Source organism: Pseudophryne corroboree, chromosome 5 (assembly GCF_028390025.1).
Source record: "Pseudophryne corroboree isolate aPseCor3 chromosome 5, aPseCor3.hap2, whole genome shotgun sequence".
NCBI lineage: Eukaryota > Metazoa > Chordata > Amphibia > Anura > Myobatrachidae > Pseudophryne > Pseudophryne corroboree.
In genome coordinates, this window is record NC_086448.1 from 666,604,169 (window position 1) to 666,676,257 (window position 72,089).

The following is a 72,089-nucleotide window of genomic DNA, read 5'->3' on the forward strand; positions in this document are numbered from 1 at the left end:
TTTTAGTCTATTCTGAACACCTCACACCTCACAATATTATTTTTAGTCCTAAAATTTGCACCGAGGTCGCTGGATGACTAAGCAAAGCGACCCAAGTGGCTGACACAAACACCTGGCCCATCTAGGAGTGGCACTGCAGTGTCAGGCAGGATGGCACTTCAAAAAAATAGTCCCCAAACAGCACATGATGCAAAGAAAAAAAGAGGCACAATGAGGTAGCTGTGTGACTAAGCTAAGCGACCCAAGTGGCCGACACAAACACCTGGCCCATCTAGGAGTGGCACTGCGGTGTCAGACAGGATGGCAGATTTAAAAAATAGTCCCCACACAGCACATGAGGCAAAGAAAAAAAGAGGCGCAATGAGGTAGCTGTGTGACTAAGCTAAGCGACCCAAGTGGCCGACACAAATACCTGGCCAATCTAGGAGTGGCACTGCAGTGTCAGACAGGATGGTAGATTTAAAAAATAGTCCCCAAACAGCACATGATGCAAAGAAAAAAAGAGGCGCAATGAGGTAGCTGTGTGACTAAGCTAAGCGACCCAAGTGGCCGACACAAACACCTGGCCCATCTAAGAGTGGCACTGCAGTGTCAGACAGGATGGCAGATTTAAAAAATAGTCCCCAAACAGCACATGATACAAAGGAAAAAAGAGGAGCACCAAGGTCGCTGGATGGCTAAGCTAAGCGACCCAAGTGGCCAACACAAGCACCTGGCCCATCTAGGAGTGGCACTGCAGTGTCAGACAGGATAGCAGATTTAAAAAATAGTCCCCAAACAGCACATGATGCAAAGAAAAAAAGAGGCGCAATGAGGTAGCTGTGGGACTAAGCTAAGCGACCCAAGTGTCCGACACAAACACATGGCCCATCTAGGAGTGGCACTGCAGTTTTCTAGCGAGAGGATGAGTGCTTCCATCCTCATGTGAATCTAAACCACTAGCCATGAACATAGGCCAGGGCCTCACCGGTGGGTGTACGCCATGGAGAAGCCTCCTCACTCCCAGATGCACGACCTTATTCAGCTAACAAAAAAATGGTTACAGCCAGAGACATTAACTGGTCCCCAGATGGTTGAAAGAGTCGTCATGGACCGCTACTTGAGATCTTTGCCCATGGTCCTGCGCAAGTGGGTGAGCCATGGAAACCCGGGTACTGCTGACCAATTGGTGGACATGGTAGAGAGGTATTTGGCAGCAGAGGAACTACTGATCACCACCCAGCAACCCATAGATGCTCGACAGCACCCTTCAGTAAAGACTGGTAAGACTGTTCCTTGGGAAAATGTTGCTGGGCGGATAAGAGAACGCAAGGCTGGAGAGACTGTAAACACTTTCCCTGGAGACAGGCCAATGGGGCTAGAACGGTCTATGCTGCCCAAATGGGTTGATAATCGTGTGGTTAAATATTTTAGGTATGGTATGCCAGGTCATGTTATTACCAATTGCCCAATCACGCAAGAACCCATGCAATGTGATGCTGCCTTTGAATGTCACAGAATGTCTTTCTTTGCTAGGTTAGTCTGTACTGTGGTACCTTCACCTGAGCTGGAAAAACAAATGTGTGATGTGTTCTTAGAGGGTAACTGGGTAGATGCCTTGCTAGATTCAGGAAGTTTAGTTACCCTCGTGAAAGCTGGGTTAGTGAACCCCTTAAAGGTCCAGAAAATACCTATTGGGGTAACTTGCATACATGGGAATACCCAACATTATGTCACTGCTGAAGTGAATATAGAAACTTGTTGTGGGTCATCAAATGTTAAAGTAGGACTGGTCCCCACCTTGGTGCATGAGGCCATAATAGGGAGGGATTTTCCTCATTTTTGGAAACTGTGGGAATCACGGTTATCAACAGATGTGAGAAGTAAAGAGCCAGTTGATAATACCGGTGATTTTATGGATGTACGTGTGTCTTCGGAACTTTCTGACCCTTTGCCTTTTGCTAGTTTGGCTGGGGAAGTGACAGATGGGGAGTCCAGTGAGGACCCTCTTGCTGGGAACAGAGACATAGTAGTTAGAACTGAAAGCGTGCCTGACCTGGAGGTAAAGATGGATCTGTTTGCGTATGAACAGTTAAAGGATCCTACCTTAATAAAGGCTAGGGAGAATGTTAAGGTTGTTAATGGGGAACCTGTGGTACCGGGTGACAGGGTTACGTATCCCCACATGGCCATCTGTAATGAGCTCTTGTACTACATTGTCAAAAGGGGTGAGGATGTGGTGGAACAGCTGGTAGTTCCCCAGCCTTATCAAAGAACGGTACTAGATTTAGCTCATAGTCACGTTACCGCAGGATATTTAGGGGCAGAAAAAAACACTGAAAGAGTTTTACAAAGGTTGTTTTGGCCAGGGGTTTATAAAGAAGTGTCTGAATATTGTTCTTCCTGTCCTGAATGCCAGTATCATACCCCTAGACCCCATTTCAGGAGCCCACTAGTTCCCATGCCTATTATAGAGGTCCCGTTTGACAGAATAGCCATGGACCTCGTGGGGCCCTTGGTAAAGTCTGCTTGGGGCCATCAGTTTATCCTGGTAATTATGGACTATGCCACTCGATATCCTGAGGCTGTCCCTTTACGCACTATCACAAACAAGGCAATAGCTAGGGAGCTGGTGCAGGTTTTTAGTAGAGTGAGAATACCAAAAGAAATTTTGACTGACCAAGGTACTCCATTTATGTCAAGGATTATGAAGGAATTGTGCAAATTATTTAAGGTCACTCACCTCAGGACGTCCATCTACCATCCCCAAACAGACGGGTTTGTGGAAAGGTTTAATAAAACATTAAAACGTATGTTAAAAAAGGTTGTTGAGAGAGATGGGAAAAACTGGGATTGTTTGTTGCCCTACTTGTTAATGGCCATCAGAGAAGTTCTTCAGTCCTCTACGGGGTTTTCTCCATTTGATTTGTTGTATGGTAGACACCCCAGAGGGCTGTTGGACATTGCCAAAGAGACGTGGGAAGGACAGCCCACTCCTTATAGAAGCATAATTGAACATGTATCACAAATGCAGGATAGGATTGCAGCCGTGGTACCTATTGTCAGAGAGCACATGGAACAGGCCCAAAGTGCTCAACAGAGGGTATATAACCGGAGTGCCAAGATATGGGAATTTGCTCCTGGAGATAGAGTTCTTGTTTTGGTACCCACTGTGGAAAGCAAATTCCTAGCTAAATGGCAGGGTCCATTTGAGATTAGGGAAAAAGTGAATGAGGTTAATTACAAAGTATACCAGCCGGGAAAGAGAAAACCCGAACAAATCTACCATGTTAACTTAATCAAACCCTTGAAAGATAGGTTGTCTCTGTCAGCGGAGCCTTGCCCTTCGGTGTCTTCACCTCGGTTGCTTCCCGCAGTAAAGGTGTCAGAGACATTATCAGCTGACTAGAACAATCAGGTTAAAGAATTTCTCATCCAAAATAGGGAGATATTTTCAGAGCTGCCTGGCCATAATAAAACATGACATTGTCACAGAACCAGGGGTCAGGGTTCATTTAAAGCAATATAGGATTCCTGAAGCTCAGCGAGAAGCTGTTATTAAATAAGTTAAAACCATGTTAGAACTTGGAGTCATAGAGGAATCTAACAGTGAGTGGTCCAGTCCCATAGTTCTCATCCTGAAGCATGACGGTAGCATACGCTTCTGTAATGACTTTCTTAAGTTAAATGAGGTGTCCAAGTTTGACGCGTACTAGAGATGAGCGGGTTCGGTTTCTCTGAATCCGAACCCGCCAGAACTTCATGTTTTTTTTCACGGGTCCGAGCGACTCGGATCTTCCCGCCTTGCTCGGTTAACCCGAGCGCGCCCGAACCTCATCATGACGCTGTCGGATTCTCGCGAGGCTCGGATTCTATCGCGAGACTCGGATTCTATATAAGGAGCCGCGCGTCGCCGCCATTTTCACACGTGCATTGAGATTGATAGGGAGAGGAAGTGGCTGGCGTCCTCTCCATTTAGATTATAAGAGACTGAGAAAGATTTACTGGAGCTGACTAGGAGGAGTACTGTTACTGTAGAAGTGTAGAGACTGAGTGGAGAGAGTTTACTAGTGAGGACAGTGCAGTTTACTTTATAATCCGTTCTCTGCCTGAAAAAAGCGATACACAGCACACAGTGACTCAGTCACATACCATATCTGTGTGCACTGCTCAGGCTCAGGCCAGTGTGCTGCATCATCTATTATCTATATATAATATTATATATATCTGTCTGACTGCTCAGCTCACACAGCTTATAATTGTGGGGGAGACTGGGGAGCACTACTGCAGTGCCAGTTATAGGTTATAGCAGGAGCCAGGAGTACATAATATATTATATAGTGAGTGACCACCAGACACACAGTGCAGTTTATTTAATATATCCGTTCTCTGCCTGAAAAAAGCGATACACACAGTGACTCAGTCAGTCACATACCATATCTGTGTGCACTGCTCAGGCTCAGGCCAGTGTGCTGCATCATCTATTATCTATATATAATATTATATATATCTGTCTGACTGCTCAGCTCACACAGCTTATAATTGTGGGGGAGACTGGGGAGCACTACTGCAGTGCCAGTTATAGGTTATAGCAGGAGCCAGGAGTACATAATATATTATATAGTGAGTGACCACCAGACACACAGTGCAGTTTATTTAATATATCCGTTCTCTGCCTGAAAAAAGCGATACACACAGTGACTCAGTCAGTCACATACCATATCTGTGTGCACTGCTCAGGCTCAGGCCAGTGTGCTGCATCATCTATTATCTATATATAATATTATATATATCTGTCTGACTGCTCAGCTCACACAGCTTATAATTGTGGGGGAGACTGGGGAGCACTACTGCAGTGCCAGTTATAGGTTATAGCAGGAGCCAGGAGTACATAATATATTATATGGTGAGTGACCACCAGACACACAGTGCAGTTTATTTAATATATCCGTTCTCTGCCTGAAAAAAGCGATACACACAGTGACTCAGTCAGTCACATACCATATCTGTGTGCACTGCTCAGGCTCAGGCCAGTGTGCTGCATCATCTATATATATTATATATCTGTCTGACTGCTCAGCTCACACAGCTTATAATTGTGGGGGAGACTGGGGAGCACTACTGCAGTGCCAGTTATAGGTTATAGCAAGAGCCAGGAGTACATATTATATTAAAATTAAACAGTGCACACTTTTGCTGCAGGAGTGCCACTGCCAGTGTGACTGACCAGTGACCTGACCACACTGACCACCAGTATAGTTAGTAGTATACTTATATTGTGATTGCCTGAAAAAGTTAAACACTCGTCGTGTGACTTCACTTGTGTGTTTTTTTTTTTTTATTCTATAAAAAAAAAACTCATTCTGCTGACAGACAGTGTCCAGCAGGTCCGTCATTATATAATATATAATATATACCTGTCCGGCTGCAGTAGTGATATATATATATTTTTTATATCATTTATCATCCAGTCGCAGCAGACACAGTACGGTAGTTCACGGCTGTGGCTACCTCTGTGTCTCTGCACTCGGCAGGCAGTCCGTCCATAATTGTAATACCACCTAACCGTGGATTTTTTTCATTCTTCTTTATACATACATAGTTACATAGACATCTTCTCTTTATCAACCAGTCTATATTAGCTGCAGACACAGTACAGTACGGTAGTTCACGGCTGTGGCTACCTCTGTGTCTGCACTCGGCAGGCAGTCCGTCCATAATTGTATACCACCTAACCGTGGTTTTTTTTCATTCTTCTTTATACATACATAGTTACATAGACATCTTCTCTTTATCAACCAGTCTATATTAGCTGCAGACACAGTACAGTACGGTAGTTCACGGCTGTGGCTACCTCTGTGTCTGCAGTCGGCAGGCAGTCCATAATTGTATACTAGTATCCATCTCCATTGTTTACCTGAGGTGCCTTTTAGTTGTGCCTATTAAAATATGGAGAACAAAAATGTTGAGGTTCCAAAATTAGGGAAAGATCAAGATCCACTTCCACCTCGTGCTGAAGCTGCTGCCACTAGTCATGGCCGAGACGATGAAATGCCAGCAACGTCGTCTGCCAAGGCCGATGCCCAATGTCATAGTACAGAGCATGTCAAATCCAAAACACCAAATATCAGAAAAAAAAGGACTCCAAAACCTAAAATAAAATTGTCGGAGGAGAAGCGTAAACTTGCCAATATGCCATTTACCACACGGAGTGGCAAGGAACGGCTGAGGCCCTGGCCTATGTTCATGGCTAGTGGTTCAGCTTCACATGAGGATGGAAGCACTCAGCCTCTCGCTAGAAAAATGAAAAGACTCAAGCTGGCAAAAGCAGCACAGCAAAGAACTGTGCATTCTTCGAAATCCCAAATCCACAAGGAGAGTCCAATTGTGTCGGTTGCGATGCCTGACCTTCCCAACACTGGACGTGAAGAGCATGCGCCTTCCACCATTTGCACGCCCCCTGCAAGTGCTGGAAGGAGCACCCGCAGTCCAGTTCCTGATAGTCAGATTGAAGATGTCAGTGTTGAAGTACACCAGGATGAGGAGGATATGGGTGTTGCTGGCGCTGGGGAGGAAATTGACCAGGAGGATTCTGATGGTGAGGTGGTTTGTTTAAGTCAGGCACCCGGGGAGACACCTGTTGTCCGTGGGAGGAATATGGCCGTTGACATGCCAGGTGAAAATACCAAAAAAATCAGCTCTTCGGTGTGGAGGTATTTCACCAGAAATGCGGACAACAGGTGTCAAGCCGTGTGTTCCCTTTGTCAAGCTGTAATAAGTAGGGGTAAGGACGTTAACCACCTCGGAACATCCTCCCTTATACGTCACCTGCAGCGCATTCATAATAAGTCAGTGACAAGTTCAAAAACTTTGGGTGACAGCGGAAGCAGTCCACTGACCAGTAAATCCCTTCCTCTTGTAACCAAGCTCACGCAAACCACCCCACCAACTCCCTCAGTGTCAATTTCCTCCTTCCCCAGGAATGCCAATAGTCCTGCAGGCCATGTCACTGGCAATTCTGACGAGTCCTCTCCTGCCTGGGATTCCTCCGATGCATCCTTGCGTGTAACGCCTACTGCTGCTGGCGCTGCTGTTGTTGCCGCTGGGAGTCGATGGTCATCCCAGAGGGGAAGTCGTAAGCCCACTTGTACTACTTCCAGTAAGCAATTGACTGTTCAACAGTCCTTTGCGAGGAAGATGAAATATCACAGCAGTCATCCTACTGCAAAGCGGATAACTGAGGCCTTGACAACTATGTTGGTGTTAGACGTGCGTCCGGTATCCGCCGTTAGTTCACAGGGAACTAGACAATTTATTGAGGCAGTGTGCACCCGTTACCAAATACCATCTAGGTTCCACTTCTCTAGGCAGGCGATACCGAGAATGTACACGGACGTCAGAAAAAGACTCACCAGTGTCCTAAAAAATGCAGTTGTACCCAATGTCCACTTAACCACGGACATGTGGACAAGTGGAGCAGGGCAGGGTCAGGACTATATGACTGTGACAGCCCACTGGGTAGATGTATGGACTCCCGCCGCAAGAACAGCAGCGGCGGCACCAGTAGCAGCATCTCGCAAACGCCAACTCTTTCCTAGGCAGGCTACGCTTTGTATCACCGCTTTCCAGAATACGCACACAGCTGAAAACCTCTTACGGCAACTGAGGAAGATCATCGCGGAATGGCTTACCCCAATTGGACTCTCCTGTGGATTTGTGGCATCGGACAACGCCAGCAATATTGTGTGTGCATTAAATATGGGCAAATTCCAGCACGTCCCATGTTTTGCACATACCTTGAATTTGGTGGTGCAGAATTTTTTTAAAAACGACAGGGGCGTGCAAGAGATGCTCTCGGTGGCCAGAAGAATTGCGGGACACTTTCGGCGTACAGGCACCACGTACAGAAGACTGGAGCACCACCAAAAACTACTGAACCTGCCCTGCCATCATCTGAAGCAAGAAGTGGTAACGAGGTGGAATTCAACCCTCTATATGCTTCAGAGGTTGGAGGAGCAGCAAAAGGCCATTCAAGCCTATACAATTGAGCACGATATAGGAGGTGGAATGCACCTGTTTCAAGTGCAGTGGAGAATGATTTCAACGTTGTGCAAGGTTCTGATGCCCTTTGAACTTGCCACACGTGAAGTCAGTTCAGACACTGCCAGCCTGAGTCAGGTCATTCCCCTCATCAGGCTTTTGCAGAAGAAGCTGGAGGCATTGAAGAAGGAGCTAAAAGGGAGCGATTCCGCTAGGCATGTGGGACTTGTGGATGCAGCCCTTAATTCGCTTAACAAGGATTCACGGGTGGTCAATCTGTTGAAATCAGAGCACTACATTTTGGCCACCGTGCTCGATCCTAGATTTAAAGCCTACCTTGGATCTCTCTTTCCGGCAGACACAAGTCTGCTGGGGTTGAAAAACCTGCTGGTGACAAAATTGTCAAGTCAAGCGGAACGCGACCTGTCAACATCTCCTCCTTCACATTCTCCCGCAACTGGGGGTGCGAGGAAAAGGCTCAGAATTCCGAGCCCACCCGCTGGCGGTGATGCAGGGCAGTCTGGAGCGACTGCTGATGCTGACATCTGGTCCGGACTGAAGGACCTGACAACGATTACGGACATGTCGTCTACTGTCACTGCATATGATTCTCTCAACATTGATAGAATGGTGGAGGATTATATGAGTGACCGCATCCAAGTAGGCACGTCACACAGTCCGTACTTATACTGGCAGGAAAAAGAGGCAATTTGGAGGCCCTTGCACAAACTGGCTTTATTCTACCTAAGTTGCCCTCCCACAAGTGTGTACTCCGAAAGAGTGTTTAGTGCCGCCGCTCACCTTGTCAGCAATCGGCGTACGAGGTTACATCCAGAAAATGTGGAGAAGATGATGTTCATTAAAATGAATTATAATCAATTCCTCCGCGGAGACATTGACCAGCAGCAATTGCCTCCACAAAGTACACAGGGAGCTGAGATGGTGGATTCCAGTGGGGACGAATTGATAATCTGTGAGGAGGGGGATGTACACGGTGATATATCGGAGGGTGAAGATGAGGTGGACATCTTGCCTCTGTAGAGCCAGTTTGTGCAAGGAGAGATTGATTGCTTCTTTTTTGGGGGGGGTCCAAACCAACCCGTCATATCAGTCACAGTCGTGTGGCAGACCCTGTCACTGAAATGATGGGTTGGTTAAAGTGTGCATGTCCTGTTTTGTTTATACAACATAAGGGTGGGTGGGAGGGCCCAAGGACAATTCCATCTTGCACCTCTTTTTTCTTTTCTTTTTCTTTGCATCATGTGCTGATTGGGGAGGGTTTTTTGGAAGGGACATCCTGCGTGACACTGCAGTGCCACTCTTAGATGGGCCCGGTGTTTGTGTCGGCCACTAGGGTCGCTAATCTTACTCACACAGTCAGCTACCTCATTGCGCCTCTTTTTTTCTTTGCGTCATGTGCTGTTTGGGGAGGGTTTTTTGGAAGGGACATCCTGCGTGACACTGCAGTGCCACTCCTAGATGGGCCCGGTGTTTGTGTCGGCCACTAGGGTCGCTAATCTTACTCACACAGCTACCTCATTGCGCCTCTTTTTTTCTTTGCGTCATGTGCTGTTTGGGGAGGGTTTTTTGGAAGGGACATCCTGCGTGACACTGCAGTGCCACTCCTAGATGGGCCCGGTGTTTTTGTCGGCCACTAGGGTCGCTAATCTTACTCACACAGCTACCTCATTGCGCCTCTTTTTTTCTTTGCGTCATGTGCTGTTTGGGGAGGGTTTTTTGGAAGGGCCATCCTGCGTGACACTGCAGTGCCACTCCTAGATGGGCCCGGTGTTTGTGTCGGCCACTAGGGTCGCTAATCTTACTCACACAGCTACCTCATTGCGCCTCTTTTTTTCTTTGCGTCATGTGCTGTTTGGGGAGGGTTTTTTGGAAGGGACATCCTGCGTGACACTGCAGTGCCACTCCTAGATGGGCCCGGTGTTTGTGTCGGCCACTAGGGTCGCTTATCTTACTCACACAGCGACCTCGGTGCAAATTTTAGGACTAAAAATAATATTGTGAGGTGTGAGGTATTCAGAATAGACTGAAAATGAGTGTAAATTATGTTTTTTGAGGTTAATAATACTTTGGGATCAAAATGACCCCCAAATTCTATGATTTAAGCTGTTTTTTAGTGTTTTTTGAAAAAAACACCCGAATCCAAAACACACCCGAATCCGACAAAAAAAATTCGGTGAGGTTTTGCCAAAACGCGTTCGAACCCAAAACACGGCCGCGGAACCGAACCCAAAACCAAAACACAAAACCCGAAAAATTTCAGGCGCTCATCTCTAACGCGTACCCCATGCCCCGTGTGGATGAGCTTATAGGAACGCTGGGAACAGCCAGGTTTCTCACCACGTTGGACCTGACCAAAGGTTACTGGCAAATACCTTTATCTGATAGCGCAAAAGAAAAAACAGCCTTTTCAGTTCCGGAGGGGCTGTCCCAGTATAAGATGTTACCCTTTGGGTTGCATGGGGCTCCAGCAACCTTTCAACGGGCGATGGATAAAATTTTGAGGCCCCATAGAAAATATGCAGCTGCCTATTTGGAACCCAGGCAGCCAGCCATGTCCTCTCACTATCATTTCCAATGCACGAGTGAAAAATGGCGGCGGCGCGCGGCTCCTTATATAGAATACGAATCTTGCGAGAATCCGACCGCGGGATGATGACGTTCGGGCGCGCTCGGGTTATCCGAGCAAGGCAGGAAGGTTCGAATCTGCCTCGGACCCGTGTAAAAAGGGTGAAGTTCGGGGGGGTTCGCATTCCGAGGATCTCATCACTAGTTCAAACTGAAATTTTAATTGCAGTGTAAAAATAAAGTAGCCAGTATTTAGCCTGTACAGAAACAAATAACCCACCCAATCTAATTCTCTCTGCACATGTTATATCTGCCCCTCCTGCAGTGCGCATGGTTTTTGTCCAATAGCTAACAAATTTGCTGCTGTGATCAGGTCTGAATTAGGCCCATAGTCCATCCATAACCACAGTGTAAATAAAGATGCAAACCTGTCGCTCACAGAGTGGAGGTGACACACGGCGGTGTCAACATAATCTTAGAGCAAGCAAATGTTGCTATACATGATGAAATGGCTATATGGTGGTATTAAAGTCAGCTGAATTAAGAACAAGCAATACTGTATATCTTACAGGTTGAGTATCCCATATACAAATATTCCAAAATATGGAATTTTTTGAGTGAGAGTGAAATAGTGAAACCTGTGTTTTCTGATGGCTCAATGTACACAGACTTTGCTTAATACACAAAGGCCCTCATTTCGAGTTGATCGCTAGCTGCTTTTGTTCGCAGCGCGGCGATTAGTTGAAAAAGCGTCACTTCTGCGCATGCGTATGGTGCGCACTGCGCACGCGTGTCGTACTTTCTCACAAAACTATGTCGTTTCACACAAGGTCTAGCGACGCTTTTTAGTCGCACTGCTGATCGGTGAGTGATTGACAGGAAGTGGGTGTTTCTGGGTGGAAACTGACCATTTTCAGGGAGTGTGTGTAAAAACGCAGGCGTGCCCGATAAAAACGCAGGAGTGGCTGGGGAAACAGGGGAGTGGCTGGCCGAACGCAGGGCATGTTTGTGACGTCAAATCAGGAACTGTACAGTCTGAAGTGATCGCTAGCTAGGAATAAGTTTTGAGCTGCTCAGAAACTGCACAATCTTTTTTTGGAGCTGTTCTGCGATCCTTTCGGTCGCACTTCTGCTAAGCTAAGATACACTCCCAGAGGGCGGCGGCCTAGCGTTTGCACTGCTGCTAAAAGCAGCTAGCGAGCGATCAGCTCGGAATGAGAGCCAAAGTTATTAAAAATATTGTATTAAATGACCTTCAGGCTGTGTGTATAAGGTGTATATGAAACATAAATGAATTGTGTGAATGTACACACACTTTGTTTAATGCACAAAATTGTTAAAAATATTGGCTAAAATTACCTTCAGGCTATGAGTATAAGGTGTATATGAAACATAAGTGCATTCTGTGCTTAGACTTAAGTCCCATCACCATGATATCTCATTATGGTACGCAATTATTCCAAATTACGGAAAAATCCGATATCCAAAATACTTTGGTCCCAAGCATTTTGGATAAGAGATACTCAACCTGTATTCTATGGCATAGTAAAACATATATTTTTTGAAATATTTAAAGTGTGGTGATTGGTACACTAGCAGATCTATCTGTTTTTTTCTATTTATTTGTTAATTTTTGTAGAGGATCAGCACACCTCTTATCAGCCCAGCTGCTGCATTTTCACTTAACCATCCATACCACTTTCACTGTAATATGGTGTTAGGACCATAGGCAAATGCAAGGAGGGGTGGGGGGGTTCTGGTTACCCGGAATCCCCCCTCCTGTCGCCTGGCAGCTCAATATCATATAATATGATTAGGAAGAAGAGACAGATGCCTTAACCTGAGGTGAGATAATGTGTGCTTAGAAAGTGCAGTTCTGTATCTACTGGTTCTATTATGTTTGTGTATTTATTTATTATGGGATATTTAACCTTTTACTGACCACTTATGTTATTTATATTAGCAATATATGTTTGATACAATCTATACTATAGACCAGTGGTTTCCAAACTTTTTTGAATCATGACGCCCTAGAATATCAGAATTTTTTTTTACGGCACCCCATGGCCAAAAATTTCTTATTGAGAAATGTAGAAATAAATATTACATTAAGTAGATCAGATGTGTGGTGAGGGACAATATTTGCTTCTGTTTGGCCACATATTTTATGACTGGCAGCCACTAGCACTGGTTTTGCCTATTATATTGACCATGAATAGTTTGAATTGGTCCTGGACCACCAACCCAGGGCGCCCCTGCAAGTGTCCCGAGGCACCCCAGGGAGCCACGGCACACAGTTTGGGAACCTCTGCTATAGACCATTTATAGTGTTAATTATTAATACTGTATGCCATACAATATCTAGGACGGCGTCCTATTAGCAGCGGTACTTTCCCACTGCTAATAGGATCTCCGTGGACTATCCTATTTGCACCGATGCCACCACTTATCGGGGATTATGCTTTGCGTGCCTCAGGTATCCGAACCATAATCTGCAATAAGGGGGAACTGCAATAACACATGGGATCTGGGACTTATCCACAATCCCATGAGTTTTTGTGTGATCACGGGTCCAATTTCGGCCAATCAATATGGTCTCTAATTGGATACCATGATAATAACCAAAGACCATTTGCACAAACACTAATCAACAGACAGATTATTTTGGGGAAAATGAATGGAAGTTATATGTTGACTGCCACCCTTCACTCCAGAACACAATACACTCCCCACTCAAAGCAATACTAATTATTACCCTATGGCAAACATTCCCGACCTCGGTCCTCATGGCACACTAACAGTGCAGGTTTTAGTGATATCCAGGCTTCAGCATACATGGTTAAATCAGAATAGCCGAGATACTAATTAAACCACCTGTGCTTAAGCATTGATATAACTAAAACCTGGGCTTTTACAGTAGTGTGCCTTGAGGATGGAGGTTGGGAATGACTGCCCGATGATATCATATATCTGGATCTTCCATGTTTTTCCATTTTTATTTTGAACATGATAAAAATAAATGTCAGTCCTTTTTGAATACATGACAAAGGGATTTGACTCAAAGTCATTTTCCTTCAAAGTACAGTATGTTGTCACATACTGTACAATCTGTACATTACAGTATATGTGCATTGTTCTATTCTACGTGTGTTAGAACCCAGAAATACATACATTCTTAGAATGGATTTAGGATTTCTGCAGTGAATCAACATCTCTAAGATTATATAGCTTTGGACTATTAAATGTGTGGGGTAGATCGGCACCAATATTTTTTACATATATTTCTAGGTTAGTATGATTATGTTGCAGATACATTTAATATGCTCATATTGGGGGTAATTCTGAGTTGATCGCAGCAGCAAGTTTGTTAGCAATTGGGCAAAACCATGTGCACTGCAGGTGGGGCAGATATAACATTTGCAGAGAGAGTTAGATTTGGGTGGGTTATTTTATTTCTGTGCAGGGTAAATACTGGCTGCTTTATTTTTACACTGCAATTTAGATTTCAGTTTGAACACACCCCACCCAAATCGAACTCTCTCTGCACATGTTATATCTGCCCCTCCTGCAGTGCACATGGGGGGTAATTCCAAGTTGATCGCAGCAGGAAATTTTGTAGCAGTTGGGCAAAACTATGGTGGTCATTCCGAGTTGTTCGCTCGTTATTTTTTTTTTCGCAACGGAGCGATTAGTCGCTAATGTGCATGCGCAATGTCCGCAGTGCGACTGCGCCAAGTAAATTTGCTATGCAGTAAGGTATTTTACTCATGGCATTACAAGGTTTTTTCTTCGTTCTGGTGATCGTAATGTGATTGACAGGAAGTGGGTGTTTCTGGGCGGAAACTAGCCGTTTTATGGGAGTGTGTGAAAAAACGCTACCGTTTCTGGGAAAAACGCGGGAGTGGCTGGAGAAACGGGAGAGTGTCTGGGCGAACGCTGGGTGTGTTTGTGACGTCAAACCAGGAACAAAACTGATTGAACTGATCGCAGATGCCGAGTAAGTGTGGAGCTACTCAGGAACTGCTAAGAAGTGTCTATTCGCAATTCTGCTAATCTTTCGTTCGCAATTTTGATAAGCTAAGATTCACTCCCAGTAGGTGGCGGCTTAGCGTGTGCAAAGCTGCTAAAAGCAGCTTGCGAGCGAACAACTCGGAATGAGGGCCTATGTGCACTGCAGAGGGGGCAGGTATAACATGTGCAGAGAGAGTTAGATTTGGGTGTGGTGTGTTCAATCTGCAATCTAAATTGCAGTGTAAAATTAAAGCAGCCAGTATTTACCCTGCACAGAAACACAATAACCCACCCAAATTTAACTCTCTCTGCACATGTTACATCTGCCCCCCCTGCAGTGCACATGGTTTTGCCCAAGTGCTAAAAAATTTCCTGCTGCGATCAACTTGGAATTACCCCCATGGTTTTGCCCAACTGCTAACAAATTTGCTGCTGCGATCAACTCAGAATTAGGCCCATTGTTCTCTTATCACTTTGGTAAATTCTAGCCAAACATTACGGTCATTAAAGAACTTTTAGATCAATCTATTGTCATTTAATTACTGTGCTTTGTTCGCAGAAACTTTTCAGTTTTATATTGGGTGTTGCTAAACATGAAACGTATTTGATTTGTGAAGTTTATTGGCATTTGAAATTAGTTTTCATTTTAATGTTACTGATATACTTTCATTAATTCGCTTCTGTAAAGCAATAGCATACATACAATTTGGTTAATGTTAATTTGTGCGCCTTTCATATAATTTAGTTACCATTGAATGTTTTTTTTTCATATATATTTTTTGTGCTATTGATGTACTGTACTGAATTCAAAGCAATAGAATGAAAAGGCGCAGACTGAATTAGATATCGTTTTCATATTATACTGATTGAATTCAATGTTAAAATTGCCATTTGTATGAAAGATCCTTGGTGATTCAGTATTGGACACAGAGGTACAATAACAGCAGAAAATCTAGAAAGGCTTTGCTTTAAGACTATCATTCATCAGGCATCTCAATGAAATCATTTGTGACATATTAGAAAAGGAAGTTATAGTTTATAATTATGGATCACTGCTCACTGAAGACATTACGTTAAACATCTTGTTTTATCAAATAAATCTACTGTTAATAGAAATGTGGTGATACTTACAGATGTGTCCTCCCTCGATGCATCCACCACATGCATACACATCGCGGGTGCAATTATTCATGCCAGTGTGTGACTCAGCAGCAAGATTGGGCACACCATGCAATCCTATGATTGCAGGTGCATGCACAGTGCCCGCGCACATTCATGGGCATGCTAGTCACGCCAATTGACTCATGAATACCGCAGCTAGAGGCAACGATGAGCAGGGCCTCATCTGTAGGTCACATGTTTTCTTTTATAAATTCTTTATTTTCAAAGATGATATTTTTGACAATATAATAGAGATGTGCACCGGAAATTTTTCGGGTTTTGTGTTTTGGTTTTGGGTTCGGTTCCGTGGCCGTGTTTTGGGTTCGAACGCGTTTTGGCAAAACCTCACCGAATTTTTTTTGTCGGATTAAGGTGTGTTTTGGATTCGGGTGTTTTTTTCAAAAAACCCTAAAAAACAGCTTAAATCATAGAATTTGTGGGTCATTTTGATCCCAAAGTATTATTAACCTCAATAACCATAATTTCCACTCATTTTCAGTCTATTCTGAACACCTCACACCTCACAATATTATTTTTAGTCCTAAAATTTGCACCGAGGTCGCTGGATGACTAAGCTCAGCGACCCAAGTGGCCGACACAAACACCTGGCCCATCTAGGAGTGGCACTGCAGTGTCACGCAGGATGGCCCTTCCAAAAAACACTCCCCAAACAGCACATGACGCAAAGAAAAAAAGAGGCGCAATGAGGTAGCTGTGTGAGTAAGCTAAGCGACCCTAGTGGCCGACACAAACACCTGGCCCATCTAGGAGTGGCACCAGGGCCGTCTTTTCGTATGGGCTCAATGGGCTCTTGCCCAAGGGCCCCAGGAGTGAAAGGGCCCTAGGCTGATAGCTGAGGGTCTCCTCTTTGCAGGGGTACCAGATTTTTGAAAATTGGCCCTGGGGGACCGGAGATATCCGACTTCAAAGCAGTGGTCCCCATCCAAGCCTGTTAATTGTTCTTCCCAGATAGATATCTCGGGTTTTATCTGACTTAGAGCTTTTCTGAGGGTACACTACAAAAGCTGGGACTCTCCCCTTTCAGTGGACACTGGCAGCTTGTCTTTACTATGCCCAAAACCAGAGATATCAGCCTTCAAGTAGCTGGTCCCTGCTCCGCCTCCACACGCCTAATATGCAGTTTTATATTTTTGTTGGTGGATTGCTCTGGCTCCTAAACTCTGATCCCCAAGTCCCCAGTATCTCCTGAAAGGTGGGACTCTCTAGTTTTTTTTATCCCACTAAATCTAAGAAATCTATTCCCAGGAACTGGAGATATCTGCAGTAAAGCAAGCTGCCCTGACCCCCGGAAAATTCTGAATATTAAGCCAACTCCACTATCCACCCCTCCCCTTTGTATTAAACACCCCCTACCTCCCTGGAAGTCATGTACCAGGGCACCTTCATGCAGCACAATGTCCCCTTCGACAGTTTAGTGTTCTCCTTCCCGCCCCATTTGTGCGTAAAGGAGTAATTAACAGAAATAATTTCTCCAGGTCCTACATGCTGAGCAAAAGATAGAACGCCTATACCCCCCGCGGAATATCAAAGCTGCCACTGATAGCATCCCCACACCTCGACCGCTGATGGGTGGGTAGGGGCCCCAGTGCATTGCTGTGCCCAGGGGCCTACACTGCTGTTAAGACGGCTCTGAGTGGCACTGCAGTGTCACGCAGGATGGCCCTTCCAAAAAACACTCCCCAAACAGCACATGACGCAAAGAAAAAAAGAGGCGCAATGAGGTAGCTGTGTGACTAAGCTCAGCGACCCAAGTGGCCGACACAAACACCTGGCTCATCTAGGAGTGGCACTGCAGTGTCACGCAGGATGGCCCTTCCAAAAAACACTCCCCAAACAGCACATGACGCAAAGAAAAATGAAAGAAAAAAGAGGTGCAAGATGGAATTGTCCTTGGGCCCTCCCACCCACCCTTATGTTGTATAAACAGGACATGCACACTTTAACCAACCCATCATTTCAGTGACAGGGTCTGCCACACGACTGTGACTGAAATGACGGGTTGGTTTGGACCCCCACCAAAAAAGAAGCAATTAATCTCTCCTTGCACAAACTGGCTCTACAGAGGCAAGATGTCCACCTCATCATCATCCTCCGATTCATCACCGTGTACATCCCCCTGCTCACAGATTATTAATTTGTCCCCACTGGAATCCACCATCACAGCTCCCTGTGTACTTTGTGGAGGCAATTGCTGCTGGTGAATGTCTCCATGGAGGAATTGATTATAATTCATTTTAATGAACATCATCTTCTCCACATTTTCTGGAAGTAACCTCGTACGCCGATTGCTGACAAGGTGAGCGGCGGCACTAAACACTCTTTCGGAGTACACACTTGTGGGAGGGCAACTTAGGTAGAATAAAGCCAGTTTGTGCAAGGGCCTCCAAATTGCCTCTTTTTCCTGCCAGTATACGTACGGACTGTCTGACGTGCCTACTTGGAAGCGGTCACTCATATAATCCTCCACCATTCTTTCAATGTTGAGAGAATCATATGCAGTGACAGTAGACGACATGTCCGTAATCGTTGGCAGGTCCTTCAGTCCGGACCAGATGTCAGCATCAGCAGTCGCTCCAGACTGCCCTGCATCACCGCCAGCGGGTGGGCTCGGAATTCTGAGCCTTTTCCTCGCACCCCCAGTTGCGGGAGAATGTGAAGGAGGAGATGTTGACAGGTCGCGTTCCGCTTGACTTGACAATTTTCTCACCAGCAGTTCTTTGAACCCCTGCAGACTTGTGTCTGCCGGAAAGAGAGATCCAAGGTAGGTTTTAAATCTAGGATCGAGCACGGTGGCCAAAATGTAGTGCTCTGATTTCAACAGATTGACCACCCGTGAATCCTTGTTAAGCGAATTAAGGGCTCCATCCACAAGTCCCACATGCCTAGCGGAATCGCTCTGTGTTAGCTCCTCCTTCAATGTCTCCAGCTTCTTCTGCAAAAGCCTGATGAGGGGAATGACCTGACTCAGGCTGGCAGTGTCTGAACTGACTTCACGTGTGGCAAGTTCAAAAGGTTGCAGAACCTTGCACAACGTTGAAATCATTCTCCACTGCGCTTGAGACAGGTGCATTCCACCTCCTATATCGTGCTCAGTTGTATAGGCTTGAATGGCCTTTTGCTGCTCCTCCAACCTCTGAAGCATATAGAGGGTTGAATTCCACCTCGTTACCACTTCTTTTTCAGATGATGGCAGGGCAGGTTCAGGCGTTTTTGGTGTTGCTCCAGTCTTCTGTACGTGGTGCCTGTACGCCGAAAGTGTCCCGCAATTCTTCTGGCCACCGACAGCATCTCTTGCACGCCCCTCTCGTTTTTTAAATAATTCTGCACCACCAAATTCAAGGTATGTGCAAAACATGGGACGTGCTGGAATTTGCCCATATTTAATGCACACACAATATTGCTGGCGTTGTCCGATGCCACAAATCCACAGGAGAGTCCAATTGGGGTAAGCCATTCTGCGATGATCTTCCTCAGTTGCCGTAAGAGGTTTTAAGCTGTGTGCGTATTCTGGAAAGCGGTGATACAAAGCGTAGCCTGCCTAGGAAAGAGTTGGCGTTTGCGAGATGCTGCTACTGGTGCCGCCGCTGCTGTTCTTGCGGCGGGAGTCAATACATCTACCCAGTGGGCTGTCACAGTCATATAGTCCTGAGTCTGCCCTGCTCCACTTGTCCACATGTCCGTGGTTAAGTGGACATTGGGTACAACTGCATTTTTTAGGACACTGGTGAGTCTTTTTCTGAGGTCTGTGTACATTTTCGGTATCGCCTGCCTAGAGAAATGGAACCTAGATGGTATTTGGTACCGGGGACACAGTACCTCAATCAAGTCTATAGTTGGCTCTGCAGTAATGATGGATACCGGAACCACGTTTCTCACCGCCCAGGATGCCAAGGCCTCAGTTATCTGCTTTGCAGCAGGATGACTGCTGTGATATTTCATCTTCCTCGCAAAGGACTGTTGGACAGTCAATTGCTTGGTGGAAGTAGTAAAAGTCGTCTTACGACTTCCCCTCTGGGATGACCATCGACTCCCAGCAGCAGCAACAGCAGCGCCAGCAGCAGTAGGCGTTACACGCAAGGATGCATCGGAGGAATCCCAGGCAGGAGAGGACTCGTCAGAATTGCCAGTGACATGGCCTGCAGGACTATTGGCATTCCTGGGGAAGGAGGAAATTGACACTGAGGGAGTTGGTGGGGTGGTTTGCGTGAGCTTGGTTACAAGAGGAAGGGATTTAGTGGTCAGTGGACTGCTTCCGCTGTCGCCCAAAGTTTTTGAACTTGTCACTGACTTATGATGAATGCGCTGCAGGTGACGTATAAGGGAGGATGTTCCGAGGTGGTTAACGTCCTTAACCCTACTTATTACAGCTTGACAAAGGCAACACACGGCTTGACAAATGTTGTCCGCATTTCTGTTGAAATACTTCCACACCGAAGAGCTTATTTTTTTGGTATTTTCACCAGGCATGTCAATGGCCATATTCCTCCCACGGACAACAGGTGTCTCCCCGGGTGCCTGACTTAAACAAACCACCTCACCATCAGAATCCTCCTTGTCAATTTCCTCCCCAGCGCCAGCAACACCCATATCCTCCTCATCCTGGTGTACTTCAACACTGACATCTTCAATCTGACTATCAGGAACTGGACTGCGGGTGCTCCTTCCAGCACTTGCAGGGGGCATGCAAATGGTGGAAGGCGCATGCTCTTCACGTCCAGTGTTGGGAAGGTGAGGCATCGCAACCGACACAATTGGACTCTCCTTGTGGATTTGTGATTTCGAAGAACGCACAGTTCTTTGCTGTGCTTTTGCCAGCTTAAGTCTTTTCATTTTTCTAGCGAGAGGCTGAGTGCTTCCATCCTCATGTGAAGCTGAACCACTAGCCATGAACATAGGCCAGGGCCTCAGCCGTTCCTTGCCACTCCGTGTGGTAAATGGCATATTGGCAAGTTTACGCTTCTCCTCCGACGATTTTATTTTAGATTTTTGAGTCCTTTTTTTACTGATATTTTGTGTTTTGGATTTTACATGCTCTGTACTATGACATTGAGCATCGGCCTTGGCAGACGACGTTGATGGATTTTCATCGTCTCGGCCATGACTAGTGGCAGCAGCTTCAGCACGAGGTGGAAGTGGATCTTGATCTTTCCCTATTTTTGGAACCTCAACATTTTTGTTCTCCATATTTTAATAGGCACAACTAAAAGGCACCTCAGGTAAACAATGGAGATGGATGGATACTAGTATACTTATGGATGACGAGTGACTGACGACACAGAGGTAGCTACAGCCGTGGACTACCATACTGCGTCTGCTAGTATAGAGATGATAATGATATAAAAAATATATATATATCACTACTGCAGGTATATATATAATATAATGACGGACCTGCTGGACACTGTCAGCAGACTCCTAAACTACTAGTATGAAGAAGATAGAAAAAAAAACCCCACCACAGGTAGGTATACAATTATGGACGAGCACTGATGACACAGAGGTAGCTACAGCCGTGGACTACCGTACTGCGTCTGCTAGTATAGAGATGATAATGATATAAAAAATATATATATATCACTACTGCAGGTATATATATAATATAATGACGGACCTGCTGGACACTGTCAGCAGACTCCTAAACTACTAGTATGAAGAAGATAGAAAAAAAAACCCACCACAGGTAGGTATACAATTATGGACGAGCAATGACGACACAGAGGTAGCTACAGCCGTGGACTACCGTACTGCGTCTGCTAGTATAGAGATGATAATGCTATAAAAAATATATATATATCACTACTGCAGGTATATATATAATATAATGACGGACCTGCTGGACACTGTCAGCAGACTCCTAAACTACTAGTATGAAGAAGATAGAAAAAAAAACCCCACCACAGGTAGGTATACAATTATGGACGAGCACGGACGACACAGAGGTAGCTACAGCCATGGACTACCGTACTGCGTCTGCTAGTATAGAGATGATAATGATATAAAAAATATATATATCACTACTGCAGGTATATATATAATATAATGACGGACCTGCTGGACACTGTCAGCAGACTCCTAAACTACTAGTATGAAGAAGATAGAAAAAAAAACCCCACCACAGGTAGGTATACAATTATGGACGAGCACTGACGACACAGAGGTAGCTACAGCCGTGGACTACCGTACTGCGTCTGCTAGTATAGAGATGATAATGATATAAAAAATATATATATATCACTACTGCAGGTATATATATAATATAATGACGGACCTGCTGGACACTGTCAGCAGACTCCTAAACTACTAGTATGAAGAAGATAGAAAAAAAACCCCCACCACAGGTAGGTATACAATTATGGACGAGCACTGACGACACAGAGGTAGCTACAGCCGGGGACTACCGTACTGCGTCTGCTAGTATAGAGATGATAATGATATAAAAAATATATATATATATCACTACTGCAGGTATATATATAATATAATGACGGACCTGCTGGACACTGTCAGCAGACTCCTAAACTATTAGTATGAAGAAGATAGAAAAAAAAACTCCACCACAGGTAGGTATACAATTATGGATGAGCACTGACGACACAGAGGTAGCCACAGCCGTGGACTACCGTACTGCGTCTGCTAGTATAGAGATGATAAAGATGATAGAGATGAACAAAAAAAATATAACACTACTGCAGGTAAATATTTATATAATATAATGAATGACGGACCTGCTGGACACTGTCAGCAGAATGCGTTTATAGAATAAAAAAAAAAACACCACAGGAGTGTTTAACTTTTTCAGGCAGACAATATACTGGTGGTCACTGGTCACTGGTCAGTCACACTGGCAGCAAAAGTGTGCACTGTACTCCTGCTATAACTGCACCCCAGTCTCCCCCACAATTCAGCTGTGTGAGCAGTGAGCACTCAGCACAGTCAGATATACATAGATATATCATGCAGCACACTGAGGCTGAGCACAGATATGGTATGGAGCGTTTTTTTCAGGCAGAGAACGGATTAAAAAAAACTAGCAAAACTCTGCACTGACTGTACTCCTCCTAACAGCTCTCCCCAATCCTCCCCACAATAAGCTAAGCAGCAATCAGATCAACTAACTACTAACAGTAACTATAAACGGAGAGGACGCCAGCCACGTCCTCTCCCTATCAATCTCAATGCACGTGTGAAAATGGCGGCGACGCGCGGCTCCTTATATAGAATCCGAGTCTCGCGATAGAATACGAGCCTCGCGAGAATCCGACAGCGGGATGATGACGTTCGGGCGCGCTCGGGTTAGCCGAGCAAGGCGGGAAGATCCGAGTCTGCCTCGGACCCGTGTAAAAAGGCTGAAGTTCGGGGGGGTTCGGATTCCGAGGAACCGAACCCGCTCATCTCTACATACAACAGTACATCAAGGAAATAAATGCAGGCAAATACTGGTATATTTATAATGGGTACAGTGTGTGTGGTGCAGGGGGGCCCTCACCGCATAACCTGCACCCATTTTTTTCAATACTTACCTTCCGGAGTCCCGATCGGCAGCAACAGCACTGCAGAAATCACCCGGGAAATGGCAAGGCTCCATATTCCTGTTGTTTCACGCATGCGCATTAAGGAAGTCACAGGGAAAATGGCCACTGCACAATTTTCCCAGAGACTTGCGCATGCGCTGTAGACTCTGGGACAAAGCTAGGATCACCTAGTGCCTAGTGACCCTAGTGACCACAGCTATGGGGCTGCTGGCTAGAGAGGAGGGTGCCCAGTTGGAGCCTGCACACAGATCTCCTCCTCTCTAGATGCACCCGTGATTGAACATATAAATGCGAAAAAAGAAAAAAGTAAGAGTAGGAAAAGAAGAAACAAGGTGGCAAAGGAGCATAAGGAGGGAGGGAGGAATACAATGCACGTACACAGCAAATGGAAAGAGGTTTATAGAACTGCCAGACATATGTACAGTAGGTATTCTTAGTCACATGTAACAAATGATAATTGGCAAAATACAGAGAAAGTGCTACACCAGTGCTACCTTGCACCTGAGCAGCTTAGAAACACTAATGGGGCTCGCCCCTGGAAACCCACACAAAACAATGAAACAACAAAAGATAGTGTTCTTAGCGCTGTGCTTGAAAATTTCTCAATGATCATATATTTCTCAAGTGCCTGGATATCCAACTTTTAGACAGACACTTACATTCGGCTTCTCACCCATAGGCACTGAAAGGTTTCTTTATACACTCAGATAGAATCAATGCAGCCCGCCCGTCACCAGAAAAGCACTTCAGTAAGGATCCAGGTGCTTCCACACTGCAGGGCATTTCACTCTGTGCTGCTTATGGGTCTACCTGTATGGTGAAAATCTACCAGTGTTTTAAGTGTTTATTAAAACTTTTTTGGACATCAAAGCAGTGTGGAAGCACCTGGATCCTTACTGAAAGATACCTTTATGGGAACTCGAGAGTGAATATTAATGTAAGTGCATTTCTGGTGACGGGCGGGCTGCATTGATTCTATCTGAGTGTATAAAGAACCCGAATGTAAGTGTCTGTCTAAAAGTTGGATATCCAGGCACTCGAGCAATATATGATCATTGGGGAGTTTTCAAGCACAGCGCTAAGAACACTATCTATTGTTGTTTCAACAAATGATAATTGCCTGCACATTCTAACTGTACAGAGACATAGTAGAAATTGAAATAAAAATACTGCTATGTCTAGATAAGGGTCCAGGGGAGATGATGTATAGGAAGCAGAATAACCACACAAAAAATGTGGCTGAGCTTTGCTTTATGTGACCCAAGAAACTTTCCATTGAATTTCCAATGCCAATAGCGTGGTGGCATACAGTAAGTGCAAATTCAGGTAAATTGTGGCATGGTCCAAACAGGTAATGTGCCCAATATCTTTATCAACCAAGAGGTACAAATGGAAATGATTACCAAAAAAGTAGTCAAGGAGGAGAATATAAGATATTGTTCCTCTTTTTTAAATGTTAGAGCCACCAGGTATCCACTAACTAAAAATGATGTACAGTCATTTTTAAACTTTCTTGCTCCTTTAGGAGAAGATCAAAGGACTCCTGAGGAAGCATCAAGAGAGGGCTCTAGAGCACTTATCAGGGGCGGATTGGGATTGAACACCAGCCCGGGAAATTTATGGAAGCAGCCCTAATGGGGGTGGAGTCTGTTGAGGGGGAGGGGCCTGTCAAGAGGGTGAGGTCACTCCTCAGAGGTCCTGATTCTGAGATAGACACAGTTGGGGCCTCCTTTGCTTTACGTTATGCTAATGTGTACCTGTGACTATGGCCCTCATTCTGAGTTGATTGCTCGCTAGCTACTTTTAGCAGCCATGCAAACGCATTGTCACCACCCACGAGGGAGTGTATTTTCGCTTTGCAAGTGTGCGATCGCATGTGCAGCTGAGCGACACAAACACATTTTGTGCTAAACAAGACCAGCCCTGTAGTTACTTATCCTGTGCGATGATTCTAGCAATGGAGGTCCCGGAATTGATGTCAAATACCCGCCCTGCAAACGCCTGGACACGCCTGCGTTTTCCCAAACACTCCCAGAAAACGGTCAGTTGCCACCCACAAACGCCCTCTTCCTGTCAAATGGATTAGTCGCTAAAAGCATTGCACAACAACGATGATCTTTGTACCCGTACGACGCGCGTGCGCATTGCGGTGCATACGCAGTGTTGCATTTTTTTTACCTGATCGCCGCGCTGCGAAAATCGGCAGCGAGCGATCAACTCAGAATGACTCCCTTTATGCATATGCTGCTACAATACCCTTCCCTGATGCACATCTGTACGTCTGAATATACAAGGACTGGTATGCCCACTTTCAGTGTCTACTGACACTGCAGTCATGCCTTTAATCTACTTCTGATTTTATTGATTTTTCATTCTACAAACCCCTTTTTTTAACCTTATATGTTTCAAAGTACAGGGAGGAGGAGCAGAGCCGGCCCTAACCAATATGATGCCCTAGGCAAGATTTTGGCTGGTGCCCCCTAGCACCACCGCTGGTTCCACCTCTGACCTTGCACCTCTTTCCCAGCACCATCACCCCTCACCCGTAGCAGTCCTTATTTTGGTGTTTGTACCCCCTATATTTTAAATAGGAACAGTTTGTACATTTGGCGCACAGCCCAAAAAGGGGTGTGTTTTTGCTGGCAAGGGGCATGGCCACACAATAGTAACCCAAATTCCAATTACGCCACACAGTACTGCAACTTTATTCACATTTGATCATGCAATAGTGTCCATAGTTCATATTACATCCCACAGTAGTATCACTTTACCTTATAAACGTTACTCCTCACAGTAGAGCCCCTTATTCACAATACATCACACTGAATTGCTCCTTATTCACATTACACCACACCCTATTGCTCTTTATTCACATTAGACGACACAGTAGTGCCTTTTCTATATGCAACGCCACATAGTAGAGCACCTTATACACATAATGCCACACATTAGTAATGCATTTATACACATAACTCCACACAGTAATGCCCCTTACACATATGAGACACATTATTAATGTCCTTATAAACATAATGCGCCTTACACATTATGACAACCTTTATTAATGCCCTTTTACACATAATGTCCCTTACACATATGCTGCACATTATTAATGCCCTTATACACATAATGACACACATAGTGCCCCCTACACATTTGCTGCACATAATTAGTGCTCCTATACACATAATGACACACATACAGTAGTACCCTTTTACACATATGCCGCACATTGTTAATGCCCTTATACACATAATGACATGCATAGTGCCCCTTACACATATTCCAAACATTACTGCACAACCAACCCACTCACATGCACACAGCAATCACACTGCCACTAACACTGTGACCTCTGCCTCTGTTTGGATACAGATGTGTCCTCATAAATCTTGCCTCAATGCTACCGTCTGGCACCTTTTTGGAATCAAAATGCATCTTATTTGCATTGCTATGTGCCTAGGATGCACAAGCAGCTTCTACTGATTAAAATGATATGCAGTATGCCTATATACTGTGTGAGACTGTGGCTGTATCTGCATATGAAATGCTACACACAGAATATAGGCATGCTGCATATCATTTTAATAAGCAGAAGCTGCTGATGCCCCTAGGCATATCAAATGCCCTAGGCAATTGCCTAGTTTGCCTATACCTATGGCCGGCTCTGAGGAGGAGCACACACTACATACAGCACAGTACAGGGAGGGAGTACACACAAGTAGTGAAACACAGACACAGGGGACCAGCACAGCAGAATCTGTCCCAGTGGCCAATCTGCCCCTGATTACATACATAGCTACCATATTACATACATAGCCACCACATTATTACATGACTAGCACCACATTATACAAATAGCACTGCATTACATGTATAGCACCACCTTACTCGTATAGCACCGCATTACATGTATAGCACTACGCGTATAGCACTGCATTACACAAATAGCATCACATAACACGAATAGCACAACATTACAGGTATAGCACCGCACTACACTTATAGACCGCATTATATGACTAGCACATACATAGCCACTGCATTACATACGTAGCCACCACATTACATACGTAGCCACCGCATTACATACGTAGACACCGGATAAATAGGCCCATCATCATGGACAGACATTGGGCAGCTGTAGGGCTGAAGGACGTTGCATTAGAGATTGTCCCAGGGCTGGCTGTGAGTGCTGCCTGGTCAGCTGGCATCCTGAGAACAAAGTGCATCCTGCTCCTGTCCAGTACTCAAACCATACACTGTGACCGGGGATGCCCTAACCCTTACACTAACATGATAATGCAAATAATGTAATTAAAAGTAACCTCTCTGCCGGGTCCCCTTCAGTACTCAGTCGCCGCTCTGACCAGTTCAGTGAGAGTGCGGGTGCTGGGGTGGCAGCGGGTATAGTTAACCCGGCTCCGACCATCACTTTGCTGCTGCTCCTGAGCCGGGCTCGTTGAAGAGACCTTTGGCCGGGGCCAGGGAGAGGATGGTTAACTTTCTCAAGGTCCCCCATTGGTAGAACAGCATCACCACTTTTCACGGCTAATGGGACCTAACTTCCGGATTGCATGCCAATGAACCACAAGTACTGGAAACAGTGTGAGCCAGCCCAGCCCGAGTGTGAATCGGCCTGGCTGAGGGGGATATGGGACCGGCCCATTGACATCTGTCATGGTGTCCTGGTGGGCCAATCCGCCCCTGGTAACTGCACTCCTTGCACCCATGGTAGCTACACCCATGTATATAACACGTGTAACTGCGATAGGGATGGTGGCCCCTCTCAGCTGTGGGTCCCAAAGCAGCTGCACCTATAGTAGCTACACCCTGCATATAATACATGTAATTGTGACAGGGAAGGTTGCCCCACTCAGCTCTGCATAGCAGTTGCACTCCCTGCACTTATGGTAGCTATGTCCTTATATATAACACATGTAAATGTGACAGGGAAGGTGGCCCCTCTCAGCACTGGGCCCCATAGCAGCTGCACTCCTCGCACCTACGGTAGCTACACCCTTGTATATAACACATGTAACTGTGACAGGAAAGGTGGTCCCTCTCAGCACTGGGCCCCATAGCAGCGGCACTCCTCGCACCGACGGTAGCTACACCCTTGTATATAACACATGTAACTGTGACAGGGAAGGTGGACCCTCTCAGCACTGGGCCTCATAGCGGCTGCACTCCTTGCACCTTTGGTAGCTACACCCTGTATATAACACATGTAACTGTGACAGGGAAGGTGGCCTCTCTCAGCTCTGGGTCCCATAGCATCTGCATGGTAGCTACACCCTGTATATAACACATTTAACTGTGACAGGGAAGGTGGCCCTCTCAGCTCTGGGCTCCATAGCAGCTGCACTCCCTGCACCTATGGTATCAGAATGCTGACCGCTGGGATCCCAACCGCCGGTTACACGATCTCAACGCATGATAGAGCATATGGTACTTGCCTATTCTCCCGCAATGTCTTGGAGACTCCAGGATAGCAGGCACCAAGGTGTAGGCATATCTTCAGTAACGCCTCAGTTCCACACGCTGATGTCCACTTACCGTGTGAAGTGACCAGTCCAGGTGAGCTGATGACGATATTCCTGCTGAATCCCATCATCATGGCCCCTTCCCCTACTTTACAATGACGTAATCGTGGCTTTATATACTGTGCCTTGATGATGCGATTCTGCTGCCATGCCCCTGCACTGCCCACATGGTTGCGCCATACCCCTCCCAACTGGCAGCCAAGAACTTGGTGAGTGTGTGATATCTGGGCCCTGTAGCTCACCAGCAAAAAAGTATCTATTTTTTAACCATTTCATCACCCCCACATCCACTGCATACAATGGGGTCTATGTACTTTAGGTTGAACTCGATGGACAAATTGTCTTTTTTCAACCTTAGATACTATGTTACTATGTACTAAGCCTTGGAGAGAGATAAAGTGGATGGAGATAAAGTACCAGCCAATCAGCTCCTGTCATTTTTCAAACCCAGCCTATAATATGACAGTTAGCAGCTGATTGGCTGGTACTTATCTCCGTCCACTTTATCTCTCTCCAAGGCTTAGTAAATAGACTCCAGTATTTGTAACGAGCCCCAGTGCTTTAGCCTACCAAACACCCACCACATCCACCAATTTTGCAACTAAACACTGTAAAGCATGAGAGGACATGGGCTGTTATTCGATGTCTCCACTGTACAGCTGGCCACACGCAGGCCCATCCCACCTATGGAGATGTGGCCCAGGATTATTCATCAATTTGACCTCACACTTGGATGGCCAAACCTGACATGGACCAGTAAAACAGCCCCATGGGGTTTCTGGAGGATCTATGGGGCCAATTCAGACCTGATCGCTCCCTAGCTGTTTTTTGCAGGGGAGTGTATTTTAGCTGTGCAAGTGTGTGATCGCATGTGCAGCCGAGCGGTACAAAAGATTTTGTGCAGTTTCTGAGAAGCCCAGGACTTATCGATATTTCAAAAGAAAAAAGAGAGACTCTGTGTTGGGGCACTCTTAAAGAGTCTCTCTTTTTTCTTTTGAAATATCGACACGTACAATTGACTCTGGGTGCACCACCAACAATATCAACTCCTTGGATACCTATTTCAGGCATCTTTCATGTATATGCACTGTTGGTTCACAAGGCACAAATTTTACAAGAAACAAGATGAGTCAATTGTTTCCCTTGGCGCATAGGGAAAATCTATGTAATAGTTATATTACTTTCCTAAATACAGTAGTTGATTTCTACTTTTCTGCGTACCCCCACTCACGTTGGTCTAAAGTGGGTGGCACACATAAAGGTATCTTTGTCCTTTCCTACGCAGAGCTCAGAGTCTGAAAGTAGTCTATGAATGTCGTACCCCAACTCACACGGCAATAAAGGTTTGGACTCCTATCAAGGTTTCTTTCAGTCGACTGAAAGAAACCTTGATAGGAGTCCAAACCTTTATTGCCGTGTGAGTTGGGGTACGACATTCATAGACTACTTTCAGACTCTGAGCTCTGCGTAGGAAAGGACAAAGATACCTTTATGTGTGCCACCCACTTTAGACCAACGTGAGTGGGGGTACGCAGAAAAGTAGAAATCAACTACTGTATTTAGGAAAGTAATATAACTATTACATAGATTTTCCCTATGCGCCAAGGGAAACAATTGACTCATCTTGTTGTTTGTCCATTCAGTTAAAAGTTGGATTAGGGGTGATATCCATTAGAGTCAAGAGTTTCCATAGGCTGCATCCCCTTGCGCCATTTTTGTAGTGTTTACAAAAATATATTTTCCCTACAAATTTTACAAGAGCCTATTACAAATATTACCTTAATAGTCCTGTGCGGCACCTCATTGAACTACTTCTAAGCCCAGGACTTACTCAGCCGCTGTGATCACTTCAACCTGTCCGGGACCAGAATTCACGTCAGACACCCGCCCTGCAAACACCTGCATTTTTCCAACCACTCTCAGAAAACAGTCAGTTGACACCCACAAATGCCTTCTTCCTATCAATCCCCTTGCGATCGCCCATGCGAAAGGATTCTTTGCACAAACCCATTGCAGAGTAACAAACCGCTTTGTACCTGTGCAACGTGCCTGCACATTGCGGTGCATACACATGCGCAGTTCTGACCTGATGGCAGCACTTCAAAAATTGCTAGCGAGCGATCAGGTCTGAATTAGGCCCTATAAACTAGAGATGAGCGCCTGAAATTTTTCGGGTTTTGTGTTTTGGTTTTGGGTTCGGTTCCGCGGCCGTGTTTTGGGTTCGAACGCGTTTTGGCAAAACCTCACCGAATTTTTTTTGTCGGATTCGGGTGTGTTTTGGATTCGGGTGTTTTTTTCAAAAAACACTAAAAAACAGCTTAAATCATAGAATTTGGGGGTCATTTTGATCCCAAAGTATTATTAACCTCAAAAACCATAATTTACACTCATTTTCAGTCTATTCTGAATACCTCACACCTCACAATATTATTTTTAGTCCTAAAATTTGCACCGAGGTCGCTGTGTGAGTAAGATAAGCGACCCTAGTGGCCGACACAAACACCGGGCCCATCTAGGAGTGGCACTGCAGTGTCACGCAGGATGTCCCTTCCAAAAAACCCTCCCCAAACAGCACATGACGCAAAGAAAAAAAGAGGCGCAATGAGGTAGCTGTGTGAGTAAGATTAGCGACCCTAGTGGCCGACACAAACACCGGACCCATCTAGGAGTGGCACTGCAGTGTCACGCAGGATGGCCCTTCCAAAAAACCCTCCCCAAACAGCACATGATGCAAAGAAAAAAAGAGGCGCAATGAGGTAGCTGACTGTGTGAGTAAGATTAGCGACCCTAGTGGCCGACACAAACACCGGGCCCATCTAGGAGTGGCACTGCAGTGTCACGCAGGATGTCCCTTCCAAAAAACCCTCCCCAAACAGCACATGACGCAAAGAAAAAAAGAGGCGCAATGAGGTAGCTGTGTGAGTAAGATTAGCGACCCTAGTGGCCGACACAAACACCGGGCCCATCTAGGAGTGGCACTGCAGTGTCACGCAGGATGGCCCTTCCAAAAAACCCTCCCCAAACAGCACATGACGCAAAGAAAAAAAGAGGCGCAATGAGGTAGCTGTGTGAGTAAGATTAGCGACCCTAGTGGCCGACACAAACACCGGGCCCATCTAGGAGTGGCACTGCAGTGTCACGCAGGATGTCCCTTCCAAAAAACCCTCCCCAAACAGCACATGACGCAAAGAAAAAAAGAGGCGCAATGAGGTAGCTGTGTGAGTAAGATTAGCGACCCTAGTGGCCGACACAAACACCGGGCCCATCTAGGAGTGGCACTGCAGTGTCACGCAGGATGTCCCTTCCAAAAAACCCTCCCCAAACAGCACATGACGCAAAGAAAAAAAGAGGCGCAATGAGGTAGCTGACTGTGTGAGTAAGATTAGCGACCCTAGTGGCCGACACAAACACCGGGCCCATCTAGGAGTGGCACTGCAGTGTCACGCAGGATGTCCCTTCCAAAAAACCCTCCCCAATCAGCACATGATGCAAAGAAAAAGAAAAGAAAAAAGAGGTGCAAGATGGAATTGTCCTTGGGCCCTCCCACCCACCCTTATGTTGTATAAACAAAACAGGACATGCACACTTTAACCAACCCATCATTTCAGTGACAGGGTCTGCCACACGACTGTGACTGATATGACGGGTTGGTTTGGACCCCCCCCAAAAAAGAAGCAATTAATCTCTCCTTGCACAAACTGGCTCTACAGAGGCAAGATGTCCACCTCATCTTCACCCTCCGATATATCACCGTGTACATCCCCCTCCTCACAGATTATCAATTCGTCCCCACTGGAATCCACCATCTCAGCTCCCTGTGTACTTTGTGGAGGCAATTGCTGCTGGTCAATGTCTCCGCGGAGGAATTGATTATAATTCATTTTAATGAACATCATCTTCTCCACATTTTCTGGATGTAACCTCGTACGCCGATTGCTGACAAGGTGAGCGGCGGCACTAAACACTCTTTCGGAGTACACACTTGTGGGAGGGCAACTTAGGTAGAATAAAGCCAGTTTGTGCAAGGGCCTCCAAATTGCCTCTTTTTCCTGCCAGTATAAGTACGGACTGTGTGACGTGCCTACTTGGATGCGGTCACTCATATAATCCTCCACCATTCTATCAATGTTGAGAGAATCATATGCAGTGACAGTAGACGACATGTCCGTAATCGTTGTCAGGTCCTTCAGTCCGGACCAGATGTCAGCATCAGCAGTCGCTCCAGACTGCCCTGCATCACCGCCAGCGGGTGGGCTCGGAATTCTGAGCCTTTTCCTCGCACCCCCAGTTGCGGGAGAATGTGAAGGAGGAGATGTTGACAGGTCGCGTTCCGCTTGACTTGACAATTTTGTCACCAGCAGGTCTTTCAACCCCAGCAGACCTGTGTCTGCCGGAAAGAGAGATCCAAGGTAGGCTTTAAATCTAGGATCGAGCACGGTGGCCAAAATGTAGTGCTCTGATTTCAACAGATTGACCACCCGTGAATCCTTGTTAAGCGAATTAAGGGCTGCATCCACAAGTCCCACATGCCTAGCGGAATCGCTCCCTTTTAGCTCCTTCTTCAATGCCTCCAGCTTCTTCTGCAAAAGCCTGATGAGGGGAATGACCTGACTCAGGCTGGCAGTGTCTGAACTGACTTCACGTGTGGCAAGTTCAAAGGGCATCAGAACCTTGCACAACGTTGAAATCATTCTCCACTGCACTTGAGACAGGTGCATTCCACCTACTATATCGTGCTCAATTGTATAGGCTTGAATGGCCTTTTGCTGCTCCTCCAACCTCTGAAGCATATAGAGGGTTGAATTCCACCTCGTTACCACTTCTTGCTTCAGATGATGGCAGGGCAGGTTCAGTAGTTTTTGGTGGTGCTCCAGTCTTCTGTACGTGGTGCCTGTACGCCGAAAGTGTCCCGCAATTTTTCTGGCCACCGACAGCATCTCTTGCACGCCCCTGTCGTTTTTTAAAAAATTCTGCACCACCAAATTCAAGGTATGTGCAAAACATGGGACGTGCTGGAATTTGCCCATATTTAATGCACACACAATATTGCTGGCGTTGTCCGATGCCACAAATCCACAGGAGAGTCCAATTGGGGTAAGCCATTCCGCGATGATCTTCCTCAGTTGCCGTAAGAGGTTTTCAGCTGTGTGCGTATTCTGGAAAGCGGTGATACAAAGCGTAGCCTGCCTAGGAAAGAGTTGGCGTTTGCGAGATGCTGCTACTGGTGCCGCCGCTGCTGTTCTTGCGGCGGGAGTCCATACATCTACCCAGTGGGCTGTCACAGTCATATAGTCCTGACCCTGCCCTGCTCCACTTGTCCACATGTCCGTGGTTAAGTGGACATTGGGTACAACTGCATTTTTTAGGACACTGGTGAGTCTTTTTCTGACGTCCGTGTACATTCTCGGTATCGCCTGCCTAGAGAAGTGGAACCTAGATGGTATTTGGTAACGGGGGCACACTGCCTCAATAAATTGTCTAGTTCCCTGTGAACTAACGGCGGATACCGGACGCACGTCTAACACCAACATAGTTGTCAAGGCCTCAGTTATCCGCTTTGCAGTAGGATGACTGCTGTGATATTTCATCTTCCTCGCAAAGGACTGTTGAACAGTCAATTGCTTACTGGAAGTAGTACAAGTGGGCTTACGACTTCCCCTCTGGGATGACCATCGACTCCCAGCGGCAACAACAGCAGCGCCAGCAGCAGTAGGCGTTACACGCAAGGATGCATCGGAGGAATCCCAGGCAGGAGTGGACTCGTCAGAATTGCCAGTGACATGGCCTGCAGGACTATTGGCATTCCTGGGGAAGGAGGAAATTGACACTGAGGGAGTTGGTGGGGTGGTTTGCGTGAGCTTAGTTACAAGAGGAAGGGATTTACTGGTCAGTGGACTGCTTCCGCTGTCACCCAAAGTTTTTGAACTTGTCACTGACTTATTATGAATGCGCTGCAGGTGACGTATAAGGGAGGATGTTCCGAGGTGGTTAACGTCCTTACCCCTACTTATTACAGCTTGACAAAGGGAACACACGGCTTGACACCTGTTGTCCGCATTTCTTGTGAAATACCTCCACACCGAAGAGCTGATTTTTTTGGTATTTTCACCTGGCATGTCAACGGCCATATTCCTCCCACGGACAACAGGTGTCTCCCCGGGTGCCTGACTTAAACAAACCACCTCACCATCAGAATCCTCCTGGTCAATTTCCTCCCCAGCGCCAGCAACACCCATATCCTCCTCATCCTGGTGTACTTCAACACTGACATCTTCAATCTGACTATCAGGAACTGGACTGCGGGTGCTCCTTCCTGCACTTGCAGGGGGCGTGCAAATGGTGGAAGGCGCATGCTATTCACGTCCAGTGTTGGGAAGGTCAGGCATCGCAACCGACACAATTGGACTCTCCTTGTGGATTTGGGATTTCGAAGAATGCACAGTTCTTTGCTGTGCTGCTTTTGCCAGCTTGAGTCTTTTCATTTTTCTAGCGAGAGGCTGAGTGCTTCCATCCTCATGTGAAGCTGAACCACTAGCCATGAACATAGGCCAGGGCCTCAGCCGTTCCTTGCCACTCCGTGTGGTAAATGGCATATTGGCAAGTTTACGCTTCTCCTCCGACAATTTTATTTTAGGTTTTGGAGTCCTTTTTTTTCTGATATTTGGTGTTTTGGATTTGACATGCTCTGTACTATGACATTGGGCATCGGCCTTGGCAGACGACGTTGCTGGCATTTCATCGTCTCGGCCATGACTAGTGGCAGCAGCTTCAGCACGAGGTGGAAGTGGATCTTGATCTTTCCCTAATTTTGGAACCTCAACATTTTTGTTCTCCATATTTTAATAGGCACAACTAAAAGGCACCTCAGGTAAACAATGGAGATGGATACTAGTATACAATTATGGACTGCCTGCCGACTGCAGACACAGAGGTAGCCACAGCCGTGAACTACCGTACTGTACTGTGTCTGCAGCTAATATAGACTGGTTGATAAAGAGAAGATGTCTATGTAACTATGTATGTATAAAGAAGACTGAAAAAAATCCACGGTTAGGTGGTATACAATTATGGACGGACTGCCTGCCGAGTGCAGACACAGAGGTAGCCACAGCCGTGAACTACCGTACTGTACTGTGTCTGCAGCTAATATAGACTGGTTGATAAAGAGAAGATGTCTATGTAACTATGTATGTATAAAGAAGAATGAAAAAAATCCACGGTTAGGTGGTATTACAATTATGGACGGACTGCCTGCCGAGTGCAGAGACACAGAGGTAGCCACAGCCGTGAACTACCGTACTGTGTCTGCTGCGACTGGATGATAAATGATATAAAAAATATATATATATCACTACTGCAGCCGGACAGGTATATATTATATATTATATAATGACGGACCTGCTGGACACTGTCTGTCAGCAGAATGAGTTTTATTTTTATAGAATAAAAAAAAAAAAACACACAAGTGAAGTCACACGACGAGTGTTTAACTTTTTCAGGCAATCACAATATAAGTATACTACTAACTATACTGGTGGTCAGTGTGGTCAGGTCACTGGTCAGTCACACTGGCAGTGGCACTCCTGCAGCAAAAGTGTGCACTGTTTAATTTTAATATAATATGTACTCCTGGCTCCTGCTATAACCTATAACTGGCACTGCAGTAGTGCTCCCCAGTCTCCCCCACAATTATAAGCTGTGTGAGCTGAGCAGTCAGACAGATATATAATATATATAGATGATGCAGCACACTGGCCTGAGCCTGAGCAGTGCACACAGATATGGTATGTGACTGACTGAGTCACTGTGTGTATCGCTTTTTTCAGGCAGAGAACGGATATATTAAATAAACTGCACTGTGTGTCTGGTGGTCACTCACTATATAATATATTATGTACTCCTGGCTCCTGCTATAACCTATAACTGGCACTGCAGTAGTGCTCCCCAGTCTCCCCCACAATTATAAGCTGTGTGAGCTGAGCAGTCAGACAGATATATATAATATTATATATAGATAATAGATGATGCAGCACACTGGCCTGAGCCTGAGCAGTGCACACAGATATGGTATGTGACTGACTGAGTCACTGTGTGTATCGCTCTTTTCAGGCAGAGAACGGATATATTAAATAAACTGCACTGTGTGTCTGGTGGTCACTCACTATATAATATATTATGTACTCCTGGCTCCTGCTATAACCTATAACTGGCACTGCAGTAGTGCTCCCCAGTCTCCCCCACAATTATAAGCTGTGTGAGCTGAGCAGTCAGACAGATATATATAATATTATATATAGATAATAGATGATGCAGCACACTGGCCTGAGCCTGAGCAGTGCACACAGATATGGTATGTGACTGACTGAGTCACTGTGTGTATCGCTTTTTTCAGGCAGAGAACGGATATATTAAATAAACTGCACTGTGTGTCTGGTGGTCACTCACTATATAATATATTATGTACTCCTGGCTCCTGCTATAACCTATAACTGGCACTGCAGTAGTGCTCCCCAGTCTCCCCCACAATTATAAGCTGTGTGAGCTGAGCAGTCAGACAGATATATATAATATTATTAGAGATGAGCGCCTGAAATTTTTCGGGTTTTGTGTTTTGGTTTTGGGTTCGGTTCCGCGGCCGTGTTTTGGGTTCGAACGCGTTTTGGCAAAACCTCACCGAATTTTTTTTGTCGGATTCGGGTGTGTTTTGGATTCGGGTGTTTTTTTCAAAAAACACTAAAAAACAGCTTAAATCATAGAATTTGGGGGTCATTTTGATCCCAAAGTATTATTAACCTCAAAAACCATAATTTACACTCATTTTCAGTCTATTCTGAATACCTCACACCTCACAATATTATTTTTAGTCCTAAAATTTGCACCGAGGTCGCTGTGTGAGTAAGATAAGCGACCCTAGTGGCCGACACAAACACCGGGCCCATCTAGGAGTGGCACTGCAGTGTCACGCAGGATGTCCCTTCCAAAAAACCCTCCCCAAACAGCACATGACGCAAAGAAAAAAAGAGGCGCAATGAGGTAGCTGTGTGAGTAAGATTAGCGACCCTAGTGGCCAACACAAACACCGGGCCCATCTAGGAGTGGCACTGCAGTGTCATGCAGGATGTCCCTTCCAAAAAACCCTCCCCAAACAGCACATGACGCAAAGAAAAAAAGAGGCGCAATGAGGTAGCTGACTGTGTGAGTAAGATTAGCGACCCTAGTGGCCGACACAAACACCGGGCCCATCTAGGAGTGGCACTGCAGTGTCACGCAGGATGTCCCTTCCAAAAAACCCTCCCCAATCAGCACATGATGCAAAGAAAAAGAAAAGAAAAAAGAGGTGCAAGATGGAATTGTCCTTGGGCCCTCCCACCCACCCTTATGTTGTATAAACAAAACAGGACATGCACACTTTAACCAACCCATCATTTCAGTGACAGGGTCTGCCACACGACTGTGACTGATATGACGGGTTGGTTTGGACCCCCCCCCAAAAAAGAAGCAATTAATCTCTCCTTGCACAAACTGGCTCTACAGAGGCAAGATGTCCACCTCATCTTCACCCTCCGATATATCACCGTGTACATCCCCCTCCTCACAGATTATCAATTCGTCCCCACTGGAATCCACCATCTCAGCTCCCTGTGTACTTTGTGGAGGCAATTGCTGCTGGTCAATGTCTCCGCGGAGGAATTGATTATAATTCATTTTAATGAACATCATCTTCTCCACATTTTCTGGATGTAACCTCGTACGCCGATTGCTGACAAGGTGAGCGGCGGCACTAAACACTCTTTCGGAGTACACACTTGTGGGAGGGCAACTTAGGTAGAATAAAGCCAGTTTGTGCAAGGGCCTCCAAATTGCCTCTTTTTCCTGCCAGTATAAGTACGGACTGTGTGACGTGCCTACTTGGATGCGGTCACTCATATAATCCTCCACCATTCTATCAATGTTGAGAGAATCATATGCAGTGACAGTAGACGACATGTCCGTAATCGTTGTCAGGTCCTTCAGTCCGGACCAGATGTCAGCATCAGCAGTCGCTCCAGACTGCCCTGCATCACCGCCAGCGGGTGGGCTCGGAATTCTGAGCCTTTTCCTCGCACCCCCAGTTGCGGGAGAATGTGAAGGAGGAGATGTTGACAGGTCGCGTTCCGCTTGACTTGACAATTTTGTCACCAGCAGGTCTTTCAACCCCAGCAGACCTGTGTCTGCCGGAAAGAGAGATCCAAGGTAGGCTTTAAATCTAGGATCGAGCACGGTGGCCAAAATGTAGTGCTCTGATTTCAACAGATTGACCACCCGTGAATCCTTGTTAAGCGAATTAAGGGCTGCATCCACAAGTCCCACATGCCTAGCGGAATCGCTCCCTTTTAGCACCTTCTTCAATGCCTCCAGCTTCTTCTGCAAAAGCCTGATGAGGGGAATGACCTGACTCAGGCTGGCAGTGTCTGAACTGACTTCACGTGTGGCAAGTTCAAAGGGCATCAGAACCTTGCACAACGTTGAAATCATTCTCCACTGCACTTGAGACAGGTGCATTCCACCTACTATATCGTGCTCAATTGTATAGGCTTGAATGGCCTTTTGCTGCTCCTCCAACCTCTGAAGCATATAGAGGGTTGAATTCCACCTCGTTACCACTTCTTGCTTCAGATGATGGCAGGGCAGGTTCAGTAGTTTTTGGTGGTGCTCCAGTCTTCTGTACGTGGTGCCTGTACGCCGAAAGTGTCCCGCAATTTTTCTGGCCACCGACAGCATCTCTTGCACGCCCCTGTCGTTTTTTAAAAAATTCTGCACCACCAAATTCAAGGTATGTGCAAAACATGGGACGTGCTGGAATTTGCCCATATTTAATGCACACACAATATTGCTGGCGTTGTCCGATGCCACAAATCCACAGGAGAGTCCAATTGGGGTAAGCCATTCCGCGATGATCTTCCTCAGTTGCCGTAAGAGGTTTTCAGCTGTGTGCGTATTCTGGAAAGCGGTGATACAAAGCGTAGCCTGCCTAGGAAAGAGTTGGCGTTTGCGAGATGCTGCTACTGGTGCCGCCGCTGCTGTTCTTGCGGCGGGAGTCCATACATCTACCCAGTGGGCTGTCACAGTCATATAGTCCTGACCCTGCCCTGCTCCACTTGTCCACATGTCCGTGGTTAAGTGGACATTGGGTACAACTGCATTTTTTAGGACACTGGTGAGTCTTTTTCTGACGTCCGTGTACATTCTCGGTATCGCCTGCCTAGAGAAGTGGAACCTAGATGGTATTTGGTAACGGGGGCACACTGCCTCAATAAATTGTCTAGTTCCCTGTGAACTAACGGCGGATACCGGACGCACGTCTAACACCAACATAGTTGTCAAGGACTCAGTTATCCGCTTTGCAGTAGGATGACTGCTGTGATATTTCATCTTCCTCGCAAAGGACTGTTGAACAGTCAATTGCTTACTGGAAGTAGTACAAGTTCCCCTCTGGGATGACCATCGACTCCCAGCGGCAACAACAGCAGCGCCAGCAGCAGTAGGCGTTACACGCAAGGATGCATCGGAGGAATCCCAGGCAGGAGAGGACTCGTCAGAATTGCCAGTGACATGGCCTGCAGGACTATTGGCATTCCTGGGGAAGGAGGAAATTGACACTGAGGGAGTTGGTGGGGTGGTTTGCGTGAGCTTGGTTACAAGAGGAAGGGATTTACTGGTCAGTGGACTGCTTCCGCTGTCACCCAAAGTTTTTGAACTTGTCACTGACTTATTATGAATGCGCTGCAGGTGACGTATAAGGGAGGATGTTCCGAGGTGGTTAACGTCCTTACCCCTACTTATTACAGCTTGACAAAGGGAACACACGGCTTGACACCTGTTGTCCGCATTTCTGGTGAAATACCTCCACACCGAAGAGCTGATTTTTTTGGTATTTTCACCTGGCATGTCAACGGCCATATTCCTCCCACGGACAACAGGTGTCTCCCCGGGTGCCTGACTTAAACAAACCACCTCACCATCAGAATCCTCCTGGTCAATTTCCTCCCCAGCGCCAGCAACACCCATATCCTCCTCATCCTGGTGTACTTCAACACTGACATCTTCAATCTGACTATCAGGAACTGGACTGCGGGTGCTCCTTCCAGCACTTGCAGGGGGCGTGCAAATGGTGGAAGGCGCATGCTCTTCACGTCCAGTGTTGGGAAGGTCAGGCATCGCAACCGACACAATTGGACTCTCCTTGTGGATTTGGGATTTCGAAGAATGCACAGTTCTTTGCTGTGCTGCTTTTGCCAGCTTGAGTCTTTTCATTTTTCTAGCGAGAGGCTGAGTGCTTCCATCCTCATGTGAAGCTGAACAACTAGCCATGAACATCGGCCAGGGCCTCAGCCGTTCCTTGCCACTCCGTGTGGTAAATGGCATATTGGCAAGTTTACGCTTCTCCTCCGACAATTTTATTTTAGGTTTTGGAGTCCTTTTTTTACTGATATTTGGTGTTTTGGATTTGACATGCTCTGTACTATGACATTGGGCATCGGCCTTGGCAGACGACGTTGCTGGCATTTCATCGTCTCGGCCATGACTAGTGGCAGCAGCTTCAGCACGAGGTGGAAGTGGATCTTGATCTTTCCCTAATTTTGGAACCTCAACATTTTTGTTCTCCATATTTTAATAGGCACAACTAAAAGGCACCTCAGGTAAACAATGGAGATGGATGGATTGGATACTAGTATACAATTATGGACGGGCTGCCGAGTGCCGACACAGAGGTAGCCACAGCCGTGAACTACCGCACTGTACTGTGTCTGCTGCTAATATATAGACTGGTTGATAAAGAGATAGTATACTCGTAACTAGTATGTATGTATAAAGAAAGAAAAAAAAAACACGGTTAGGTGGTATATACAATTATGGACGGGCTGCCGAGTGCCGACACAGAGGTAGCCACAGCCGTGAACTACCGCACTGTACTGTGTCTGCTGCTAATATATAGACTGGTTGATAAAGAGATAGTATACTCGTAACTAGTATGTATGTATAAAGAAAGAAAAAAAAACCACGGTTAGGTGGTATATACAATTATGGACGGGCTGCCGAGTGCCGACACAGAGGTAGCCACAGCCGTGAACTACCGCACTGTACTGTGTCTGCTGCTAATATAGACTGGTTGATAAAGAGATAGTATACTCGTAACTAGTATGTATGTATAAAGAAAGAAAAAAAAACCACGGTTAGGTGGTATATACAATTATGGACGGGCTGCCGAGTGCCGACACAGAGGTAGCCACAGCCGTGAACTACCGCACTGTACTGTGTCTGCTGCTAATATATAGACTGGTTGATAAAGAGATAGTATACTCGTAACTAGTATGTATGTATAAAGAAAGAAAAAAAAACCACGGTTAGGTGGTATATACAATTATGGACGGGCTGCCGAGTGCCGACACAGAGGTAGCCACAGCCGTGAACTACCGCACTGTACTGTGTCTGCTGCTAATATATAGACTGGTTGATAAAGAGATAGTATACTCGTAACTAGTATGTATGTATAAAGAAAGAAAAAAAAACCACGGTTAGGTGGTATATACAATTATGGACGGGCTGCCGAGTGCCGACACAGAGGTAGCCACAGCCGTGAACTACCGCACTGTACTGTGTCTGCTGCTAATATATAGACTGGTTGATAAAGAGATAGTATACTCGTAACTAGTATGTATGTATAAAGAAAGAAAAAAAAACCACGGTTAGGTGGTATATACAATTATGGACGGGCTGCCGAGTGCCGACACAGAGGTAGCCACAGCCGTGAACTACCGCACTGTACTGTGTCTGCTGCTAATATAGACTAGTTGATAAAGAGATAGTATACTCGTAACTAGTATGTATGTATAAAGAAAGAAAAAAAAACCACGGTTAGGTGGTATATACAATTATGGACGGGCTGCCGAGTGGCGACACAGAGGTAGCCACAGCCGTGAACTACCGCACTGTACTGTGTCTGCTGCTAATATATAGACTGGTTGATAAAGAGATAGTATACTCGTAACTAGTATGTATGTATAAAGAAAGAAAAAAAAACCACGGTTAGGTGGTATATACAATTATGGACGGGCTGCCGAGTGCCGACACAGAGGTAGCCACAGCCGTGAACTACCGCACTGTACTGTGTCTGCTGCTAATATATAGACTGGTTGATAAAGAGATAGTATACTCGTAACTAGTATGTATGTATAAAGAAAGAAAAAAAAAACACGGTTAGGTGGTATATACAATTATGGACGGGCTGCCGAGTGCCGACACAGAGGTAGCCACAGCCGTGAACTACCGCACTGTACTGTGTCTGCTGCTAATATATAGACTGGTTGATAAAGAGATAGTATACTCGTAACTAGTATGTATGTATAAAGAAAGAAAAAAAAACCACGGTTAGGTGGTATATACAATTATGGACGGGCTGCCGAGTGCCGACACAGAGGTAGCCACAGCCGTGAACTACCGCACTGTACTGTGTCTGCTGCTAATATATAGACTGGTTGATAAAGAGATAGTATACTCGTAACTAGTATGTATGTATAAAGAAAGAAAAAAAAACCACGGTTAGGTGGTATATACAATTATGGACGGGCTGCCGAGTGCCGACACAGAGGTAGCCACAGCCGTGAACTACCGCACTGTACTGTGTCTGCTGCTAATATAGACTGGTTGATAAAGAGATAGTATACTACTAATATTATATATACTGGTGGTCAGGTCACTGGTCACTAGTCACACTGGCAGTGGCACTCCTGCAGCAAAAGTGTGCACTGTTTAATTTTAATATAATATTATGTACTCCTGGCTCCTGCTATAACCTATAACTGGCACTGCAGTAGTGCTCCCCAGTCTCCCCCACAATTATAAGCTGTGTGAGCTGAGCAGTCAGACAGATATATAATATATATAGATGATGCAGCACACTGGCCTGAGCCTGAGCAGTGCACACAGATATGGTATGTGACTGACTGAGTCACTGTGTGTATCGCTTTTTTCAGGCAGAGAACGGATATATTAAATAAACTGCACTGTGTGTCTGGTGGTCACTCACTATATAATATATTATGTACTCCTGGCTCCTGCTATAACCTATAACTGGCACTGCAGTAGTGCTCCCCAGTCTCCCCCACAATTATAAGCTGTGTGAGCTGAGCAGTCAGACAGATATATATAATATTATATATAGATAATAGATGATGCAGCACACTGGCCTGAGCCTGAGCAGTGCACACAGATATGGTATGTGACTGAGTCACTGTGTGCTGTGTGTCGCTTTTTTCAGGCAGAGAACGGATTATAAATAAAACTGGTGGTCACTGGTCACTATCAGCAAAACTCTGCACTGTACTGAGTACTCCTAATGCTCCCCAAAATTAGTAAATCAAGTGTCTCTCTAATCTATTCTAAACGGAGAGGACGCCAGCCACGTCCTCTCCCTATCAATCTCAATGCACGTGTGAAAATGGCGGCGACGCGCGGCTCCTTATATAGAATCCGAGTCTCGCGATAGAATCCGAGCCTCGCGAGAATCCGACAGCGTCATGATGACGTTCGGGCGCGCTCGGGTTAACCGAGCAAGGCGGGAAGATCCGAGTCGCTCGGACCCGTGAAAAAAAACATGAAGTTCTGGCGGGTTCGGATTCAGAGAAACCGAACCCGCTCATCTCTAAATATTATATATAGATAATAGATGATGCAGCACACTGGCCTGAGCCTGAGCAGTGCACACAGATATGGTATGTGACTGACTGAGTCACTGTGTGTATCGCTTTTTTCAGGCAGAGAACGGATATATTAAATAAACTGCACTGTGTGTCTGGTGGTCACTCACTATATAATATATTATGTACTCCTGGCTCCTGCTATAACCTATAACTGGCACTGCAGTAGTGCTCCCCAGTCTCCCCCACAATTATAAGCTGTGTGAGCTGAGCAGTCAGACAGATATATATAATATTATAATATAGATAATAGATGATGCAGCACACTGGCCTGAGCCTGAGCAGTGCACACAGATATGGTATGTGACTGACTGAGTCACTGTGTGTATCGCTTTTTTCAGGCAGAGAACGGATATATTAAATAAACTGCACTGTGTGTCTGGTGGTCACTCACTATATAATATATTATGTACTCCTGGCTCCTGCTATAACCTATAACTGGCACTGCAGTAGTGCTCCCCAGTCTCCCCCACAATTATAAGCTGTGTGAGCTGAGCAGTCAGACAGATATATATAATATTATATATAGATAATAGATGATGCAGCACACTGGCCTGAGCCTGAGCAGTGCACACAGATATGGTATGTGACTGAGTCACTGTGTGCTGTGTATCGCTTTTTTCAGGCAGAGAACGGATTATAAAGTAAACTGCACTGTCCTCACTAGTAAACTCTCTCCACTCAGTCTCTACACTTCTACAGTAACAGTACTCCTCCTAGTCAGCTCCAGTAAATCTCTCTCAGTCTCTTATAATCTAAATGGAGAGGACGCCAGCCACGTCCTCTCCCTATCAATCTCAATGCACGTGTGAAAATGGCGGCGACGCGCGGCTCCTTATATAGAATCCGAGTCTCGCGATAGAATCCGAGCCTCGCGAGAATCCGACAGCGTCATGATGACGTTCGGGCGCGCTCGGGTTAACCGAGCAAGGCGGGAAGATCCGAGTCGCTCGGACCCGTGAAAAAAAACATGAAGTTCTGGCGGGTTCGGATTCAGAGAAACCGAACCCGCTCATCTCTACTATAAACACTGTGTTATGTGCACATCATAGGTGTGCGCAGGGGGGGGTGCCTGGTGCGCACAGGCACCTCCTAATGTCTGGCACCCTGATCTCACATGCCTGATGTAGCGATCGCCGAGCAAGCTGATTACTGTCCCCTCTGCGCTGCACCCTGTCAGGACTGTATTACTGACCAGACGCCTGGGTTAATCAAGGGTGCCACTGCCACCGGCTTTCAAACTCCCAGCTCCACCTCCATGTACAAAAACAGCGTGATGTGACGTGATTACCCGCCACACCCGCCACATGCCCACCTATCTCCTTCTATGCTATGCCAACGCCAGCCACTGATGAGGATCAGCAACATTGACACGTCGCTCGTTTTTTCAGCAGCAGCAGTACTAGTCTGCGACGGTCAGTGTCAGTGAGTGACTGACTTGTAAGTAAGCTGCTGCAGCTTGCAGAGGAAAGAGGGGGAGCCAGACCAGGCTGAGGAGGAGCAGTGTAATTGCAGTGAGTGCCATCAGGGGTGTTTGTTTGGGGCACACCACAACATCTGTATCTGCTTTATTAGGATTGGTACAAGGGTGGACATTTTATATTGCGTTAACCGTCAATAGATGGTGCTAGACACGCCCAAAAGGCGGTGCTAGATACACCCCTCCGACGGTGCACCCCCTAATAAAATGTGCTGCGCATGCCTATGGTGCACATTAAGTGGTACAAATAAAAATGTATGGAACATGAGTAATTAACATGAGTTGAAAACAAATCATCACATTATAATGAAGTCCAGTAAACATGACACGATGGGAGTTGTAGTGCACAAAGGTCCTCCTAGACAGATCCGCACATGACATTACACCATGCACTGGGCTCGGGCACCAAGCATCCCTGAAACTTGTTATAAAATGTTGCCAAGTATAACAGTCACATATCAAAGTAAACTCTAAGTGTATCTACTATATAAAAGCCAAAATCCGTCCTTCTGTCTTTCTATACAAATACAGAGTTTACAAGCGATGATCGTGAAATTTTACATACAAGCATATTAAAACACGACGGAGGCAACTAAAACAATTAGAAATTCCTAGCACCCCTAGGGGGGCAGACAGCAGCACAGAGTATATCAGGAGATCGCATAACTCTGGAATTGCTGGAGCAATGTACTCAAAACTTGGTACATATATGCCTTACAATCTGGGAACAAACACTGTGCGAGGAAGACGCCCCTAGCATCCCTAGGGGTGAGGCAGCAGCACTGAGTATTTCAGACAGCATAACTCTGGAATGCCTGCAGCAATTTACAACAAACTTGGTACACATATTACTTTCACTGTGGAAACAAACACTGTGGGGGTTAGACACCCCTAGGGGGGCATACAACAGCACAGAGTATATAAGGAGACAGCATAACTCTGGAATGCCTGGAGCAATTTACACCAAACTTGCTACACATATGACTTACAATCTGCAAACAAACTCTGTGGGGGTTAGACACCCCTAGGGGGGCATACAACAGCACAGAGTATATAAGGAGACAGCATAACTCTGGAATGCCTGGAGCAATTTACACCAAACTTGCTACACATATGCTTACACTGTGAGGGTAACACACCACTAGCATATGCTGTACACTGTGAGGGTAACACACCATTAGCACCCCTAGGGGTGGGCCAGCAGCACACACTATATCAGGACATGCATGATATCTCAGTGATGACAGGGCCATTGACATGATGTGAGGATGGGAATGGAGGCAGCAGGAAGCCACAGACTGAGAGTTGTATAGTGGGAAGAGCAGGGTACCTTGGGGGACCAAAAAGGGGTGCGGCCACTACACAAAGTGCAGCAGGGAAGCAAGATATGCCAATATACTTGCATACCCTCCAACTGTACCTTTTTGGCAGGTACAGTACCTTTTTTATGGTCTGTACCAATGTTTGGCTCTCCAATCTTCCATTGAAAGTATAGGAAAAGGAGTGTGACCACGCCCCCTTTACACGTGGCCACTCCCCATTTCCTACTTTGTACCAATTTTTATGTGTAAACTGTTGGAGGGTATGTACTAGATCTCCAATCAACATAAATTAACAAACTATCATTCTCATTTACCATCCTCATCCCGTACCATACCAAAGCACAGGTATTCAGCTATCTACAATGTTATTTATACTGTGTGTTTAATATTTACATTTAAACAGACATTCTTAAAATTCGGGGTATGCCCTCTTATGGAGTCTATGTAAGTCATTAGCAAAACCAAATGCTCCGTCTACATACAGTACAGCGCAGGCACAAGGTTGTCATGCAATAAGTGATATGCCAGCCAGACTCTTATACCTAAGTTTCCTTTTGATGCTTGATCCAAATAATGTATCACTACAATGACATTACTGTGAAGTGAAGAAGAGATGATTTGGATGGTCACCTGTAACTTACATGCAATATTTCTGTGACATGGATAAACAATGGAAGAAATGTTATGGAGTCACCTTCATTGTTGTCATAGTTGATAGGATAACCAGAAGAGTAGCTTTGGGTGGAGTGTCATGAGATGAAATGAAAACCAAAAAGTTATGTACCCTCCAGGTTCCGTTCTCAGCAGTTCGGCTGTTGGTACAATGGTGCCACGTGGTGCCACAGGGCACAGTCATGCTTACTGTCCACTCAACCTCTTTCCAAAACGTCCAGCGGGTGTGAACAAGTCAAGTGGATGTCATTACCTATTCCCTGTGAATGTCACCTTTCAGGCCCGTCTTAAAGTTTTATATACACTGGTATTAAATAATACATTTCTAGTGCGCCACAAAAAAAGACAACTCTTATTTCTTCTCCTCTTTATACGCTCATGGGTTACACAGGTTCTGTGGCTGATTAAACTAGGTGAAATGCAGACTTGAGGTCAGCCAGCCACAGAAACTGTATAATTCATGAGTTACCTGGTTTGATGGGATAGTATAGTTAGTATAGCTATCTCTATCTATCTATCTATCTATCTATCTATCTATCTATCTATCTATCTATCTATCTATCTATCTATCTATCTATACACACACACACACACACACACACACACACACACACACACACACACACACACACACACACACAATGGAAAATGATTAATTCAGCCTCTTAGATAAAGAGCCTTATTTCCTTATAAAATATAAGTTGGGATTAGTCTAGAAATTCCTGTCACTTATATTTTCCCTTTATCTATACATTGAGGCACTCTGTACAACATTACCTTATACTTCATTTTCTACACTAGTCTCATTTTTTTTAAACTAGAAACTCATGTATATCCAATTGTAATTGATGTAGAAAATTTATATGTAAGATAGCTGTAACTCTGTAGCTTTAGTGCTGGTTACTGTGACATCACACCTAGCCTGTGACATCACTAGCCCGTGACATCACAATGCTTCTTCCTGTAACATTCTATCTACAGTTGCTGACGTTTCCAGTTTCCATGCAGGAAGACAGGTAGGAGGAGGTGAGTCCTACATAGCAGGGTATGATGGAGAGGGGTAAGGAAGACAAGAGTGCAGTATAGTAAGCTGAAAGTCAAGACAAGGTAGACAGAACAGGGAATACAGGTACAAGGACACACAAATATGAGAAGCGCAGGAAGGAACAACGGGGCAGATGTATTAACCTTGAGAAGGCATAAGGAAGTGATAAACCAATGATATGTGCAAGGTGATAAAGGCACCAGCCAATCAGCTCCAATATGTAAATTAACAGTTAGGATCTGATTGGCTGGTGCCTTTTTTCACCTTGCACATATCACTGGTTTATCACTTCCTTATGCCTTCTCCAGATTAATACATCTGGCCCAACATATTTAGGAATAAAAATGTAGCATTACAGGAATAAAGATGGCAGTATGGAGGATAAGCACACATACTGGGGGTGCAGATAACCTGGGTCTCTATGAGGCAGGATCGTGGCTTTGGGATGAAAAAGTTAATAAAATAGATAAATGGGATATTGATAACTTTGAAAGTATCTTGTTTGGTTTAAGGAAAATTGGGAAACTGGTTGACTCATGGACATTTTATTGTACTTAAACTAGTACTATGCTTAATGATAGTCTTTTTTGTTTTTTAGATTATCTGGCAAAGTGATTTGCAGAGTGTCGGGTGACCGGCAAAGAGATCTGCAAAGTGTCAGTTGAAGACGACGGGAGGGGTCGCAGAGGTAGCAACGACTGGAGTATAACATGAAGGAGGTAGGTTACCATACTCTCTCTGCACATGTTACATCTGCCCCACCTGCAGTGTACATGGTTTTATCCATTAGAGAACAAATTTGCTGCTACGATCAGGTCTGAATTAGGCCCAGTGTATGATACAAACATGTTCCTAGCACTAGTGAAGACCTGGAGCAGATAACTTGGGTCTCTATGAGAAAAGATCTTGGGTTATGGATAAAAAAGTAAATAAAATAGATAAATTGCAAATTAATAAAAATGAAAGTACGTAACAAAATGTAGTACAGGTTCCCATATCCCATATCCAAATATTCCGAAATATGGAATATTCCGAAATACGGAATTTTTGAGTGAGAGTGAAATAGTGAAACCTTTGTTTTCTGATTGCTCAATGTACACAAACTTTGTTTAATACACAAAGTTATTAAAAATACTGTATTAAATATCCTTCAGGCTGTGTGTATAAGGTGTATATGAAACGTAAAAAAATTGTGTTAATGTACACACACTTTGTTTAATGCACGAAGTTCTTAAAAATATTGGCTAAAATGACCTTCAGGCTGTGTGTATAAGGTATAAATGAAACATAAATGCATTCTGTGCTTAGACTTGGGTCCCATCACCATGATATCTCATTATGGTATGCAATTATTCCAAAATACGTAATAATCCGATATCCAAAATACTTGTGGTCCCAAGCATTTTGGATAAGGGATACTCAACCTGATGTATAATTATACACATAGTGGGCGGGATGTACTAAAGCAAAAATGCGGTAAAACCCCCGAAAACGGGGGTTTTACCGCATTTTCATATTTACTAACACCCTACCACCGCGTTTTCGGCGTCCAGGGTATCGCCATCTCTGGATGGCGATACCCTATAGAAGCCTATGGGCTTCTTTTCGCCGACCGCCGCAACCCGCCGACACCGTCGACACTGCCGCAGACGCCGACCCCCTTCCCCCCCAGCTTACCTTCCTCCATGATGCCCCGGACCCGGAAGGTAATCTCCTCCTCCCCCTAGCAACGCAGCCGGACGTCCTTCCGGCTGCAGGGGGGAGGAGGAGGCGCCGGGGGCAGCCTGCTGCTGCTTCCCGGCATCTAGCCTGTGTGGGGACCCCATGGAGGTGACGGAGACCCCCCGCAGACCACCTAACAGGTATCGCGGGGGGCCTCCGCACCGCATCGCGATGTTGATCGCATATGTTAGTACATACGCGATCAACATCGCTGCGGTAACCGGCGAGGTGCGGCGATGTATGTTAATACATCCCGCCCAGTATGTCTTACCAGGAAATTCTGGTTATTTAGATCTTCATTTGGCAAAGTTCTGGCAAAGAGATTTGCAGAGTGTCGGGTGACTGGCAAAGAGATCTGCAAAGTGTCAGTTGAAGATGACGGGAGGGGTCACAGAGGAATTAGTGACTGGAGAATAGCATGCAGGAGGTAAGTTACAATACTTGTGTAATTGTGTGTGTGGTGGGGGGTATTGAGAGCACAGTACAAAACATAGGGTCTATGGTGGGGGACAGCGGACAATACAAAACATGCAGAAGGGGGCAACTTGGTATAGCACATACAGATGGTGTGGGGGCACAATACAAAAACATAGAAATTGTGGCGTACTCTAAAGGACATATAGAGGAAGGACATACACTTTTGGGGGTTGGGAGATGTAGAACATACTGTAATACAGAAAAACAGGAAGGGTGGGGAGAGCATGATACAGAACATACAGATCGGGGGATATAGTGAAATGGCTGACATTTACAGTATATTAATGAACTGGGGGCAGGTGTAAAAAGCCTGGGAGAGTGATAAAGTGGAGAGAGATAAACTAACAACCAATCAGCTCCTAGTTGTCATTTTTCAAACACAGCCTGTAACATGGCAGTTAGGAGCTGATTGGCTGGTACTTTACCTCTCTCCACTTTATCACTCTGCAGGGCTTAATACATCTCCCCCATAGAATAACCAAATGATGAAATGGTACAGAATGGTATAAATGATGTGAATTGGAGCTGTAACAAGTGACTGTTTCCCTATCTTTACATATAATAAAGGTAACATAGGGGGTCATTCCGAGTTGATTGTAGCTGTGCTAAATTTAGCACAGCTACGATCTTCTTCCCTGACATGCAGGGAGACGCCCAGCACAGGGTTAGCCTGCCCCGCATGTCAGTCCACCCCCCCCTTGCAGAAGTGCACAGGCATCGCACAGCGGCGATGCCTTTGCACTTCAAGTGTAGCTCCCGGCCAGTGCAGCTTTAGCGTGCTGGCTGGAAGCTACTCATCGCTCCCCAGCCCGCAGCGGCAGCGTGACGTCTGCGGCCCGCCCCAAGTTCGGTCCGGCCACGCCTGCGTTGGCCGGACCAAACCCACGAAATGGCGGTGTTCCGCCCCCTCCCGCCCAGCGATCGCCTCTGCCTGTCAATCAGGCAGAGGCGATCGCATCCCTGCTACGGCCTTCGGCCATCTGGCTTGCACCGGTGCACTACGGCGCCGGCGCATGCGCAGCAGGGACCCATTCTCTCTGCTGCGTTAAAATGCAGTGAGCAAACGGGTCAGAATGACTCCCATAGTCCTTTCCCTAGAGTCCTTCTCCTTACCGCTCAGGGGGCTTGATTCAGATGCGGACGCAGAGCTGCTGTTGCACCAAGTGGCTCAATACTTTTTCACTGTGCATGCGTGTAAGCTGCACTGCGCACAAAATGAAATCAAGCTCACGTAAAAGATCCCATCGCAAAATGATTGACAGGAAGTCAGCGTTTGAGGTGGTAACGGGGGTGGCTAACTGTATACAGGCATGTCAGGTCCATTCAAACGCCATTCCATATGCGTGCATAAATTACCCATTGCGACCTGTGTTGCTGCTGGAGAGCCCCCTGTGTCTTGGAGACTTGCTCAGCCTACGACTGCACAGACTCACAATGCAATTGTGAATGGCAAGATTGCAGCAGCTATTGCTTCAACAACCACAACTGAATCAGGCCCACAATTACACCATTATATTTTACTATTTTATCACATTTAACAACTAAGGGGTCAGTTTAATTAGGTGCGAGGTTGTCTTACAACAGCCACACTTTCCGGTAGCCCCATAGGCTGAATCTGGCCACGAAGGGTGTGAGTTTGGATGCTGTTGAAACGTTGCAGCAATGGTAACTCGTACCTAATTGGATTGACCCCTAAATGTTAGCAATTTATAGCTTTTAATATTTACTGGTCAAATTTCTTTTCTGAAGGTACCCACTAATTACTATAAGAGAGAACTTATCCCCCCAATGTGTGTATTGTATAAAAACAATGGGCCCTTTGGGATAATTGTCCTTATTTTAGGTATTTTCCATGCCCTCAGTAGTTAGAGTAACATATTTACATAGAGAGATTTTTCTCTCTACACAACCACACCACTGTTTACAGTTTGTCTCTCTGCTTGTTCACCCACTAACAATGATTTTTCATCTCTTCCTCTTCGTCTACACGCAGTGGGTGATCTCTGAATAGCTGCCCTGGGAGGAGAGCTGCGGACACATGCTCCAAATGTTGGGACATATGCATTACCTATTAGGAGATGTGTTAAAGATGCCGGCTGTCGGGTTTACGGCAGTCAGAATACTGACACTGGGATCCCGACACTCTTCAGAATCCCGACGTTCTAACTCCGAATGGGCAAGGATACCGACGCCCGTATCCCCACGATCATAGGATTAGGGCTGGGAAAGGGGGGTTAGGTTTAGGCATCAGGCACAGTGGGAGGGGGTTGGTTAGGCTGCGGGGGAGGGAGGGTTAGGTTTAGGCATCAGGCAGGGGGTTAGGTTTAGACGTCAGGTGGGGGGTTAGGGTTAGTCTGCAGGTGGGGGGAGGTTAGGGTTGGGCTGCAGATAGGGTGGGTTAGGCACCCCCAGGGGTGGTTAGGCTGCGTTAGAGGGAAGGTTAGGTTTAGGCATCAGGTGGGAGGGTTAGGTTTAGAAGTTAGGCAGGGGGTTAAGTTTAGGCTGCGGGTGGGGGGAGCTTAGGGTTAGGCACCCCCGGGGGGTGGTTAGGCTGCGGGGAGGGAGGGTTAGGTTTAGGCGGGAGATTAGGTTGAGGAGTCAGGCGAGGGGGTTAAGTTTAGGCTGTGTGTGGGGGAGGTTAAGGTTAGGCTGCGGGTAGGGTGGGTTAGGGTTAGGCACCCCTGGGGGTGGTTAGGCTGTGGGGGAGGGAGGGATAGGTTTAGGCATCAGGCGGGGGGTTCAGAGCCGTCTTAACAGCAGTGTAGGCCCCTGGGCACAGCAATGCACTGGGCCCCCTACCCATCCTCCAGTGGTAGGGGTGGGGGAGCTATCAGCGGCAGCTTTGATGTCCTGCGGGCGGTAGGGGGTGTTCTATCTTCCACTCAGCATGTAGGACCTGGAGCAGTAATTTCTCGTATTACTCCTTTACTGCACAGATGGGGCTAACCTGTAGAAGGGGGCATTGGGCTGAATGAAGAAGCCCTGGTACATGACTTCCAGGGTGGTAGGGGGTGCATAATACATAGGGGAGGGGTGGCTAGTGGAGTGGGCTTAATATTTATCATTTTCTGGTGGGAGGGCAGCTTGCTTGACTGCAGATATCTCAAGTTCCTGAAAATATATTTCTTAGCTTTGAATGGGATAACAAACTAGAGAGGCTCACCTTTCAGATGGTTCTGGGGACTTGGGGATCAGAGTTCAGGAGCTAGAGCAATCCACCAATGAAAATATAAAACTGCATACCAGGCGTGTGGAGCTGGAGCAGGGACCAGCTGCTTGAAGGCTGATATCTCTGGTTCTGGGCATAGTAGAGACAAGCTGCCAGTGTCCACCAAAAGAGGAGAGCCACAGATTTTGTTTTATATCCTCAGAAATACTCTAGGGCAGATAGAACCCGAGATATCAGGCTGGAAAGAGCAATTAATAGGCTTGGATGGGGACCACTGCTTTCAAGTCGGATATCTCCGGTTCCCCAGGGCCGATTTTCAAAAATCTGGTACCTCTGGAAAGAGGAGACCCTCAGCTATCAGCCTAGGGCCCTTATTCTCTTGGGGCCCTTGGGCAAGAGCCCATTGAGCCCATACGAAAAGACGGCCCTGGGGGGGTTAGGTTTAGGCATCAGGTGCTGGGTTAGGTTTAGGCTGCGTGTGGGGGGAGGTTAGCATTAGGCTGCAGGTAGGGTGGGTTTGGGTTAGGCACACCTGGGAGTGGTAAGGCTGCAAGGGCGGAAGGGTTATGTTTAGGCAGCAGGGATGGAGGGGGGGTGGTTAGGCTGCGGGAAAGGGAGGGTTAGGTTTTGGCAACAGGGACAGAGGTTCAGATTAGGCACCTCCATGGGAGGGTTAGGTACAAAGGGGGAGGTTCGGGTTAGACTGCGGACAGGCAGGGTTATGGGGGTGGGGATAGGGAGAGGGTTAGGCATCAGACGGAGGGGTTAGAGTTAGGCTGCGGGTGGGGGGATGATAGGGTTAGGCTGTGGGTAGGATGGGTTAGAGTTAAGGACCCCCGGGGGTGGTTAGGCTGTGTGGGAGGGAGGGTTAGGTTTAGGCATCAGGTGGGGAGATTAGGTATAGGCGTCAGGTTTAGGCTGTGGGTGTGGGGAGGTTAGGGTTAGGCAGTGGGTAGGGTTGGTTAGGATTAGGCACCCCCGGGGGTGGTTAGACTGAGGGGAATGGAGGGTTAGGTTTAGGCATCAGGCGGGGTTAGGATTAGGCTGCGGGTAAGGGGAGGATAGGGTTAGGCTGTGGGTGGTGGGAAGTTAGGGTTATGTGGGTAGGGTGGGTTAGGCACCCCCGGGAGTGGTTAGGCTGTGGGGAAGAGAGAGTTAGGTTTAGGCAGCAGGGATGGAGGTTAGGATTAGGCACCTCCGCGGGAGGGTTAGGCACAAAGGGGGAGGTTAGGGTTAGATTGCAGACAGGCATGGTTAGGGGTGTGGGGAGAGGGGAGAACACCCCTTACTCACCTCTGTTGGTCTTTTCTGTACTGGGATCCTGGCATCGGTTTGACAACCACCAGGATCCCATGTGCTGGGATAGCATACTGACCCCTCTATTAGTACACCTCTTAATGCCCAGAGGGAAGGGCGATCCTGAGGCCATGGTTCCCCAGAAGTTTCCCCCAAAGGGGGTTTTTCCTCTCCTGAGTGCTGAAGGATGACTCTTCATGAGTCCAGAGGTGTAGCTTTTATGCCATAATGAGTACCAATCTCATGCCTGTCCCTGCAATGTACAAGAAGTAAAATAATTGCTAATGCGATCACTTTATTTCTGGGTTTAGGCCCCGGCTGCGCTAGTTCACATGTGCAATCGCCAGACTGCGTTTGTGAAAGCAGACAGTAATGCAGAGGGATCCCAAGGATCCTTCTCCTGGGAATTATTGCATAATGTAGCCCACAGGCTACAAAAGCCATTTAGAAATGGCATTAGCTGCCGGGTTAAGCTCAGAAATGCTTTGCATTCTGGAGCTTGGTGAGTTTCACAGTTTACCATCTGCTGTAGAAACTTTTGGTGTCTGCTTTTGTGTTCAAAATAGGAGGAACGCAATAGATATCTCAAATATCCATTGCAGTCCCCAATACATACATTCAGGGGCTGGTTAATATTTGTGGGCAGCCCCCAAAACCGACTGTTTTTGGAGATGTCTCACAAATATTATTTATTAAATATTCCACTTAATAAACTTTTATATTTTAACATAAACTAAAAAATGTTTTATGTATTCATTGACTGAGTATCCCGTCTTTACTGAATGTTAATTTCACAGGGTCCGCAAATTATTACTGATATGACTGTTACGCTACTGTCCTGATGGTGCTCCTGGCCTGCTGTATAGCAGCCAGACATATATTTTATATACAGCTCTCTTGGGGAGATGTATCAAGCCTTGGAGAGAGATAAAGTGCAGCTGTCCAAACCACCCGATCATCTTCTGTCACTTATCTAGCACAGTACATGAAATGATACCTGTAGTTAGAAGCTTCATTTGATTTGGGCAAATACTCAACTGTATCTCTCTCCACAGCTTGATACATCTCCCAGAAAATATCATGTCTTCCTTTCACTTAATTAACAAGTTAAATTAATTATTTGTCTTGGAAACAGGGTAACAAATTCACAGTATAAGATAATGTTATAAAGGCTTGTCAATACCTCCTGGTACATTTACATTGATTTATCATTCACATTTCTTCCATGCCAGATAGGGGCGGATTGGGAACGTAAAGTGGCCCTGGAAATATATGAAAAGTGGCTTCATGTAGGTTGGAATAAGTCAGCTATAAGCGGGGCCCAACATAGGCCCTCATTCCGAGTTGTTCGCTCGTTGCCGAGTTTCGCTATATTGCGATTAGTTGCTTACTGCGCATGCGCAAGGTTCGCAGAGCGCATGCGCTTAGTTATTTTACACAAAAGTAAGGTATTTTACTCACGGCATAACGAGGATTTTTCATTGTTCTGGTGATCGGAGTGTGATTGACAGGAAGTGGGTGTTTCTGGGCGGAAACTGGCCGTTTTATGGGTGTGTGCGGAAAAACGCTGCCGTTTCTGGGAAAAACGCGGGAGTGGCTGGAGAAACGGGGGAGTGTCTGGGCGAACGCTGGGTGTGTTTGTGACGTCAAACCAGGAACGAAACTGACTGAACTGATCGCAGTGGCAGAGTAAGTCCCGAGCTACTCAGAAACTGCAAAGAAATTTCTATTCGCAATTATGCAAATCTTTCGTTCGCAATTCTGCAAAGCTAAGATTCACTCCTAGTAGGCAGCGGCTTAGCGTGTGCAATGCTGCTAAAAGCAGCTAGCGAGCGAACAATTTGGAATGAGGGCCATAAATTGTGCTTAAGCAATTTGTTAGCATTACCCACAGTGGTAGTAAGCAAGGCTAATGCAGCATGGTAGGCAGTCACAGCACCAGCAGAAGAATCATGTCACAGGAGGTGGAGATCACACCAGTAGCAGAGGCATTGTACTGGTAGGCAGTCACAGCACCAGCAGGAAAATCATGTCACAGGAGGTGGAGATCACAAAAGTAGCTGAGGCACTGTACTGATAGGCAGTCACAGCACCAGCAGGAGAATCTTGTCACAGGAGGTGGAGATCACAACAGTAGGTGAGGCATTGCACTGGTAGGCAGTCACAGCACCAGCAGGAGGATCGTGTCACAGGAGGTGGAGATCACAACAGTAGGTGAGGCATTGTACTGGTAGGCAGTCACAGCACCAGCAGGAGGATCGTGTCACAGGAGGTGGAGATCACAACAGTAGGTGAGGCATTGTACTGGTAGGCAGTCACAGCAGGAGGATCGTGTCACAGGAGGTGGAGATCACAACAGTAGGTGAGGCATTGCACTGGTAGGCAGTCACAGCAGGAGGATCGTGTCACAGGAGGTGGAGATCACAACAGTAGGTGAGGCATTGTACTGGTAGGCAGTCACAGCAGGAGAATCGTGTCACAGGAGGTGGAGATCACACCAGTAGGTGAGGCATTGTACTGGTAGGCAGTCACAGCAGGAGGATCATGTCACAGGAGGTGGAGATCACAACAGTAGGTGAGGCATTGCACTGGTAGGCAGTCACAGCAGGAGGATCATGTCACAGGAGGTGGAGATCACAACAGTAGGTGAGGCATTGCACTGGTAGGCAGTCACATCAACAGCAGACCCTCCAACATGACCCGCCCCACTAGGTACAAAATGCTCTGTTTCTGGGCTTCCCTCTTAATTTATGATTTCCATCACCTGTGTTGAACAAGTTAAATGATAAGAAAGCTGATTCTTCACAGGTGATGGCAATAATAAATTAAGAGGGAAGTCCAGAAACAGAGCATTTTGTACCTAGTGGGGCGGGTCATGTTGGAGGGTATGCACCAGCAGGAGGATCATGTCACAGGAGGTGGAGATCACACCAGTAGGTGAGGCATTGTACTGGTAGGCAGTCACAGCAGGAGGATCGTGTCACAGGAGGTGGAGATCACACCAGTAGGTGAGGCATTGCACTGGTAGGCAGTCACAGCAGGAGGATCGTGTCACAGGAGGTGGAGATCACAACAGTAGGTGAGGCATTGTACTGGTAGGCAGTCACAGCAGGAGGATCGTGTCACAGGAGGTGGAGATCACACCAGTAGGTGAGGCATTGTACTGGTAGGCAGTCACAGCAGGAGGATCATGTCACAGGAGGTGGAGATCACAACAGTAGGTGAGGCATTGCACTGGTAGGCAGTCACAGCAGGAGGATCGTGTCACAGGAGGTGGAGATCACACCAGTAGGTGAGGCATTGTACTGGTAGGCAGTCACAGCAGGAGGATCATGTCACAGGAGGTGGAGATCACAACAGTAGGTGAGGCATTGTACTGGTAGGCAGTCACAGCAGGAGGATCGTGTCACAGGAGGTGGAGATCACAACAGTAGGTGAGGCATTGTACTGGTAGGCAGTCACAGCAGGAGGATCGTGTCACAGGAGGTGGAGATCACACCAGTAGGTGAGGCATTGCACTGGTAGGCAGTCACGTACCTATGGTAGCTACACCCCTATATATAACACATGTAACTGTGACAGGGAAGGTGGCGTCCCTCAGCTCTGGGCCATATAGTAGCTGCCAGGGGCGGATTGGGATCGAACACCTGCCTGGGACATTTATGGAAGCAGCCCTAATGGTGAAGGAGCCTGTTGAGGGGGAGGGGCCTGTCAAGAGGGCAAGGTCACTCCTCAGAGGTCCTGATTCTGAGATAGACACAGTTGGGACTTCCTTTGCTTTATGTTATGCTAATGTTTACCTGTGACTGTGGCCCTCATTCCGAGTTGATCGCTCGCTTGCTACTTTTAGCAGCCGTACAAATGCATTGTTGCCACCCACGGGGGAGTGTATTTTCGCTTTGCAAGTGTGCGATCGCATATGCAGCCGAGCAACATAAACACATTTTGTGCAAAACAAGACCAGTCCTGTAGTTACTTATCCTGTGCGATGATTCTAGCGACGGAGGTCCAGGGATTGACATCAGATACCCTCCCTGCAAACACCTGCACAAGCCTGCATTTTCCCAAACACTCCCAGAAAACGGTCAGTTGCCACCCACAAATGCCCTCTTCCTGTCAATCTCCTTGTGATCGGCTGTGCAAATGGATTCGTCGCTAAAAGCATTGCACAACAACAATGCTCTTTGTAACCGTACAATGCACGTGCGCATTGCGGTGCATACGCATGCACAGTTTTGCCATTTTTATTACCTGATTGCAGCACTGTGAAAATCGGCAGAGAGCGATCAACTCAGAATGACCCCCTTTATGCATATGCTGCTACAATACCCTTCCCTGATGCACATCTGTATGTCTGAATATACAAGGACTGATATGCCCACTTTCACTGTCTACTGACACTGCAGTCATGCCTTTAATCTACTTCTGATTTTATTGATTTTTCATTCTACAAACCCCTTTTTTTAACCTTATATGTTTCAAAGTACAGGGAGGAGGAGCACACACTACATACAGCACAGTACAGGGAGGGAGCACACACAAGTAGTGAAACACAGACACAGGGGAGCAGTGCAGCAGAATCTGTCCCAGTGGCCAATCCGCCCCTAATTACATACATAGCCACCACATTATTACATGACTAGCACCACATTATACAAAAAGCACTGCATTACGCGTATAACACCCAGGGACGTGTAGTCAGGGGAGGCAGGGGAGGCAATGCCTCCCCTGTCATTAATGACTAAAATAATACAAAGAAGATACATATAACACATATCCTGTGTCATATGTATCTTCTTTATATTATTATAATCATTTTAGTTTATTAACCTAGTTTGGGAGGCACTGATAGCAGTGCCTCCCGTTGACAGTGGGAACGGGGTTAAAGCGGGGGGGCGGGGCCAAGCACTGGGCTGTAAAAGCCCGTTAAAACAAGAGGGGAAAGCGGCACTTCTACAAGTGTCTCGCTGGCAGGGAAAGCATGCCCCTGCCAGCGAGGCACATGTGATTGGACAGCGGATCCAGTGCTGGATCCGCTGGCCCAATCACCCGTACACAGCGGCAGGACAAGGAAGGGACTCAGGAGCTCCCCTCCCTTCATTCCCACTGACCTCTCTCCTGCCTGAGGGACAGCATCCGCCAGCACCCGCAGTCAGATCCTGCTGGCCTCTCGTCTGGCGCGACAGAGTTGCTGAGGTACGGAAAAAAAAATGATTTGTAAGGCGCACCCCCCTCTGGTATCCCCTTGTCCGGTCCCCGTGCTGCCTATGCCCACTCACCCATCCATGTGCCGCTGCCGTGCTTCCTCCCCTCCCGCTTACTGCGGAGGTGCCGTCGCGTACCGCTGATCGCAGGCTGCCTCTCCACCCCCCCTCCCCCATGGTCATGGAGGTGCATGAGCTCTATGTGTTGTGTTACCTGTGCCCCCCCTTTGTCCAGTCCCCGTGCTGCCTATGCCCACTCACCCATCTATGTGCCACGGCCGCGCTTCCTCCCCTCCCTCTTACTGCGGAGGTGCCGTTGCGTACCGCTGATCACAGCGGCTCTCTCCCCCCCCCACAGCAGCCAGCAACCCCCATCTCTTCCCGCGCATTGGCTCTCTCCCCCGGCGGCCAGTAAACCCTGTTATCTCCCCCTGCGGATGCCGTCTTCATCTGCAGCGGCTTTCAATCCCCCAGCCGATGGGTCGTAGTGTCCGCTGGCTGCCTCGGAGCAGGAGATAGGACTGGGGCACATATGAATCGATCCGGCCTGGTGAAAGGGGGAGTGCCTCCCCAGCCATTGTTATTACCGCACGTCACTGATAGCACCACATTACACGTATAGCACCGCATTACATGTATAGCACTACACGTATATCACTGCATTACACAAATAGCACCACATAACACGAATAGCACAACATTACAGGTATAGCACCGTAATACACGTATAGCACCGCATTATATGACTAGCACCACATTACATACGTAGCCACCGCATTACATACGTAGACACCGCATATATAGGCCCATCATCATGGACAGACATTGGGCAGCTATAGGGCTGAAGGATGTTGCATTAGAGATTGTCCCAGGGCTGGCTGTGAGTGCTGCCTGGTCAGCTGGCATCCTGAGAACAAAGTACATCCTGCTCCTGTCCAGTCCCCAAACCATACACTGTGACCGGGGATGCCCTAACCCTTACACTAACATGATAATGCAAATAATGTAATTAAAAATAACCTTTCTGCCGGGTCCCCTTCAGTACTCAGTCGCCGCTCTGACCAGTTCAGTGAGAGTGCGGGAGCTGGGGTGGCAGCGGGTATAGTGAACCCGGCTCCGACCATCACTTTGCTGCTACTCCTGGGCCGGGCTTGTTGAAGAGACCTTTGCCGGGGCCAGGGAGAGGATGCTGCTGGGCTGGTTAACTTTCTCAAGGTGCCCCATTGATAGAACAGCATCACCACTTTTCACGGCTAACGGGACCTGGAAGTGCCCGCTAGCCTAACTTCCGGATTGCATTCCAATGAACCACAAGTACTGGAAGCAGTGTGAGCCAGCCCAGCCTGAGTGTGAATCGGCCTGGCTGAGGGGGGTATGGGACCAGCCCATCGGAATCTGTCATGGTGTCCTGGTGGGCCTTATAAAGGCTCCTCCCACTACTATGGTTCCCTCCAGCTGGACATCAATCTGCTTTAGAGATTTTTGCAAAAAGTTACCTTGACTTTAGATAGGCATATACAAGTTAACAAAAGAGAATCTTTGATTAGGAAAGTTAGAGACCCGTTACATCTCCAATATGCACATCCTGTACATCAGAGTCTTAAGTTTTTGAAAATAGAAAAGCCACCCCCCTTTCCTTCAGCAAAACTTTTAAAGTAACCTATCATGGAAATGGCCATAAAACTTGTGAAGTCCCTCTCTTAAAATGGGTCTACTGTAAAAAGGTCACATAGACTTTATCTACATGTAATGTGTGTAAGAGACAAAATGGCTTTTCTGGCACATTAAGGCCCTTAACATTATTACAGAATCTAGAAATCTGAGTCATGATTAATGGTAAAATAAATACTTATCACCAGTAGAATTATCAGCTGGTATCTCCCAAATCTGTCTGGGTGGCTTTATTATGTACATGCATGAGGAGACAAAGGAAAAAGCAAAGGAAAGTGAAAAAGAGGAGACAAAAAAATTAAAGAACAAAGCAAAGAAAAAGTAGACATAAAGAGATTATAAACATAGTCACAAATATATTACCAACATCTGAACTGAGAGATAACTCTGTATAACAGGCCATGGAAGCCCCTAATGCAGTGGTTTCCAAACTTTTTTGAATCACAGCGCCCTAGAATATCAGAATTTTTTTCATGGCACCCCTAGGCCAAAAATTTCTTATTGAGAAATTTAGAAAGAAATATTACATTAAATAGATCGTGTTTATAAATTATATGTCATCCTTAGGGTCAGTTGGGTGGTGAGGGACAAGATTTGCTTCTGTTTGGCCACATATTTTATGACTGCCAGCCACCAGCACTGGTTTTGCCTATTATATTGACCATGAATAATTTGAATTGGTCCAGGACCACCAACCCAGGGCACCCCTGCAAGTGTCCCGAGGCACCCCAGGGAGCCACGGCACACAGTTTGGGAACCCCTGTGGTAGGGGATTCTATCATCAGGAAGACAGACAGGGAAATCTGCTACCGGGACCGTGATCGCCGTTCAGTCTGTTGTCTCCCGGGTGCTCGGGTACAGCACATCGCGGGCCAGGTAGACAGATTGTTGGGAGGGGCTGGTAAAGACCCAGCGGTCTTGGTGCATGTCGGCACCAACGACTAAGTTATTGTTAGGTGGGATGTCCTTAAGAAAGACTATAGGGAATTAGGTAAGAAACTTAAGGCAAGGACATCTAGGGTAATATTCTTCGAAATATTACCAGTGCCACGCGCTTGTCCAGGGAGACAGAGGTAGATTAGGGAGGTAAATGCGTGGCTTAGAGATTGGTGTAGGAAGGAGGGGTTTGTGTTCTTGGAACACTGGGCGGACTACTCAGTCAGGCGCCATCTTTTTTGACATGATGGATTGCGCCTGAATGAGGAGGGGGCTGCGGTGCTGGGGGGCAGGATGGTTAGAAGGTTGGAGAAGCTTTTAAACTAGGAGCCTGTGGGGAGGGATTAGCTAGAAGCTGTGGGTCAAACAGTGAGAGCAGTAAGGATGGGGGTAGTGAACAAAATGGGGGTGGCGAAGGGGGGAGGGAAAGTTCAATCGGCAAGGGTAATTGCAGGGTTATTGACACAGGAATTACCAACATAGGTATTGCCCATGGTATCCTTAAATTATTAACTTATGGCGATTATGGGTCAACAGTACGGAATATAGAAAAAGATGTCCATAGCATTAGGGGGAACACCTTCATCAGGGTGGGGGGTTTAGAGAGGCCTAATAGGTCAAATGGGGATAGTAGTAAAATAGGCTGTATTACGTATGATGGGGGTGCTAAGGGAGGCAAGAGAATAACAGTCAGTAGGAGTAATTCTAGAAAGGCACTTGTAAATAAGGATAACATACCATTAAAACAAATGGGCAAGGGAAATATTAAGCTAAAATTTATGCTTGCGAATGCAAGAAGCCTATCAGATAAAATGGGGGAATTGGAATGGTTTGTATCAAAAAATTAATATGATATTATAGGTATTACAGAAACATGGTGGGACGACTCCCACGACTGGGTTGCAAATTTGGAGGGATATTCACTTTTCAGGAGGGATAGGGCTACCAAGAGGGGAGGAGGGGTATGTCTCTATGTAAAACCATCCCTAAAACCTAACATAATAGATGTTTTTTTTAGAGATGAGCGCCGGAAATTTTTCGGGTTTTGTGTTTTGGTTTTGGGTTCGGTTCCGCGGCCGTGTTTTGGGTTCGACCGCGTTTTGGCAAAACCTAACCGAATTTTTTTTGTCGGATTCGGGTGTGTTTTGGATTCGGGTGTTTTTTTCAAAAAACACTAAAAAACAGCTTAAATCATGGAATTTGGGGGTCATTTTGATCCCAAAGTATTATTAACCTCAAAAACCATAATTTACACTCATTTTCAGTCTATTCTGAATACCTCACACCTCACAATATTATTTTTAGTCCTAAAATTTGCACCTAGGTCGCTGGATGACTAAGCTAAGCGACCCTAGTGGCCGACACAAACACCGGGCCCATCTAGGAGTGTCACTGCAGTGTCACGCAGGATGTCCCTTCCAAAAAACCCTCCCCAAACAGCACATGACGCAAAGAAAAAAAGAGGCGCAATGAGGTAGCTGTGTGAGTAAGATAAGCGACCCTAGTGGCCGACACAAACACCGGGCCCATCTAGGAGTGGCACTGCAGTGTCACGCAGGATGTCCCTTCCAAAAAACCCTCCCCAAACAGCACATGACGCAAAGAAAAAAAGAGGCGCAATGAGGTAGCTGTGTGAGTAAGATAAGCGACACTAGTGGCCGACACAAACACCTGGCCCATCTAGGAGTGGCACTGCAGTGTCACGCAGGATGTCCCTTCCAAAAAACCCTCCCCAAACAGCACAAGACGCAAAGAAAAATTAAAGAAAAAAGAGGTGCAAGATGGAATTGTCCTTGGGCCCTCCCACCCACCCTTATGTTGTATAAACAGGACATGCACACTTTAACCAACCCATCATTTCAGTGACAGGGTCTGCCACACGACTGTGACTGAAATGACGGGTTGGTTTGGACCCCCACCAAAAAAGAAGCAATTAATCTCTCCTTGCACAAACTGGCTCTACAGAGGCAAGATGTCCACCTCATCATCATCCTCCGATATATCACCGTGTACATCCCCCTCCTCACAGATTATCAATTCGTCCCCACTGGAATCCACCATCTCAGCTCCCTGTGTACTTTGTGGAGGCAATTGCTGCTGGTCAATGTCTCCACGGAGGAATTGATTATAATTCATTTTAATGAACATCATCTTCTCCACATTTTCTGGATGTAACCTCGTACGCCGATTGCTGACAAGGTGAGCGGCGGCACTAAACACTCTTTCGGAGTACACACTTGTGGGAGGGCAACTTAGGTAGAATAAAGCCAGTTTGTGCAAGGGCCTCCAAATTGCCTCTTTTTCCTGCCAGTATAAGTACGGACTGTGTGACGTGCCTACTTGGATGCGGTCACTCATATAATCCTCCACCATTCTTTCAATGGTGAGAGAATCATATGCAGTGACAGTAGACGACATGTCCGTAATCGTTGTCAGGTCCTTCAGTCCGGACCAGATGTCAGCATCAGCAGTCGCTCCAGACTGCCCTGCATCACCGCCAGCGGGTGGGCTCGGAATTCTGAGCCTTTTCCTCGCACCCCCAGTTGCGGGAGAATGTGAAGGAGGAGATGTTGACAGGTCGCGTTCCGCTTGACTTGACAATTTTCTCACCAGCAGGTCTTTCAACCCCAGCAGACTTGTGTCTGCCGGAAAGAGAGATCCAAGGTAGGCTTTAAATCTAGGATCGAGCACGGTGGCCAAAATGTAGTGCTCTGATTTCAACAGATTGACCACCCGTGAATCCTTGTTAAGCGAATTAAGGGCTCCATCCACAAGTCCCACATGCCTAGCGGAATCGCTCCGTGTTAGCTCCTCCTTCAATGTCTCCAGCTTCTTCTGCAAAAGCCTGATGAGGGGAATGACCTGACTCAGGCTGGCAGTGTCTGAACTGACTTCACGTGTGGCAAGTTCAAAGGGCATCAGAACCTTGCACAACGTTGAAATCATTCTCCACTGCACTTGAGACAGGTGCATTCCACCTCCTATATCGTGCTCAATTGTATAGGCTTGAATGGCCTTTTGCTGCTCCTCCAACCTCTGAAGCATATAGAGGGTTGAATTCCACCTCGTTACCACTTCTTGCTTCAGATGATGGCAGGGCAGGTTCAGTAGTTTTTGGTGGTGCTCCAGTCTTCTGTACGTGGTACCTGTACGCCGAAAGTGTCCCGCAATTCTTCTGGCCACCGACAGCATCTCTTGCACGCCCCTGTCGTTTTTTAAAAAATTCTGCACCACCAAATTCAAGGTATGTGCAAAACATGGGACATGCTGGAATTTGCCCATATTTAATGCACACACAATATTGCTGGCGTTGTCCGATGCCACAAATCCACAGGAGAGTCCAATTGGGGTAAGCCATTCCGCGATGATCTTCCTCAGTTGCCGTAAGAGGTTTTCAGCTGTGTGCGTATTCTGGAAAGCGGTGATACAAAGCGTAGCCTGCCTAGGAAAGAGTTGGCGTTTGCGAGATGCTGCTACTGGTGCCGCCGCTGCTGTTCTTGTGGCGGGAGTCCATACATCTATCCAGTGGGCTGTCACAGTCATATAGTCCTGACCCTGCCCTGCTCCACTTGTCCACATGTCCGTGGTTAAGTGGACATTGGGTACAACTGCATTTTTTAGGACACTGGTGAGTCTTTTTCTGACGTCCGTGTACATTCTCGGTATCGCCTGCCTAGAGAAGTGGAACCTAGATGGTAATTGGTAACGGGGGCACACTGCCTCAATAAATTGTCTAGTTCCCTGTGAACTAACGGCGGATACCGGACGCACGTCTAACACCAACATAGTTGTCAAGGCCTCAGTTATCCGCTTTGCAGCAGGATGACTGCTGTGATATTTCATCTTCCTCGCAAAGGACTGTTGGACAGTCAATTGCTTACTGGAAGTAGTACAAGTGGGCTTACGACTTCCCCTCTGGGATGACCATTGACTCCCAGCAGCAACAACAGCAGCGCCAGCAGCAGTAGGCGTTACACGCAAGGATGCATCGGAGGAATCCCAGGCAGGAGAGGACTCGTCAGAATTGCCAGTGACATGGCCTGCAGGACTATTGGCATTCCTGGGGAAGGAGGAAATTGACACTGAGGGAGTTGGTGGGGTGGTTTGCGTGAGCTTGGTTACAAGAGGAAGGGATTTACTGGTCAGTGGACTGCTTCCGCTGTCGCCCAAAGTTTTTGAACTTGTCACTGACTTATTATGAATGCGCTGCAGGTGACGTATAAGGGAGGATGTTCCGAGGTGGTTAACGTCCTTACCCCTACTTATTACAGCTTGACAAAGGCAACACACGGCTTGACACCTGTTGTCCGCTTTTCTGTTGAAATACCTCCACACTGAAGTGCTGATTTTTTTGGTATTTTCACCAGGCATGTCAACGGCCATATTCCTCCCACGGACAACAGGTGTCTCCCCGGGTGCCTGACTTAAACAAACCACCTCACCATCAGAATCCTCCTTGTCAATTTCCTCCCCAGCGCCAGCAACACCCATATCCTCCTCATCCTGGTGTACTTCAACACTGACATCTTCAATCTGACTATCAGGAACTGGACTGCGGGTGCTCCTTCCAGCACTTGCAGGGGGCGTGCAAATGGTGGAAGGCGCATGCTCTTCACGTCCAGTGTTGGGAAGGTCAGGCATCGCAACCGACACAATTGGACTCTCCTTGTGGATTTGGGATTTCGAAGAACGCACAGTTCTTTGCGGTGCTTTTGCCAGCTTGAGTCTTTTCAGTTTTCTAGCTAGAGGCTGAGTGCTTCCATCCTCATGTGAAGCTGAACCACTAGCCATGAACATAGGCCAGGGCCTCAGCCGTTCCTTGCGACTCCGTGTGGTAAATGGCATATTGGCAAGTTTACGCTTCTCCTCCGACAATTTTATTTTAGGTTTTGGAGTCCTTTTTTTACTGATATTTGGTGTTTTGGATTTGACATGCTCTGTACTATGACATTGGGCATCGGCCTTGGCAGACGACGTTGCTGGCATTTCATCATCTCGGCCATGACTAGTGGCAGCAGCTTCAGCACGAGGTGGAAGTGGATCTTGATCTTTCCCTAATTTTGGAACCTCAACATTTTTGTTCTCCATATTTTAATAGGCACAACTAAAAGGCACCTCAGGTAAACAATGGAGATGGATGGATACTAGTATACAATTATGGATGGACTGCCGAGTGCCGACACAGAGGTAGCTACAGCCGTGAACTACCGTACTGTGTCTGCTGCTAATATAGACTGGTTGATAATGAGATGTAGTATGTATAAAGAAGAAAGAAAAAAAAACCACGGGTAGGTGGTATACAATTATGGATGGACTGCCGAGTGCCGACACAGAGGTAGCTACAGCCGTGGACTACCGTACTGTACTGTGTCTGCTGCTAATATAGACTGGATGATAATGAGATGTAGTATGTATAAAGAAGAAAGAAAAAAAAAACCACGGGTAGGTGGTATACAATTATGGATGGACTGCCGAGTGCCGACACAGAGGTAGCTACAGCCGTGGACTACTGTACTGTACTGTGTCTGCTGCTAATATAGACTGGATGATAATGAGATGTAGTATGTATAAAGAAGAAAGAAGAAAAAACCACGGGTAGGTGGTATACAATTATGGATGGACTGCCGAGTGCCGACACAGAGGTAGCTACAGCCGTGAACTACCGTACTGTGTCTGCTGCTAATATAGACTGGTTGATAATGAGATGTAGTATGTATAAAGAAGAAAGAAAAAAAAAACCACGGGTAGGTGGTATACAATTATGGATGGACTGCCGAGTGCCGACACAGAGGTAGCTACAGCCGTGGACTACCGTACTGTACTGTGTCTGCTGCTAATATAGACTGGATGATAATGAGATGTAGTATGTATAAAGAAGAAAGAAAAAAAAAACCACGGGTAGGTGGTATACAATTATGGATGGACTGCCGAGTGCCGACACAGAGGTAGCTACAGCCGTGGACTACCGTACTGTACTGTGTCTGCTGCTAATATAGACTGGATGATAATGAGATGTAGTATGTATAAAGAAGAAAGAAAAAAAAAACCACGGGTAGGTGGTATACAATTATGGATGGACTGCCGAGTGCCGACACAGAGGTAGCTACAGCCGTGAACTACCGTACTGTGTCTGCTGCTAATATAGACTGGTTGATAATGAGATGTAGTATGTATAAAGAAGAAAGAAAAAAAAAACCACGGGTAGGTGGTATACAATTATGGATGGACTGCCGAGTGCCGACACAGAGATAGCTACAGCCGTGGACTACCGTACTGTACTGTGTCTGCTGCTAATATAGACTGGATGATAATGAGATGTAGTATGTATAAAGAAGAAAGAAAAAAAAAACCACGGGTAGGTGGTATACAATTATGGATGGACTGCCGAGTGCCGACACAGAGGTAGCTACAGCCGTGGACTACCGTACTGTACTGTGTCTGCTGCTAATATAGACTGGATGATAATGAGATGTAGTATGTATAAAGAAGAAAGAAAAAAAAAACACGGGTAGGTGGTATACAATTATGGATGGACTGCCGAGTGCCGACACAGAGGTAGCTACAGCCGTGGACTACCGTACTGTACTGTGTCTGCTGCTAATATAGACTGGATGATAATGAGATGTAGTATGTATAAAGAAGAAAGAAAAAAAAAACCACGGGTAGGTGGTATACAATTATGGATGGACTGCCGAGTGCCGACACAGAGGTAGCTACAGCCGTGAACTACCGTACTGTGTCTGCTGCTAGTATAGACTGGATGATAAATAATGATATAAAAAATATATATATATCACTACTGCAGCCGGACAGGTATATATTATATAATGAGGGACCTGCTGGACACTGTCTGTCAGCAGAATGAGTTTTTTAATTTTTATAGAATAAAAAAACACCACACAAGTCACACGACGAGTGTACTTTTTCAGGCAGACAATCACAATATACTATACTGGTGGTCAGTGTGGTCAGGTCACTGGTCACAGTGGTCAGTGGTCAGTCACACTGGCAGTGGCACTCTGGCAGCAAAAGTGTGCACTGTTTAATATGTACTCCTGGCTCCTGCTATAACCTATAACTGCTCCCCAGTCTCCCCCACAATTAAGCTGTGTGAGCACAGTCAGATATTATACATAGATGATGCAGCACACTGGGCTGAGCACAGATATGGTATGTGAGTGTGACTGAGTCACTGTGTATCGTTTTTTTCAGGCAGAGAACAAGAACAGAACGGATTATTAAATAATAATAAATTATAAAACTGCACTGGTGGGTCAGGTCACTGGTCATCAGTCACTAGTATAACTCCTCCTAAGCTCCAGTAAGTAAATGAAGTGTCTCACTCTCACTCTCCTATCTATTTTAATTTCTAAACGGAGAGGACGCCAGCCACGTCCTCTCCCTATCAATCTCAATGCACGTGTGAAAATGGCCGCGACGCGCGGCTCCTTATATAGAATCCGAGTCTCGCGATAGAATCCGAGCCTCGCGAGAATCCGACAGCGTGATGATGACGTTCGGGCGCGCTCGGGTTAACCGAGCAAGGCGGGAAGATCCGAGTCGCTCGGACCCGTGTAAAAAAACATGAAGTTCGGGCGGGTTCGGATTCAGAGAAACCGAACCCGCTCATCTCTAGTTTTTTTACGAGGGGATGGGAGATAACGTGGAATCGCTATGGATTGTAATCACAAGTGGGGTCATTGAAGCAAAAAACTGGTCATTGGCACATACTATAAACAATCGGATATTAGTGTACATGACAAGGAACATCTCTTACAGCAAATTGAAAAAGCTGTGGCAATGGGGGACATTCTAGTGATAGGGGATTTCAATTATCCTGATATAAATTGGAATAACGATTTGTGTGTAAAAGCTAGGAGCAGCAGGTTTCTAAACACATTAAAAGATCAGTACTTGTCTCAATTAGTCGAGGACCGAACTAGAGGTAATAATATCCTGGACCCTGCTATTACCAATAATGTAAACATTATATCGGACATTACAGTTGGGGAGACCTTGGGAAACAGTGACCACTATATGATCACATTCGACATCAGTTTCAGTAAACATAGCTATAAGGGAACAACTAAAACATTTAACTTTAGAAAAGCTAACTTCAATATGCTGAGACAGGCACTAAACGACATCGACTGGGAAGTTTTATTTCAGGGTAAGGACACTTCAGAAATGGGGTATGCTTTAAAATGGTTACTTGATAGCAATATTCACAAATTCATTCCCATGGGCAATAAACGCAGGAGTACTAAACACAAACCAATGTGGCTTAATAAGGAGGTCAAAAAGGAAATGGCTAATAAGAGTCGTGCTTTCAAAGTATTTAAATCAGTTGGAGGGGAGGAGGCATTCCAGTATTACAAGGAATGCAATTAAAGGTATAAAAAAGTAATAAGAGCAGCTAAAATTGTAAATGAAAAGCAAATCGCTACAGAGAGTAAAGCCAATCCTAAAAAGTTTTACAAGT